The sequence below is a fragment of the Pezoporus flaviventris genome, unplaced genomic scaffold (assembly GCF_033815535.1).
Source record: "Pezoporus flaviventris isolate CSIRO_AGI_PZ_B2104156 unplaced genomic scaffold, CSIRO_AGI_Pfla_v1 ptg000090l, whole genome shotgun sequence".
Classification (NCBI taxonomy): Eukaryota; Metazoa; Chordata; class Aves; order Psittaciformes; family Psittacidae; genus Pezoporus; species Pezoporus flaviventris.
This window is the reverse complement of record NW_026892638.1, coordinates 4,163,023-4,235,111: the sequence shown is the minus strand read 5'-3', so window position 1 is coordinate 4,235,111 and position 72,089 is coordinate 4,163,023. Positions and strand designations below refer to the sequence as shown.

General features: G+C 42.3%; 1 long non-coding RNA gene across 1 annotated transcript; it reads left to right on the top strand.

Annotated features, from left to right (window-relative positions):
- Positions 1-15,346: 15,346 nt before the first annotated feature.
- LOC133280844 (uncharacterized) lies at positions 15,347-69,730 on the top strand. Its single transcript, XR_009747302.1, has 3 exons — positions 15,347-15,525; positions 62,274-62,445; positions 69,662-69,730. It is a non-coding gene; the product is annotated as an uncharacterized LOC133280844 (long non-coding RNA).
- The last annotated feature ends 2,359 nt before the right edge of the window (positions 69,731-72,089 follow it).

The following is a 72,089-nucleotide window of genomic DNA, read 5'->3' as shown; positions in this document are numbered from 1 at the left end:
CTGCAGCCTAACATAGTTTTTGAGCTGCACGAGTTGCATTGCTTGAGCTAACAAGGGTGAAAAATGATGCTTTTTAGACTACTAAGACAGGATCTCTGAGGAACCAAGAACAGAGTTCAAAATAAAAGGGTAAGTTTATGATGCAGATTGCTTTTTCTGCCCAGCAAAATTTGTGGGCAAAATCCCGAATGGTTGTGAATGCTGTGGCGTAGGTGTGGTGTAAAAGCTACTTGCTCTTTGCTTACCCAAGTGGGGTTTCTAGTTCTAGTTGTGCCAGTGAAGCACAACACACCTGGAGTGCTGCAGTGCAGGAAAGCACGGAAAACTGTGGGTTTGTAGCTGACATGCATAGGACCACCATGGGTGGATGGCACTTCAATCAGGCATTCCTTGTCCAGCCAAGTCCAGCTCTGTTGCGCAACACCAAATCTCTGCATTATCCCAAGACTGCATCTGAGACTGTCTGGGCTGTTGTTGACAGGGAGATTACAGAGGTTTCAACCTCTGCCCACCAGCAGATATGTACTTCTCTACCTGCACTGTCCCAGGACCTGATCTGCAATGAGCCTTTTGGCTCAGTCCTCCCAGAGGGGAAGTGCTGAGCACCTACTGATCCTTTTGACTTGTTGAAATTCAAAGAAAGACATTCTTCACCACTATGAATTACACAACAGCTATCAAGCCTAAAAAAGAGGAAACACTGAATGAGACATATTTCTCTGTTACATCTTTGCTATTGGCGTGCATGTCAGACAAAGGGCAGGTTTGCTGTACAGTTAGTGACTCAAAGCCACAGTTTTCAGAAGTTCTCCACTGTATACTTGTCAGCTCTCTGCTCACTCACTACACTCGGAATTCATCATCCATGATACAGACAACACTTCCACTTGACATTTCATCTCAAACAAGGAAAAAATTCACATTTCAAAGTCCGTGACTAAGAAATTCTATTATCCACTTCAAAGGTGTAACTCATTGAGGTTCTTTCGCATTATATCTAGAATAATCTGGATAAAAAAAGTAGATAATAAAAATTGCTTCTCTGTTATGGACATTCTGTTCTGTAGGCCTCATTAGGCCTTGGGTATACAAGGCCTCATCACAACATCAAGTAAAAATGCTTATTTTCTGACTGTGGACCATAACTCTACAACTGTGCAGGCAACGCTGTTCTGTAGTCCTGTGCAGACAACACTCTTCCACAGTCCCATTCAGACTCCACCTCGACCTCATGGGAACAGCAGCACACACCTATGCGGAAATGAAAGCATGAGAGATACCTCTAAGAACTTTTACTGAAGGATCTTTTCTATTTTTTCTGGAAAAGAACTGTACTCCTACTGTTCATTACTATATATAATTGCCCCCACCCTTGGATCTGTAAGCATCAGACACCAGATAGCCTGCCTAATCTGAAAATCGAGGAAGAACCAATACTCCCTCATGGAGAGTTTGGAGGTTGTTAAATGTCCCTGTCAGATGTTCAGCAGATTGATAGTCAAAATAATAATCCTTCCCTCAATTCTTAGTTTTAGAAATAGCCTCATGAGCAATAAGAAGTAAGCATTAACAAAAAATAAAACCACTAATATAAGAACTGCTCTCTCAAGTCACTAGTCCACCTTCACCTACTGCTTTTTCCTCTGGACCTCACTCTCTGAAGTACTGAGCCCGATACTGGGAGAACAGGCTCACTGAGAAAGAGACTTAGGTTTTCAGATTAGGAGCAGAAAAGCACCCAGAAGCTTTGAAGATTTTTTTTCTTTTTGCACGACTCTGCTTGTCGTTTTGCCAACTTTCCAATTTTTCCCTTCAACATGGCCAAAAACTTCTAGGCTGGATTGCTTTATCTTGCAACTGCAGCAAATCTGAAGGGCCTAGTCCTTGTAGGCAGGAAAAATGGGTATCCCAGTTGGGTACCCCAGTGACATTTCTGATTGTACTCTTCATTTCAAGTGCCTCAACACCTCACATCTTAATAGCTCCTACAGGGGGTACTTGATGTTCCCGATGACCTTCTTAACCTTCACTAGACATAGGGCTGCACTGTGCTGTTGGAGGCAAGAGGTGCCTTGTGGCGTAGCTTTTCAATGGTGCTCGGACCAGCAGAACTGGGACACACACTCTCCCCCACCTCCCCTGAGCCGCTTGAACCAGCAGAATGATTCTGAATCTTCTGTGGTGTGGAACTTGAAAATCAGGTAACCAAACTCAGCTAAGATTAAACTAATCCAAACTCAGAAAAATATTTTTTGATTTATTTAGCAAGACATATATACTTTTAAGACAGGCCTTTCCACACTGATTTGTCTTCATTAACCTCCAGGAATGTCACAGTTTAAAGAGCTTTTCACTAATTTCTTCTGTATGATATAAATCCAAGAGAACTTTGAACAGGATTAAATACGTTCAATAATTAAGGTTCAGCTCTTAGAGACATTTTATCCATACAGTTAACTAGATGCAATGAACTCTCTATTGCATACATGCAAGTATTTGTAAAAATCAGATGTATGTTCTTATTTATGTACTTTAGTATATGCACTGTCCATGATACAATAGATCTCCTTTATGTAATTTTACCAGAGTGCAATGTGACAGAATCTGGACTGCTCCTCAAAAGAACCAAGAGATAGTTAGAAATCTCTGGGATGCACTTAGTTGCCATAAGGACGGTCTATGCCATACAGCACACCATGCATGCAGGTGATCCTGCTGGTCTTTTTCCCCTTTCTGTGCTGATATCGACGTCTCAATTTGCAGTTTAGGTGAAAGACAAGAGTCCGCAGATCAAAACGCCCAGATTTCCAGAACCAGAGAGTCAGAAGGTTCTGGAAGGTCAAAAGTTAACCAAAAGACTAAATGTTCCTAAGTACAGGGAGTCCGCACACACCAGACATTGCAAGTCTGAAATTCTCTCTTCCTGTTTAGATTGCAATAAAAATAAACTCAGTGCAAATTAGCACTTCTCTCAGATAAGATAGCACTCCTTTGAGAGCATGGATACTGTGTCAAGGAGTTAGCTGTTTGGAATCCAAATGTTCTTCCCAAGACCTTCCAGGGATTTCCATCTCTTCAAACCTCTTTGGAGACTACAGGTATTTCATTAACCTTTGCTTGTTCTGCTGAAGATAAAATGCAACTCAGAAAGAAGCTGGTTTTATCCTCACTTGAAGATTAGGGCATTACCTGGAACACCCCTGAGCTCTGTTTCTGCCCAGGTCCACTTTAGCCAAGTGCTTTGCTTCAGAAATAACCTAATAAAAACTTTGTTGCTTGTTCTTCAATTCCATTAAAGTAGTAGTGATCTACCTCCAAAGTCTTGGCCTTGGAGCTCTTTTGATCCCCACTCTTAGTCTTTAACTGCAATTCCTGTAGCAAAAGTTCAGAGACAGAATGGGCTACGTTATTCAATTGAGTTTCGTCACCCTTTTTCCCAAACAGCTTTTACAGTAACTGGTTTTGCTTGCATAGTAAAACCTAAAATAAAAGGTTGCATTTATAGCTCATTGCATCACCAACCGCAGCAGCAGGCCCCATTAACAGCCACCTAGCTCAGGGAGAGCTGCAGTCCCAAATGCAAATCAGTTAAATGCGAAGGACTGGCATCTAATGGTACATAAAATTAGTTTACATTGTCGAGGCCACAATTGCCTGTCTGTTTTTGAAAGATACTTCTATCAAATTTAAAAGATGTAAAAGGTCAAGCATACCATTTTAGGAAATACAAGGTTAAGGGAAGAGCAAGAGAAGGTGATTCAGCTGCATGCTCCTTAGTTTATGATATTCGTAGATTATTCTTTCATTAACTCACAGAACAGATGAGAAAGAATACCTGCTTGTTTTCCCCTTACACCTGTCTCTACTGCATAGACTCCACAGGCTATAATCCAGCTTCAAGTAAAGTTAACTTTGAGTGCTACTGGTAGGAACAGAATTTTATAGACCTCTGTGTTGGTGGGAAGCAACGTTTAGAGATTTCTTACTGGGAATGAGTCAGCTGTGGAAATCTTTTTCCCTACACACCTGAAGCTTGGTTTGAACCATTATCAGACAACAATGCCAATGTCAGATTTGAAGTGCAGAAGAGCATCTAATCTCTTATGAGGGAGTTTTAGTAGTTGCAAAAACAGGGAGCCACCAAGTGAGACTAGAGTGCTTTTCACAAGTAGGGAACCAGAAAATTATTCTCTTACATATTCCACTTTTCAGTGTGAAATGGAAGGCTGAAAGCCTGTCTGTAGATATATTTCCTTTGAATTAGAACAAAATTTAAGCTGTTTTTCAGCAAGTCTCATGCAACATGCTTTCTGAGACAGGGTTTTGTCTGTGTTCTTTTCTTTTTTAGGTATTAGGATTCAAAATTATCCATGCAGTTCATGTTTGCTCTATTCTGGGGAAAAATCAAAGCATAAACAACAGAACAGTACTGCACCTGCTGGAAAATTAGGCCATTAGGAAAAAAACAACTACCTTTTTTCAGAGATGTCTTGTTATAGGGACAGTCCGATTATCTGATTTACAATGCTATCTGTAGCAACATGATTTACACATTTTTCCTCTGACTTGAGTTTTCTAGCATGTTTTACGTTTATCCAGCTGTATCTCTGCTGAGATACTGATTGCTGATGATGGAAACAGTCAAAGTACCTCAGCACTGTCCCTTAGGTTTAGCCTGTTGGAGGATCAGCTGTCATCTAGTAAACCAAGGAGGCCTCACCTCGTCTTCACTGGCATCTTGAATCAATTCCCACTAGTGATGGAACTCTGATCTTTACAATATGATGGCTGTTCTCTAGATGTAGTGATCACAGAGGCTGCGTTGATGTGTTGGGGATGTGTTGTGTGTTCACAGCTAGGTGGGAACAAGCTGTCATAGCACATTAGTGATGATCAGCAGGACATAGTTTAGATTCTTTCAGAAGAACCCACCCCAGAGCATGTGGCTCTTCTGCTTCACTAGCATCCCTCAACCCAAGCAGCTAAGCAAAAAATAAACTTTAAAAATCATATACAAATGCAATTAAAGCAGGTAAAAGAAAACTGGTTAAAAAATCAGCATGCAAACCATAAAGTAAGTCAAGTTTTACTCAGAAAAGAAAATATGCGAGTTCTGCAACATCTGGCTAATACCATTGATTTTACCTGACAGGCTTTCAGCTAATGGGTAGCTACAGAAAATGTCCCAAGACAGAGGTGTAGATGTATCCCTCAGGGAAGGAATTGCTTTGTCCTGAACTCTTGCATTGTTTCTTCAGGTCAAAAAGCTCCAGAGTGTGAGATTATGAAAGCTGTAGATATCTATATTCCAACAAAGTGGGCACAGCTTCTCTTAGGAGCATTGCCTTGAACTAGAAATATTTCAACATTAAGTGCAGTAAGGGCTTGTGATGGCAGCTTTTTCCTTTTCCTTCAAAAAAAAATCTAGAGACCCCTTTACATAACAAATACTTTGGTTTCACTCTAGTAAAGCAATCTGCTATGCATTGGGTTCTATTTTTCTGTTAAAAAAAAACAAAACAGCTGCATGAGGCAACAGAAAGAATTGTTCTGGCTTTGTCTTGTTCAAAACAGATACAAAAAAAATTGTTATGAAAATCATCCCTCAATGCCTGATAAAAATAGAACTGCAATTTATGCTCCCAAATACTACCTTTATCTTAAGGTTCTTAAGGAGCATTTTCAGTAATAATGGCTGATTTAGATGGATTCCCAGGGTGCTGGATCATTGCCGATGACATTAATGGTTTAAGGCTCCCTGAATTTTGATTGATTGCTGTAATCTGCAGAAACTATCTCAGGACATAGATTTATTATTATTAAGACTATAAAATGGTGTCAGGGTCAAAGCAAGCTTATGATTTGTGTTGTGATGCAAACATTGCACAGGAGAAGATGAAATCTTTTAATAAACGTGAAATTCAGGAGAGAACAGTGCTTTATCTTGTTTAAAGAATCTGTGGCCAACCAATACAGATTAAAGCAGCAGAGAAGGTGTATTTAGGCTAAGGTTGCAAAGCAAAAAATAACCTTCCACAGCATGCTGAGTCCATTGCGTGCTATTCCACCCACTGATTGAGACTGAGATCTTTCAAGGTGTTTCACTAAGTACAACTTTATCTCCCCTTCCTTATTCTCTATCAGTACTATCTGAGTTGATATTCTTGATTTCATGAATCATTGTGGACCTAAATCCATATAAGAGGACAGAAAATTTAAAAATTGTTTTTCTTGGTGATTTTTTCTCCATAGGACTCCTAACTAAAGAAGAGGGAGATGGAAGTGCACTTAACTCCATCAGAATAATCCATTCTGGATATCACTGGGATTTTTTCTAACTTTGTGCATGCTCACAAGCAGTATCAGTGCAGCCAGTTTCTTGTACAAACAAGAAATACAGGTTTATAGCAAAGCAATTTATAGCATTGCATGGAAAAGATGCAAAACTATCTTTGATTGCTTTTCCCCTTGTGACTAAATAAAAAGGGAGTTTTCAGATCCAAGACTAGTAGTACAGCCAAGAAGAATGGGAGACTTACTCTCAGAAATGAAGTGTCAAATGGATGCTTTGCCTTAGCCCAGTCTGTGTAATGATGGGCTAATAGGTTATTTATGTAACTGAATACCTGCAGGCAAGAGTTTATTTTCTGCAGCTGACATCTACTGAAGCACTGAGAGGTGCACAAAATCTAATAATTCACTTAATTCTCTTTGTTCTGATCAATTAATGACTTGAATAAGAGACTACAAGTAAGCTTCAAAAACCATGATGCTTATTGCAGGCTGGCACAGTTTTACTTTCTTGTGTTCTACCATGTCAAAAACCATAGCCATCTTGCTATAACTTTTTATGTTATTATTGAACACAGTCCACTGTGATAAATAAGATGCAAAACCAGAAAGAAAATTCCATCTTGGTCTCTATAAGCTTACAAAAGTAATTTTAAATGTAGAAGGAACTAAAGAAATACAACACAGGAAAAATAAGTAAAGTGCTTGGGTTTTCCAGTGGCCATACTTTTCCACTGTAGATTGTGCTTTTGTGTAAATACTTGTAACTAACTGCTACATTTCATCTCATCAGTGTTCACTGGAGTTGAGTCAGGCTAGCAGAGGGGTAGGGGGAAAAGAAACAGGCAGGGCAAGGTGCACAAAGGCTGCCACAACAAGATATGGATGTGACCAAAACCCAGTGCCTGCACAGCACGTAGGCAACCACCAAGAATATAAACTGTGCCAGTGCACAGGGTTTAATAAATGGTCATGTCAAGAGGCTGCAAAGATGCCTCGTATTCCTGGAAATGTAGCTACTGAGCAAGAAGCCCTGGAAGATTAAATTGTGTTTGATAATGGGGGTCACAGAGAGAGAGTGGAGAGAGGAAAAGAAGGGAACTTGTGTCTCGGTGGGACTTAAAGGAACCTTTCGCATCGGTGTCGCAGTTCAGGTGTCAGAAGAAATGGGAACCTGTCAAGAATGGCTGTAAGTACTTTCAAGCCCTGGTCACTCAAAAGATGTTATACAAAACTGATGAATCCTGAGAAAAATAACAGTTTGTTGAATATGAAAACTTGTGAAAGGGTGCTTGAAATGATAAAATTCTTCCAAGTCAAAATGTTTCCAAACTTTCTTGGTTAGCCTAGTATCTGTTGAGCTATCTTTAAGAGTCTGTTTAGAGGTTGTCCTTCATGCCCTGAAAGCACTACAAATTAACTGCTCCCCAAAAGGCAATGAAGACTCTATTTGGAACAAACCTTATACGCACAGCGCTGATTCTTTCAATTTACTGTAATATTGCTAGAGTCAGGCAGCTGTCCCTGGCAGCTTAGTGCTCAGGAGAACATGTAGATACGAAGAAGTTTGTCTGTAGGAGTTCAGCCCTGCATCTTTGGCCACATTTGGGAGTCCTGTCCATAAAATCTTCTGTAGAGTGGGAAAATAAAAAATATATACATGTAAGTGTCCATGATTTTCTAGCTATGTATGTGCAGAGTTATATATAAAAACTATACGACTTTAAACCATCTATGCAACTGTAACCTACATTTATAATTACAGCTACAGAACTGGAGAACTACAGATATAAATACATGCACACACTTGATTTTTCTTGTAAAAACTCAGAAATTACCCTGACAAATGCTGTGACCTGATGAATTCTAAAACATTTCCAGAGGCTCCAGATAGCTGCCGTACTAGCTGGAACTTTCTAGAAGCTTGTTTCTTCCTTTTCTCTGCTCTCTGGTACTACGCTGAAGCTATGCAGACCTTGTCAGCGTTTTTCACTTGCTGACTTTCTTCTTAACATGTTGTGCAGCCATCATAATTTCTGCAACAAGCACAACATTAGTTAAGTAAATCCCCCCGCTCTGCTCTTAGTTCACCCCTCTGCATTACAGTCAGATGAAGGGATCTGCTTATGGCCGTAGACAAACTTGGTAGCAGGGCACTGAATGAACGCCAGATCTTTTGAGTCACAACCCAACTAAACAACGCTCAGCATTGCTGATAAGATTCCTGAAGAATGTTTGGAAGCAAAAGGTAGTATTTGCAAAATGGAAATGCATTCCAAGGTTACATTCTCAACTTCATGAGCAGGAAAGGCAAAGCAAGAAGGCTGCAATTATATATTTCTATATATTTATAAATACATATTTAAAGAGAAGGATGGCCCCTAACCTCTATTCTTTCTAGTGTCTGGTGGCTGTGATCTCTAAATGGGGCATACCCTGGGCACCCCTGGTGTCACCTCTCAGCAGTACCACCTCACACTATATCATAGCAATCTGGAGGCACTGCAGTGTGGAGGACTTAGAACTGATTTGCTCTCAGTGACAGAGAGACAGCTTTAAAAAGAAGCTCCTGAAATCCATGGATGAGCAGGGCTGTCTGTAAGGGAGGTGGTTGACTCCCTCCTCAAAAGACACAAAGGATTTCCAGTAAACAAGGCACACAGCTTCCAAAAGAGACTCAAACAAAAATATCTTCAGATTTACCATAGCTTTCTCTACTGCATGCCTTCTTTGCCATTTTGGTGTATTAATTTCAGGTTATGGAAGAAAGATAGAGCTAAGGTTTGAGAATCTAAGAAAGGAACCTGTGTCTGGCTCCCAAAACCATATGTAAGGCACACATGCAAGGTGACCTAGTCAGCCAAGAGGAGACATACTCTGGGGCGCAAGACCCACTGCAGGATATCTGTTCCCTGTAGGACTGGTTCTGAGCTGTGCAAGGTAAAGTAGTCTACATTCCTCTAAAACAGGGCAGAGGAATCACTGTCCAGAGCTGCAGGTAAGCATTGCATTCGTGCATCAAGGGAGAAGTAAGCTCTAAGGGTGGATGTCAGCCTTCATCCCTGGAGTGCCTGGACCCCTGCACCTTCCTCCTAAGGCAGCAGGGGGACAAATGACCTGGAAAAAACTGCTAGTCTATGTAACAAGTGTTTAACAGGAAGACAGCCACAGAGCAAGGAGTGGGGAGGCTGGGAAGCAAAGGAGCTATTATGGGCTACAAGAATAAACGGACCTGCTAATCATCCAGATGGAAAGGAAAATTAAAGGTTAATAACTTATCCAATTAAGTCAGCCCATTTGTCTGCTTCCAGAATATCCATAAGCAGACCACAAATCCCCCTCATTTATTCTTTATTTGCATTTTCCCAATGAGTATGTTGCAAGACTGATTATACTATATGACCTGCTCCCCCTTTCCTTCTCTTGCCAGCAGGGCTCCTTTAAATGGCTTTTCTTTCCCTGAGAGTCTCTCCCCCTCTCTTGTCCCCATCAACTCGGTTTTGCACACTGAAATTCCTCAGTATCCTTTCTTGAGCCCCTTCAGGTATTTTAACGAGAGCCTTCTGTAGCTGGCTGCTACTGGCCTTAGGGCATTCTTTTTCCCCTCTTTTCTGACTGAATGTTCTATAGTGAGGGCACAGGAGAGACTGGAGTAGCCGTGAGGCAGCTGTAATGAAGAATTATCTAAAAAAAATAGTGTTTAAGGCCACACAGGCTTCTTGCTCAAAGAGCCTTTCCTGAGTGAAAGTTCTGTTTAACTGAGTAATGTTCTGACAGTCAGCATGTCCCTCTTCCTTCTCCATAAGACCAGACACTTTCCTGAAGGATACATCTCATTTAGGAGGGTGTCATTTGGAGCTTCCTGACTAATGTAACCCAGAAAATGATGCTGGTAGGCAAACCTCCTAGCTCAGACAGACCTCTGCAACAGTCAATCCATGGAGAAGTATCCCTTCATGCCCATGCATGAAGGACCACCTCCATGCCAGGATGACAACAAAAAACTCTGGAAACCCTTTTTTCCTTCTTCCCAAATGTCAGTTTAATCCATTTAAAGTATTTCATCTGTATATTATAGATTGCTCTGGAATTTTCTGTCATAACTGCTGTCAATGACACAAAATAAACAAGAGTGTATAGTATGTGAACCCACTGTCACCGCTTTGTCTTATCTCTCTGCCAAAGGAAGGACGTTAGGAGTCTTCTGCTCCAGATACCTACAACCCAAACCTGCTGCCTCCCATAGACTTGTGAACACAAATTTTCATTGAGGGCACGTAAAATGAACACCCACAGGAAAGAATGCTACTGTGTTCCCTTTAAGCTGTAGTACTATCCAGAACTAACAGTACCACTCATTACAATGTTTGTATCACCCCAGAAAGCAAAGAAAGAGCTGTATGGCAGCTGACATCAGTGCTACAGGCTTGGCCCAGTGAAAACAGAAGTGCATAGGTAATGCAAAGCTAGATAGACAGACAAATAGACAAACTTACTTTCAATGTATCTGAGACTTCTTTGAAGACTGTGATGTTCATTTAGTTCTAATAGTACCTTGTCCCATAGGACTACACAGCAAAGTTTGGTGCAACAAGTAACGAAGCTGAAGAAACCTATCAAACAATGCAATAAAGTTTATTATGATGTGATGCTAAGAAAGAAGAGATTTCACTAGCTGGTGAAGATTTGTACTGGGGATAGATCCACCTTTACATATTTTCCAGATTTTAAATTTCCCTGCTTAAAATGCACCCAGCCTGAAACTGGAGTCTATTAGTAAGAACTATTACATACACTTGCATAACTGTCCTCTGTCCCATTCACTGCATTTTTTTCCCTCCTCTGTTTCCATGGAAATGGAAGTAAGAAGGTCAGAACATGGTATAGGCAATTGTTTTAAAGATGCTTGAAAGGCTTTGCTGTTTCTCAATTTGATTTTTTTCTGAGAATGGAATTAGGAAAGAAAGACACTTTTGTTACCTTTTGGTGGTATTTAATTTGACTCTGTAATCCCAGGAAGCCAGGAAAGGCTGTTTTACTTCCTTCTACACCTAGGAAGAAGATTCTTCTTGAGGAAAAGTGATGTGGTGGGCAGCCCTGCTGTCTATTTCTGAACACGTTAGCATGGTGCTGTCATGTCACATGCTATGTGACACTGCTATGCAGTGCCTAAAATGTCTGAGACAAGGGCTCTATAAGTACCTGGGAAGGGAGCTTCAAGACTAAAAAAGTCTGATTGCCCATAATGAAATGGGAGTACTATTTACCTTGGGGATGTTTTGATGCTAACTACCGTTACGCTTGGAAAGTACTTTGAGATCCACCATGGGAAATGGCTCTAGATAAAAAGCATTTGCCTTGTTGCTACTACTAAGCAGAAGAAAGATAAAGGTATTAGACTGCTCTCTTTTGATGATTTTCTCTGATTTTATTGTCATGCTGCTAACTTCCATTTCCATGGAAACAGGGCTAGGGAGGCAGTTTGTAGCCATGTGCAAGCTATAGTTATTTGGGAATGACACATGTAAATTTTAGCTGCTGGATGTTGGCTGATATCTGTAAAAATTAAAGCACAATACAAGACGAATGACAAGAGGAAAAGGGACAGACACAGGGAAGGAGAGGCAGAGATTTCAGAGCTGGTGAACACTTCTCCTTCCTAGTAATTGTTATGGACATTTTGTACTTTCTCTCTATGTAACTACCTGAATTTGCCAGGCCTGTACTTGGACCTGGCCTCCTTTCTGTTATTTCTGTTACAGCTAGGTAACATTTCCTGCCCTGGTGCTGAAAGCCCCCAGAAAAACAGAGGCCCCCCTGTGCTAGAACCATGCAGACCTGGAGCAAGACGCATTTCCATAGTGGGAAGGAGAAAAAAGCCCAGGAAAAGTAAAATGATCTGGCTGGATTCACACACAGAGGCTGGTGTAAAATGGTCTTTATCCAGAGCTCATCGCACAGCTCCTCTCCGCCTGCTCACTGCTTGCTGTACCAGTGCAGAGGCAAACATGCCATTGCCACCTCTTTCTCCAGTGCTTTCTGTGCTCTTCCTGAACCTGCGATTTCCTTCCAGAAACTGACTTTCTTGCCCAAGTATTAATTTTAAGTTGCTCTTCTAAACCCCAGGCCTACAGCAGTCTACAAACCATTGCTTCATTAGCTCTTTTACCTGTATGATTGTGTTCCTCCCTGCAGCACTGCTCAGACAGAGCACTGGCTCAGCTAAACCTGGTATGGAAGAGTCATCTTTTGCTCTTCGTAGTGCATGCTAAGCCCCAGCCCATTTGCCAAAGCCACCAGTAGTCCTTCAGAGAGAAGTTTTGCCTGTGAATTTATTTTTTCTTAGAGGTTCCTGATCAAACTGTTCCTCCTATTAACAGTAGTGAGGCATTGTGATAGCAGGACAATTCTGTAATCTCCAACTCACAGTTATGGATATTTTACCTTTGAATTGCTCAGCCTGATAACACTCAGATTGCTCCACCTTTCCACTGAATTCTGTGATCAGCCACCCTCTTTGCTATCAAAGATGTTGTCTGCTGTCATGTAGGGGGCACAAGTCAGACACCACTGTATCAAAAGGGAAATTCATGATGGAATTATTACATTTTAATTACTTAATCTCAAATAAGGTCTTCTATCTAAAACATATGATATTGAATGAACAAATCTTCTATTTTTCACAGAGCAGCAGACACATCACCTTATCGACACCTTACAGTGGTTATTGAGGAAGGTATTCAGCACTGGTTACACTGGATCACAGAGGTAACCCTTTAACTCACCTGCATTGCAGGAAACAAAGTGCTGTTGCAGGGCGAGAAAACACAGGATAAAGTCTAAAACACATCACTACACTACCTACTAAGAAGGAGAAAAATAACTGTTACAGCCAAACCCAGGAAACAAGCCCAAAACCAAGTCTCCTGAAGAAAGACTCGGTTGATCTTTCTGATGATGTGAGAAAGGACTACATTTGAGCAAAGTGGAAGGGATGAATTATGTACTGGAGGCTTTAGTAAGTATGCAAAAGGCTTATATGCTTTTCTATTTGGATACTGTCAAGCCTAAGCAAGATCCAAGTCTCATTTAGGATGTGTGTGTGTGTCCCATTATTTTTTCATTGAACTCCCAGGGTCTATGTATGATTCTTTCCAGTCTAAGAACAGGGAGACTGAAGCACCCTAAGTATCCAGCAAACCCAAAAGCTTGTTGTTCTGCAACTACTTAAACATGTGGGTAACCAACCATGCTCTGGTTGGTCTTTATAATGTTGGAGCAGGCAGCACAAAATCTCCTAACAGCAGATTAGGAGATTTTGTGATCACACATCAATGCATCATACTAAAGAATTAATTTAGTTTATCACAAAATGATTCTACTGTGTTAAATTTGGCCTTCCCCTGCTCCCCCCCCCCCTTTTTATTGTTGTTATTTATTTAGTGCACCAGGGCACTTTTAATCATTTGATGTTCTTCTTTATGTGCTTTCCAATAAGAAGAGAAGCACAGAGACATTTAGAGCATTTTATATTACAGTGAAAATGAATGAAGGGATGTAAATTCATTTTACGGTATAGCACTATTCCCTTTGTACCTTAAAACTCAAGGGAGTAACACTTCTTTTCTGTGTGTTAACCTCTTCTTCCATCTTCCACCTACCACATACCCCTTCTTTGCTTCACAGCTGAAGTGTACCTTGAGGGAATGTTGCCCCCTCCTTGGACCATCTAAAAGCTGGTAAAGAATTATAGTTAAATAGCAAAGAAGACTGCTGTCACTGGAGTGCAAGCTGTCCCAAAACCATTCCTGCAGGAAAAATCGGGTTTGCATATTGAAAGTGAAAATAAAACAGAAGGCATGAAAAAGATTAGCAGATCCAGATATCCTCTAAACATTCCCCAAATCCTCCATCATGGATGCGTCAAAGGCAGGGAGATGTCTCAGTTCTCCCTTTGTACCAGCTAGATTTCTTCCCACACTCCAGACTGCCCCGACTTCTACATCCACTTGTCAGCCCTCAATGCTCCCCAGTCTCTCCAGAAATCAACTTTGCACAGTGTCAGGGACTGGCAGACGCATGTGTCAGGCATCTCTGGCACTGCAGAACCCCTTTCCATGTGTGAGCAGCCACATACTGAGAGCACACAAGAGGATGTGTTTCCCCTTCCATATTTCAGCACATTAACAGAGTCAGGCAGCAGAGAAGCTCTGTAGGAAATCAGAGTAACCACATGTAAGTGAAACCTATTCCAACCATAGCTAATAAAAAATACCTATAAGCACCATTACTGAGAGAGCTTGTCAACACCACCATGAAGAAGGCGGCTCACTGGTTCTCCTAAACCAGAGCCTGGACTCTCCTGTGAGCGAGCACTTTTTGGACCTGACTAATCCTATATATTAGGCTTGGTTCCAAAGCACTTCTGAAAAATGCAATTATGATGTAACCAGATAAATATTTTCTTTTAAACCTTTTGACCATCAGACAAGCCCCTGAGACTAACTCATGGTATTGCAACACATTTGGTAACACTTACAGGTTAGCATATACCTCTAGACTATTTAAAAACATCTGTGCTTGCTCATGGGATATGATACTCAGTTCAGAAATTGTTTAAGGTGTTTAAAGGGACACTTTTGAAATATATTAATTCTGATTAGCACTACAATAACAGGAAGGGGGTGAACTCTGAGCAAAGACCAAATGGAAGTAATAAAAGATACCTGAGTGACAAACAGTGTAGAAAACAAAAAACCTCATGACAGAACTCTATATTAAAGGAGTTTGCTCCTGCAGCATCATGAGAGATTACAGTTCAGCAGGGTGTCTGGATCCTCCAGGCTGTTTTGCCTGAGCTAAAGACTGAGCATTAGGTGAGCATTAGGTTCAGCTGAAGAGCTGAGAGTGCTGAGCACTTAGCTTCCAATGGCAACCCCAAAATGTGGCACCCCGCATCTGGAAGCAAGAAAACAGAAACAATCCTATGGTGGCATGCAAGAGATTTCTATTCCACTTGTGCCAGCTGTTCTTTACTGTCTCACCAGGCAGCAAATGTGCCACAGGGTGGCGAAGGAAAAGGCTCTGGGAAATGTAGATGACTCAATCATTTTGTGGATGCCTAATGTAGATGACTTCATCCCCCAAAATAACTGAACCCAGAAGAAACCTTTAGCAAGCAAAGAAGGCTCCTGAATTCAGTGATTACAAGACAAATGGCATTACATTTGACAGGTGAGTTATTTCTTTAATGCCTCCTTAAAATCTTTTCCATTATAGTCCCTAGACTAGAAGAACTTACAGGATGTTGTAAAAGAAAACCCTTCCTTCAGGAAAGTTATACTTTCTTGGGACGATTTTCCACCAATTGTTCCAATGGTACAAAGTTATAACATTGCACTTCTTTTACTAGCTTTGGACCTTGACCAATTTTCTTTTTCTTACACTGTAGAAATCACCAGGACTCATGGGTGCATGTGTGAATAAAACACATTACTTGCAATTGAGCCGTGTCCAAATTTTTCCTCCTTAACACACTCAATGAGAAATGAAACCAAAACACGAAGAGGAAAACATGTCCCAGAAACGGTAGGGCCACTGCTGTTACTTCACATGCCAGTGGAGCCTCAGACTACAACCTCTCATAGCTAAACTAGCCTTCATTACTCTTCTGTGGCCTCTTCTGAATGTAAGTCTATCCTCTGGACAGCTTACACACCCTGGAAATGAAGACCCTCTCTTCGTGGTGGAAGGAGGCAAAACAGTGATCTTGTTGTAATTCTTCCATTCCTTGCCTATTTCTCATCTGAATAGCTAAGTTTGCAAACAGATTCCCACAGCATCTGGGGATCAGTCAGGGGCATAGTTATGTGCACAGAGACAGAAAGAGCTTTTTGCAGCTCCCCAGACTGTAATCTGTCTCCTTGATCTACTCCCACTGAATACCAGATAACTGTCCTGATTTTGTTCTCTTAGGAATCTAGAGTCTAGGGGAACTGCTATGAGTTTCAAAGACTGGAGTTTCTGAAACAGAAATGGTGCTGCTCTCTCTCCCTCAGAAATAAAAGAGAAGGGGAAGAAAAACAAAAATGGGAAGGAAAGAGAGACCCACAATAACAAGTACAAGGCAGGGGTCAGTATACAAGGCCCAAAGCTATCTTTCTTTGCTGTGAAAATTAGGTATCTAGCACCTCTCAGATACAAAGAACTTAACACAGTTCTGGTCAGCTCAACCAAGGAAAACACCAGTGTCCCCAAAAACATTCCCTGTTTCCTCTCTGTCTGGCTGGTGATGCTTTCCTCTGGGAAGTGCTCTGGTTTCCTGGTGCCATTCCATATGCTGATACCTCCCTGGAGGCTTAACTGCTTCTGTCACCTCCATAGTCTCCTTGACCCAGCATGCTCACTCCTTGTGCTTACTGTGCAAATAACAACAGAAGTAGAAAAAAGTTGGACCCAGGAAATTCTAGAAAGCATTGGCTGAGAAAATAATCAGGAGCCCACTAGGAATCCCTAGCCGTCCTGGTATTGAACTATTCCAGCTTTCCATCACACACCTTTGGCAATTTTTTTTTTTTTTTTAATCAAAGAAACTATCTGAAATATTTCTTACAAAATATTTCCTAGTTTAAATATTTTAAAATTGATTAAACTACTTTCTACTTGAAGAACTGGATCTCCATGCTATTAAAAACTCCCCTTGCTCTACTCATTTCCTTTTATTTCCTTTTTAGGTCATGGGTTTAGGTTTTTTTTCTTTATTCCCCCCCCCCCCCATTCTTTGAAATCTAATTCAAATTGAGCACTTAAGGAAAGAAAGGTGATACTGTATTCTGTACAGTCTTCCTCAGAGTTTGTCAAAGAACTTGGTTAGTCAAATGTTGGCCTTCGTCAGGAATTAACACTATTGTGATAAATTATGCTAGGTTCTGGAAGCAGATATATGGGCAGTAAGATCTGACCACTGCATTTATTCTCTAAGACCCCTCACAAAACCATTTATCTAAAATTGCAAACCTATCTATAGAACCTGTGGATGAAGTTCTTAGATTAAGAAAAGGAAGAAAAATGCCATGGTTTCAGAAAGGTGCAGAGGATTGTAGTCCTAATGACAGAACAAAGAACAGAGACCGGAACAACCATTTCATAATGATGGTTCACTTTTCATTAACCTCTCAAAATGATGTCAGTGGTTTCAAATAAGTATGGCCTCACAATCTTCCCTGTGGTGGAGCAATTATGACCTGCTATTGAAAAAGTGGCCTATTTTCTTCATCCCAAGGAACTGCCATCTCATGATTCAAGCCAGGAAGATGAATCAGATGTTTTTGCGGTCTGTTTCTGACTTTACGTGACTGAGAGAAAATCATTCAGCCCCTCTGTGAGGCAATTTCCTCATCTGTGGAAATAAGAGTATTCCTGTTCATGCAAGAGACACTGCAGATACAATTGCAAAGTGCACTGTAAGCAACGGGACAGGGAGCTGCACTGTACTGAATGTGAAGATTCATTCTGTACAACCTCTGAGTACCTTACTGCTAACCAGCCATGTCTGCCAAGCCTTCAAGTCTATCACCCCAAAACTTTGGTGTCCATAATTGCTTTTCCACAGGCTTAGAAACATGGGGCATGCTTCTGGAGCTATTATCAGAGACAAACTGAACTTCAGCTGTGTGTCCCAGACCTATTTTTTTTAAGGTCTCCTGCTGGCTTTTTTCACTTGGGGACTTTGTCTTAGGAAAGGGTTAAGCTTTAGGAAAGGCTTTTTTGTGTTGTGTATGCTGTAACCCAGAAGGACATGCTGACTTCAAAACTCTGCTTTCGAGCAGCAGAATTGTAAATACGTGTGGCTTGCACTTCAGAAATGGCTACAGGGTTGAAAGCTGGGCTGGATGCTAGGAGGTTTTTTTTTGTCATGGACAATTATATTTGCAGTTATGCATGGTCATGAAAATAAATCAGACTTTATGCTTTGTGGCAAAGGAGAAAGCTTGTGGGACTCAGTTTCAAATGACTCCTCAATGAATCAGTTACCCTGAGGGGCAATACCGGCAGTTGCTGGTGGTGCATAGTGGGCTGGGTAGAAAAGGAGGATGTCTATCATTGACATACAAAAGGAAGGCAGTCAGTTTCACATAAAATAAGCACAAAGGAGATTAACATCGTCTACTGTTTGTGTATTAAGGGCCTGCTTTAACATCTCTTGGTTAAAGAGAATAGCTCCTCAAACAGATAAGTTTTATCAAGCCATGCAAATAATCACTCCAAGGCCTTCTCCGTGGGAAGATACACATCAAGGGAGAGATTCACCAGTCCATCCTCTCTGCATGGTTGTGTGTGTGTATCTTGCTCACATAGGAGCAAGTATGTGATTGTCGGTGTTGTTTATTCAGCTATTTTTCCCCATCAGTACTGCAGCTTGCATCTAGCCTTAGTGCCCTCTGTCTTCTAACCGCTGATCAGCAATTGAATATTTGAAATATTATTGCTAGGACATCTTGAATCTAAACCAGCATCCTGAAAAGGAAAGCAGCCACCAAAGAGCACATGAAAGTTTTCATGCAGAAAGGAAATGAATAATTGCTCTTGCATAAAAACAAAGCAAGCTATTAATCTTACCTGCAAGCCAAAAGAGGGAAATTGCAAAACAAAAAATACCCCCTGAAACGAACAAACCAAAATCTTGTCATCATCTGAAAGTACAGCCAACTCGAAGAATACCTCGTACTGCAGCTCCAGTAGTTGCCTTGCAAGAGGCACAAGTAAGAAGTAAGTCAACCTGCTCGTAGAAACTCAGGCAGTTGCAAAGGAAACAAGAGTTGCAGAGCCACTTCAGTTTTGAGAAGTTGCATCCTTTCTCCATGTTCTGCAAGTGCAGAAGAAATCCATTACCTTTTACTGGCTTGGGTCACTGCTGTTTTTCTACAGGCTATTCTGGACACTGTAAAGTTGAAAACATCTATTATATGCTCTGTAGTATATGCCTTTTAGTTCTATATAACATGCATGCACATAACAAAAATACAGAGGAACATATATAGCTTCAGGTGGGTTAATCTGAAATGCTGTATCTTTGTGAAAATCTGTTGAGAGAGAGGATTCAGTGTACCAAAGAACCAAATATTAGGCAACATTTCTCAGCAGAGGAAAACCTACCTGGTTCCATGCAACCCTGGCAGTATGGAACTGTCTTTCTCTTTTTATTTTTTCTTGTGATTTTTTCTGACTGTGGTGCTTTACTGACACTGGCTAACCTCCTAGCTCCCTTGTGTCCACTATGCGCTTCCACCAAACCACATTTAGTGCTGTTCTCTGGCCATAAGGACATCACAATCTGACCCTTTGTGCTTATACTTCAGTTTGAGTTTTTATTAATTTGAATAAAAGATATGTTTTACTTTCCAGTTTATTGATCGGTTGTGTACAGTTCTTAGCTTGGGATAAAAAAATGTTTAATGAAAGCTGTGCTGCCTCCTCCCACATGGAGAGGGATGGATTCTGTAATTGCACGTGACACTATATGCTTCTGCTACTCCTCAGTGACCACAGAAGTAAATCTAAACAGATACAGACAATAACACTGCAGCCTACCCATGCTAAATGTTATTCAAGCAAGCCAGTATCCATCCATGTGCTTCTACTTCTCATCAGCCTGCCTGGAGAGGCAGTTTTGGGCATTATAGCCATGCTCTTCTTCCTTATGTGGAAATGATAGGCAGCTAAAGTGGGTCATGTCTTTACCGCTAGGTTCATGGGAAATTTTCGTCCACAGATGGGTCATTATATAATGGCTTTACTGCAGAGTAATGTACGATTACTGTTCTTGAGATACTAAAAAAAATCAGATAATACTGCTTAGTCCTAAGCAGTTATCAGGTTTTGCTTCAGTATGTTGGAAATCCTTTGCATAGCAGAAGCCTAGTACACATGTATATATAATTTAAATTGTATCTAACATAAAAAATGGTAACAGAAATTTGCTGATGAGGGTGGTGAGTCACAAGGGATTTACAAGTAAAGTTTATATAATTTCTTACGAGGAAATTATTTTCCCACTCTTAAATGAGTACAGAAAGATCCCAGAGAGAAGCACATCCACATAGGTGAGACAATATAGGCTGTAAAAGGCTTCCTGGAGGCTGGGAAGGGAAGGGCACTTGGGATACAGCTAGTTTTAGGAGGGCCGTGACAGGAAGGACGCTGGAGGACTTCAGTACTTCTGTGAAAAGCCTTAGCAGCGGTGTCATTTTAGGGCTGGAAAGGAGCTGAACAAGGTGGTAGGGCAGTGTCAGGCTCTGATCCAAGGCTCTGCTGCCTCCTGCACCCCCAGAGGGCTGAGCCTGTTCTGTCAGGATTCACACCCAAAATAGGAGAAGGGGTCCACACACTTATAAACAGCCAGTTACCAATACTGCAGAAAACACTGAGCTTTAGCAGTGTGGTGCACACTCAAAGGATGTAGAGGGAGACAGGAGGCTTCTATGTTACCGCTGTTCATTGCACGAGCCTAAAGTTTAGCTCCTCAGGCAGGAACTGTGGTTGCTGAGAGCTGGTGGAGAGCTTATCCTGGCCACAGCTGTAACACAGTCAGAAAATGGTATCTTTATCTGTGCTCAAATCCAAAGCTAATGTAATCATCAGCAGTGCATTTTTAGCACGGGGTTATATTTGACCCTGTTCTCTGCTACCATCCCTTATTTGTTTAATGTCAGAGTGTGTTTGGAGCTGTACAATGGTAAAATTAAATATAGTCCCTGTACTGATGATGTTATGTTCATAGGACTGCAAAAAGTTTACTTCTCAGACTGCATGTAAGAAGAACTAATTTACCCAGGAGCTTTTGATGAAGTCTGCAATAAGACCACAATGCAGTCTCAGTTATCAGCCCGAGTTCTTACCTTTTGTAAGTCTGAAAAACATTCACTTTTTGAGCTGAAAATGTTCATCTCTGCTTTCTGGTCAGAAATAAATTAGTGAGCTTTATCATTTCAATTGTCATTGAGTTATAGAAGAGTATAAAACATGTATCTTTTTTTGTGTTGTAAAACAAATTCTTGCCATGCAGTTGGGGTTATTTCAAGATAAACAACAGCAAAAAAAACCCATCTGAGATCTCAGAAATAAAATCTGGCAAGGCCCCAGTTCAGCTACAGATTGATCCCTCGTGCTGTCTTTGCTCAGAAAAATAATTTAGCATGGACAACAAGTTGAGTATGGGCTCACATCCCCTTCAGGTCCATGCTAAAGTTATAGTTAAGTGTGTGACAAATTATTGTGTGGGGTAGGAATTGTGTCCCAGCTGTATTTCTTGTCTGGAAAAAGAAAATGTCTGAACAGGAGCTGGGATAAAACTAGGTTCATAGGACAGAGAAGAGACAGGGTAAGTCTGCAGTGAAGACTTGACCCAAGTTCTTGCTGTAGCTCAGCAATTCCTAGAGCTGCAGAATCTGGGAGGCGAAGAGGGAGCATGGCTGTGTCATGTGGGGATGCTGGCCTAGCACTGCCCACAAAATATTCTCAAAATGCAGGCAGTCCAGGACAGACAGAATTATTAGATGCTTTTTCCTCTTCGGATCTTCCAGTCTTCCTCACCCCACAATGACAGATCAGGGAGCCATTGAGCTGTTCTGCAAGAACAGTTTTACCCCAGGACTCTGCATCTGCCCAGCAACCAGTTTAACTGTGTCAGTTTAACTTCAGCTCAAGCTGAAAAATCACAAAACAATCCTAAATTAACAATTCGATTTTCACTGTGCAAATCTAACATTTCTGCTGCTATTATGTCCCTTATCTCTGTTTACTTTTTAATAATTAGGACCCATAAATGATGAGCTAATGTGACTCTCTTGTTCACATTTAAAAAATAGACCACATTGTTACACAATCCATAAACACCAAAATGTCCCATTTTCTACTTTTTTCATGGAGGAAGACTCTTGAGAACTTGTAGATTCTCAGCTGTCAGGGTCTGCTTTCCCAGGCAAGGAGTCTGTTTCAGGCTTGCTCCACTCCTGTACAGGATTTGGAACTATTTTTGTCTATCCAATGTGACTTTCCATATCACAGCACTTTCTATCAGGATGTAAATCTCTGCTTTCAGGATGGTCCTCTTCATTTGGAAACCACAAGTTGTGCTCAACAAGCTAAACATTGGACCTGATGTGAACTTGTTAACTAATGTGACCTAAGCAGAGGCAGCATCAGGTTGCCTCCTCAGCTGGAGGTCACTTTGCGAAGTCTGCAGAATCCAAAAGCAATGTGAACAAAGCTTTCCTGTAAAACAGAGACACATTAACTCAAGGTTCAGAGTACAGAGCAGCTGTATGAATGGAAACCTCTGATTAGGGGTTGCAAAAAACGGTTAACATTTAGCCAGCTTATCTGCTGACAAAACATTGCTAAAGCTGTTCCTTAGGTTCTGATTTCTAAATGGTACATAACACAAGTAGGGTATCATGGGGCAATTTCTTCTGGGTCTTTCAGAGCTGAGCAAAACCATAACATATACACTGCCAAGTATATTTTGTTCAGCTTTAGCTTGTCTGCTTTTCAATTCTGTTCCCATCTTTGGTGTTCAATAATGCATATGAGGTATCTGTTCTTTCAACATTGGAATGAAATGGGGAGGTGGAAATGGTTCAAAACCTTTTAAATTGCTGAAACCTTGTTTGTGTAAGGTTTAAAAAGGCAGCTAAATAGTTCTGAGCAAATAAATTAAAACTCTGCTGAAGACTGATTTGAGAGATGAGAGCGTGCACTGCTGCTGTTAGCCCAGCAGCCTTGCATGCAAACATTGGAGCACACTTCTGTGTTTGAAGTGTTAACAGTGCATCGGCGAGGTGCAGCACCCTAATGTCGAATTATGGCACCTCCTCATCTATCAGGAGGAACAGAGAAAAGCTGGAGCAATGCTGAAGGAGCTCAGTGTTGTCTTCCCCCCACTCAGTGGCTCAACGCTATGTTATATTGACGGTGCACAGATTGTGTGTTCCTGCTGGGAGCCGCCATGGCACCAGGTCTGGAGAGGGGACCCCAGTGCAATGTCCTTGTCCTCACTGCTCTTTACAGCTTCTGCCAGGGATTTCTTCACATCAGGGGCTGATCTGGGCCAGAGCAAGAGATGCAAGGCTCAGAGCTTTCCCATGCTGTCTGCTAAGTCATAGCACTAAGCCAGGGCATTAGAAACACTGCACAAAGCCGTTCAGTGTCTATCAGGTTTTTACCGAGTCTCCAGTTACTGTCTGTTTTATTTTGTTGTCTTTCCTTCTGCCTATCTCATGTTGCAGTTTCAGTCTTCTGGGATTCTTGCAGAAATGGAGCTTAAAAACTTACCAATTTGCAAAAATTACCTCTTGCTTCTTGATCAGCTAATTGGCCATACCATGCTGGGCTGAAGCAGATTCATTCTGCTGATTTGTGGTCATGGGAAATAAATAAATGCTCTTTACCTGAAGTAGAAGTGGATTGACTCCACCTATGTGCATTTACCCCAAATTGCATCAGTGTGAGATTTCATAGAACAAATGTCAATGAATCAGGTCCCTTTTTGAATTGCTATTTCTAGGGTCACTGGCAAAATTTGCTAGGGTATTGGTTATCCCTGGCGTGCTCAGGAGGCCAGAAAACGCTTTAGTTGAACCATGGTTGTTTTCTCTGGGGTATTTTTCAAGCATTTGTGGTGACAATATGGCTGGGGCTGCAGAGAGCTTAGCACATCCCTGGGTACCAGCCTTGCTCAGTTGATCCCATTTCTGCATCCATAAGTCTGGATTTAAGCAAACTTCTGGTTCTGGTTGTTGATTTTTGTGTACTCAGTTGACAGTTGGAAGAACCACAAGGCTGGTTTTGTGGTTGTCTGCAGGTGAAGGATGCATGGCTGTTGTTGCAGTTGTCCATGGGCAACCCGAAAGTATTAGACTGCCTGTGTGCTGCTGTGAGTGTGAATAGGCCATCATTTTAGCAAATGCCATCCTACTGCTTCCTGTGCTCTCCCATCTGCCCAAGCTCTTCTCTTTCTGCTATGCTGCAGTCTCCTTGAAGGCAGGGAGCTCCTGTTGGCTTTGTGGCTATTCTCTCCTTGGCATGGTGGTTCCAGGGGCACAAAAATACTGCCAGCTCCTGCAGTAATAATACTAAATGATTACTACTGCTGCCATTGCTGCAGCAAGCAAAGGTGCAACCTAGGGGTCTGAGCTGGACTAAATGGCCTGGCCTGCTGTGTCCTGTCATTAAAAGAGACATAATGGGAGCAAAGAAATTAGGTATGGCCCTGTGGAGTTAATATGCCTATCTGTTAATATGCTTATCAGTTAATATGCTTGCTTGCTCAAGAACAAGTGTTGTGAGCCTTAGGCTAAGATCTGTAGATGTTGTGCTGGGTAGGTACTATAGTAGCAGTAAGAGGGAGAGTACTGAGGACATCTACACTAGCTCAGCTCCACTGTTCATACAGATGTGGTGAGAGGGCACAACCAGAGGTGTGGCCATTTTCTTCTGGAGGGCAGTGGGAAAAAGGGAGCAGATTAAGGATGGCATACGACTTCTTCCCAAAGGCAAAATTAGAATAAAGAAGAATACATTTGAAATTGAAAGACACTTTGAACAACAAGACCCAGAAGGAAGGAAAGGAAGGAAAGGAAGTGGATTTGACTTGGCTTTCAGTATTTCAACTTTATTGCTTTGATAAGAGATACAGAAAAATTGTGAAAGCTTAAAAACTGTCACAGGTTGAGAAAATGAAACACCTGCCCCTGAGTAGTCATTAGCATCTCTGTGTTGTGAACAGAGATCAATACTACTTGTCTGCAATGGCAGATGATTCTGGCTTTTGCACTCTTAATGTCAGCCCTAATTCCCTTCTGGTCCAAAACTTACCTGCAAGACTTTCCTGGGAGAAGAGGCACAAGTGGAGCAGAATGGGTGGTGTGGGGAAGAATGTGCCCAGTCAGCCTCTGTACTCAGCCCAGACCCATTCTGGCTATCACTAAAGGAGGTATGTAGGCAGATTTAGGAAGGAGCTTCAAATGCCTACAGATGATGAGTGGTGGCCAGCGCAAACATAAGCTAGAGTCAGGTCTTCTTAGAAAAATGCAGTGTGAGGCTCATGTTCAGGAGCACTGAAGAAATTAATGAGGAAGATATTAGTGTCATTTAATCATACATCTTGCTGAATGTAACTTTCCATTCAGTATATAAATTTTTAAAGCTATCTTTAGTGGGGATAGGATCTAAATTTGAAGTGATGCTACTGGTATAATGATCTGATAAAATGAAAAATCTACAGTGTTTTATTTTTCTTGTCTTTAACAAGGACTTTTCTATAAATTAATGTAGGTACAGACCATGAACCTTGTGCCACTTCAAGGATTTTCTTTACTTAAAAGGCTGTTTAATAACTCTCCAGATACAGGAATCAAGCAGAAGCTTAAGACATCTGGCTGTGCTCAGTGTGCAAGCATGAAACAAGAGTGAGACAAAGAAGTAACTACTGAAGGTTAACAGGGACTCAAAAAGACACTGGACAAGAAAAAAACTAGTAGACAGAGGCACATCTAAGTCAGCGTATCCCCTGAGCTGAAGTACTGAAGGATGAGAGAGTGCTTGGGGGAGTATCATATGGCCTGCCATTCTCCTATGGAGACGGATCCCACTGATTTTCTGCAGCATATCCTTAATAAAAACAGTTATTTCCTCCCCTCATTTTCCCTCCAAAATAACAGAAACATGGAGGATTAAGGGAAAAGAACTCATGAGAAAAGCCAAGTGATCTCAGAACAGAATATGTTTCTGGTCAAATATGTTCTCCTGGAATATGGAAGACCCAGCTAAAAATCCTTCTTCACTGCTGAGTAAAGAACTTGAATGCTGAATCAACCACAGTCAAGAATGGGAGCCGCATCTTTGGACTGCCAATTCCCTCTTCTACATTTGTGTTTTTCTGCTGTGGTTTTCACAAGGAACATCAAATGCCTTCAGTAAATTTTGCTGCAGAAATGGCAAATTGTGGTAATCACATAACTTTGTGCTGGACATGAAAAAACGTTTCTAGCCCTCTTCCAGTATCACACAGTATCCACAGTATGGAAGGGACCTCAAAAGATCATCTAGTCCAATCCCCCTGCTGGAGCAGGAGCACCTAGATAATGTTACACAGGAATGTGTCCAGGTGGGTTTTGAATGTCTCCAGGGAAGGAGACTCCACAACCTCCCTGGGCAGCCTGTTCCAGTGTTCCGTCACCCTCACTGAGAAGAAGTTTCTTCTCAAGTTTAAGTGGAACCTCTTGTGTTCCAGTTTGTACCCATTACCCCTTGTCCTATCTGAGTAGAGCCTGGCTCCATCCTCGTGACACTCCCCCTTTATATATTTATATACACTAATAAGGTCATCCCTCAGTCTCCTCTTCTCCAAACTATAAAGACCCAGCTCCCTCAGTCTTTCCTCATAAGGGAGATGCTTCACTCCCTTAATCATCTTAGTTGCCCTGCGCTGGACTCTCTCCAGCAGGTCCCTGTCCTTCTTGAACTGAGGGGCCCAGAACTGGACACAATATTCCAGATGCGGTCTCACCAGGGCAGAGTAGAGGGGAAGGAGAACTTCTCTTGACCTACTAACCACCCCCCTTCTAATACACCCCAGGATGCCATTGGCCTTCTTGGCCACAAGGGCACAGTGTTGGCTCATGGTCATCCTGTCGTCCACTAGGACCCCCAGGACTCTCTCCCCTACACTGCTCTCTAACAGGTCGTTCCCCAACCTATACTGGAACCTGGGGTTGTTCCTGCCCAGATGCAGGACTCTACACTTTCCCTTGTTATATTTCATCAAGTTATTCCCTGCCCAACTCTCCAGCCTGTCCAGGTCTCGCTGGATGGCAGCACAGCCTTCTGGCGTGTCAGCCACTCCTCCCAGCTTAGTGTCATCAGCAAACTTGCTGATAGTACACTCAATTCCCTCATCTAAATCATTGATGAATATATTAAACAATACTGGTCCCAGTACTGACCCTTGAGGCACTCCACTAGATACAGGCCTCCAACTAGACTCCGCCCCATAGACTACAACTCTCTGCCTTCTCTCCTTCAGCCAGTTCACAGTCCACCTCACTACCTGATCATCCAGGCCACACTTCCTCAATTTAGCTGTGAGGATGCTGTGGGAGACTGTGTCAAATGCTTTGCTGAAGTCAAGGTAGACCACATCCACCGCTCTGCCATCATCCATCCACCGTGTTATTTCCTCATAAAAGGCTAAGAGATTGGTCAAGCATGATTTCCCCTTGGTGAAGCCATGTTGACTGCCCCTCATAACCCTCTTATCCTTGATATGCCTTAAGATGGCACCAAGGATAAGGTGCTCCATCACTTTCCCAGGGATGGAGGTGAGGCTGACCGGTCTATAGTTACCTGGGTCCTCCTTCTTGCCCTTTTTGAAGACTGGAGTGACATTTGCTTTCCTCCAGTCCTCAGGCACCTCTCCCGTTTCCCAAGACTTGGTAAAGATGATGGAGAGTGGTCTAGCAATGACTTCCGCCAGTTCCCTCAGCACCCGCGGGTGCATCCCATCTGGACCCATGGATTTATGGATGTCCAGATTGCTCAACTGTTCTCTAACCCATTCCTCATCGACTAGGGCAAACTGCTCCGTTGACCTGACTTCATCTGAGGTCTCAGGGGTACAGGGCTCTTCAGGACTGCCTGCAGCAGAGTAGACAGAGACAAAGAAGGCATTCAGTAACTCTGCCATCTCTGTATCTTCTGTCACCAGGGCACCCATCCCGTTCATCAGTGGGCCTACATTGCCTCTGGTGTTAGTTTTGTCTGCCATGTATTTGAAAAAGCTCTTTTTGCTGTCCTTGACCCTTCTCCCCAGGTTTAATTCTAAGGAGGCCTTAGTCATCCTAGCTGCCTTCCTACGTCCTCTAGCAGCAGCCTTATATTCCTCCCAAGTGGCCAGCCCCTCCTTCCATGACCTGTAAACTCTCCTCTTCCACTTGAGCATACCCAGCAATTCCCTATTTAGCCGCGCAGGTCTCCTGGCCCTCTTCCTTGACTTCCTACATGTCGGGATGCTCCGATATTGAGCTCGGAAAAAGCAATCCTTGAATGCCAACCAACTATCTTGGGTCCCTTTACCTTCAAGCAGCCTTGCCCATGGGATTTCCCCTAGCAATTGCTTGAAAAGGCCAAAGTTTGCCCTGCTAAAGTCCAGGGTTGCAATTCTACTTGCTATTCTACTGGTCCTACCACACAAGATCCTGAAGTCCACCATCTCGTGGTCGCTGTACCCAAGGCAGCCCTCAACCTTTACTGCTTCGACCAGACCCTCCTTGTTAGTGAGGATGAGATCCAGCAGCGCTCCTCTCCTGGTTGGCTCATCCACCATTTGCATGAGGAAGTTATCATCCATACACTGGAGGAACCTCCTGGACTATGGCTGGGTTGCTGAGTTGTCCTTCCAGCAAACATGAGGGAAGTTAAAATCCCCCACGACGACCACGGTGATCTGATATAATTGACCTCCTAGACACAGGTAACTTGGATGAAGCTTTGTGTAACCTCAATTTCACTTATGAAACCACACCATGAGCTTACAGACCTGCCTCATCTTCCTTGCATTGTTCAGAACAGCTGCTGTGCTTACATTGTCCACATCTCTGGTCCCTAGGAGTGCAAGCAGCAGTTTCTATTGGAAGCACACTAGATGATGGCAGTGAAAAGTTCCATCCCTGCAATACTGCCAGGTCTGTTAGGAAAGTGGTTTACTTTAATTGCTTTTGAATTTTCCCACAGATATCTGCAGTGACCACAGGCTCTTATGGTCTGCTGGCTATGGTATCTCTGGTTTCCCAGCTTTTATTCCAGATTGGCACAAATGTGTCCTGGAGAAAACTTTTGCTGAGATATGCCTGCTTTTGCATATGATGTCGTCATGGTCCATTCACTCCATCTCACTAGTCTTCAGAGGCAGATCATGCCTTGCCCCAGTTGTTCACCCTCCTGACAGAACAATTGGTATGAACACTTGCAGTTTGTTGTTTTATATAGCTTGTTCTCAGACTCTTTTTAACCTCTGTCTTGAAATTATCTCATAACTACTTTGATTGATGCTTTCTGTGTCATTCAGTTGCCTGTATTTCTTTCAAGTAGATGATGTCATATTTTTGGTGAACTGCCATGCTTCATGTTATGATTCCCTTTGGAAAAGAAGCCAGCTAAGTACATCTCAGTCTCCTAAAGTGTATATTTAAATGCCAGCCCTGCAATATCAGTGGCAAGTAATGAAAGCTTCCAGAAGCTGACAATAATGGCTTTAAAAAATATATCTAGTCATTCGTGGTCACTTCTATTTGAAGGTTTTCCACAGCTGGACACACTGGATGTATTTCCCATGTACTTTTCACATATACATGGTCCTGCCAGCCCCTGTTTCAGTGTGGCCTTGAACACAGAAGCCACCTAATGCCACTTCTTTAGCCTCTGTCACATCTTTCTGTAGATATCGCAATATTTTGGGATGGGTAGGCAGTCACTGACATTTGGAATAGCTATGCCATGTTGAGGTAACTATATAGCACATTTGTGTAATAGTAATCATGAAAGTTTACTTAAATCTAAAGGTTCTGGGGGAAAAACGTGGAGTAAGTTTACCAGTGCTACTAGCTTGTAAACTGACTGAATCCTTCCAGTGTGGCTGTGTTTTATTACTTCTGTCTCTGCAAAGCAAGATCATGGACCTTGTATGGTCAGTGGATTCCTGCATGTGGCACCGCTTCCAGCTGCAGTCCTGCACTCCTGGATGGTCCCAGAAGACAGTAAGAATTTCTGCCACAATTTGCAGCAGCCTTCTCTAAGCTATCATTGTATCTGTGCCACCAAAACCTCATCTGCTATGATGCAACTTCCTAAGAATCTTGGTTTTGCAACTTTTTGCTAACACTGAAAGTCTTGCTCTTAGTTTTTACCCCAAATGTCATTCTTTGCCATTTCTATCAACCTGATGACATCCCAAATATGGTGAATTAGCTCTGATAACATTTACTAATATCTATCTTTGGCACTGCCTACCAATGATGTTTTGCTGATGTCACATCAGTTTATATTTCTCCTTTTGCGTGCCTTTGATGTTGAGTCCTTTTAGTGCTTTGTTTGAAGCATAAGAGTCTCTGGCAAATAGCTTGTCTGATTTCTAAGCAAGAAGCATGCTACTCATCCATCTCTTGGCTTCTGTAACAATACAATCTCCTTTTCCATTCTCTTTGTGACTCCCATTGTTAGTTGTTTTGCTCTTGTAATGGAACTGATTTTCTGGGAATCAGTTCCTATAATAGCCAAACTGTTTTATCTATTATCACATGTAACAAGTCTGGAAGACATCCTGGTACATCAAAAAAAAACCAAACATAATAGCAATTTACAAGCCTTCTGTCTGCCTTGATGGAGCAGAACATTCAGTTCCTCCTGCTACACCTTCAGTTTGCCATTTGCCTATGAGAGAAACTTCAGGGTTGTTAGGGTCACATTTTCATAAAAGTGAAGGCTTCTTTGTTGTCTTTGTTCTCTACCTGAAATCCCAGCCGCCTTCTTTCCTTACATCATGTTTTTAAGCTACTCTCTGTTTCTGGTTTCGTAAGCATGCTATAATACGATTTTAATTTGCTTTGGTTTGTTGCCATTTCACTTTCTTTCCTTGCAAAAGGTTCAGGGTACCTTCATGACATAAAATAGGGAGCCATGTCCCACTGTCTTTTTGGCTTTTGACTTCTAGTTTATCCCAGGCTTCAGCCCTTCTCTTGCATCTGATACTCCACTGAGCTTTACAGGCATCTTCTGTTCATTTGTGGTTGGTGGTTTCCTTTGCTGTTTTGTGTTGCATATGTACATGTACTCACTCCTTGGATGCCTACTTGTTTCTGTTTTGTTCCTTTCTTTCCCATGTTGGTACAGCTTTTCCGTCATGGCACTCCTAGTGTTTTCTCTGTAGCTTGTCTCCTCTCTTGTTTGTGTATGCTTTCCTGTTTAGACCACCACATTTTCTTTGAGTGTAAAATTGCCCATTAGCCGTGCCCAAGACCATCAGTCTTGGTGGAGTTAAACAGCTGCTTGAATTGTTTTACTTTGAATACTGTTGCATTTCATGCTGATTATGAATCTAGTCAAAACTGCTTCACCTTTTCCAAGCTGCTTCTTGCTCAAGTCAGTCCTTCTGCGTGCACTGCAATTTGATCAGTCTCTCTTCTCTCTCTTTGTGAGCACTGCCACTGAAAAGATAGATTGCTGGTTTATGTCTTTGGGGAACTGAGTATGCTTTTTGAGCATTTCTAGGAATTTGGATGGAGCCTCCTAGTCTGCCACTGCTGAATGCTACTGATTCAGCAGGTGATGGCCTTTCCCACCATTCTAACGTTATAGCCAGCTCTTAATTTTGCTTTCTTTTCTAGCCAACCCCTTGCAGTCTTCTAGTTTTACTAGCACAATCACAAAAAAAAAAAAAAATAGTTTTGCCAAAATAATTGGTAAATTCATCCCTTTTCAAGAGCATCTGCTTGGGAACAGGAAATTGGTTGCTGCCACAAGAACCACTTTCTTTGTTTGAGGAGGGTTGCTTGGACTGTTGGGAGCACTTTAGATTTTCTGGGAGGTTTTTTTCATCCATGATTTGTGTACTGTATTGGGAAGTCTTCTGTCATTGTCAGCTGTATTTTCCTGAAAAATGGCTGTGTCTGAATAAAGACTACAGTCCCCTTCTGCTCCCTCAACTGAGGGACTGAGTGCAAAATTGCTATAGCTTTATAAAGAGAATGAATAATGACTGCATCAAATTCTCTCAAGACAAAACCTGCAGGGAAAATTGAAGGTGTTATTCCAAACACTACAATATTCCCCAACCTGCTCAAACTGGGCAATTCTATGCTGTCGATAATTTAACAATGCCTCATAATGAAACAGTTTGGTCACTTTGCCTACAGAACAGTCCATGTACCAGCTATCTCTAAAGTCTATAATATAACAAATTATATAACAAACGTAACCAATGTTGCAGGAGACAACATTACACAATAGATTTGTAAAGTGTTCTGCTAGAAGTGCTCAAAAAATATGATAAACATAATTAAAAAAATAGTCTAAAATTAATCTGTCTATTATGAAGGGGAGTAAAAGGCAGAGAGCCTTAAGAAGTGCTTCCCACTTTGTGGAAAATGGCTCCATTATCAAGGCAAAAATGTGTTTTACAGGAATTCTTTCCCAAATCTCTATGATAATCATGTTGTGATTAGAGCAGTGTAGTCACATTCATATAATGCAGGGAATTCCTCCTACATTTCATCTGGGTAGCAAATGAAGGCTCCCATGCTGCTATGCATGTGCAATGTGACATTCCTAAAGTGCAGGGTATGAATAGCAATCTAAGAACATATAATTCCCCTTGCTTAGGCCCTGAACTCTTGTAGGGTGCTGCTGCTCCACTGAAGGTAGCAGGCTCAGGGGTCTGAAGAAATCAGGTAAATTCTATGGGGCTCAACAGAGCATCTTAGAGAAACACTCTAGGCTTTTTGCCTGTATGAAACCCCAAGTACCAGGAACCTCCCATGTAGTCTGCACGTCACTCTGTGGTAGCACCCATTCTATTGTGTGGCTGAACTCATCAGTTTCTGACAGCAGTCCTAGCCTTTCAACTGCACTTGACTGTAATCTGGTGTAATCTTGATGGTTGCTAGTGAATCAGCCCCCTTGGGCAGGCTTCCTACACATCACCTAAACTGGTGAGCAGATAAGCATGTTTGTGAGAAACTGTAGCTTACAGCTGCCTACTCCAACAGAGAGGTTTTCTGGGTTGGTAAGTGTTTGGTTTAAAGTTAATGTTATTTTGATCATTTATGTCATGGCACTGTTGGCACAGCTGCTCAGGAAGGAGAAGGTGGGACAACAGCTTCCCACCAACCTCCGTCATGCTTCTCAAAGTAAGAAGTACATGGTGGAACAAACCTTACCCACCTTCCAGAGACTCTTCGCCTCATGCTAGAGACTCTTGGCACTCCCTCTCTGCTTAATAGCAGAAAAAAACATTGTGATGTTCAGGGCATGAACTTCTATGCCTGTAAAATTTTCTCTGTAGTCTATAGTCTGGATTACAAATGCCAGGCAAATTATAATAATATCTCTACTGCTTTTAGATATTGATCCCTCAATCTACTTTGTAAAGAAAATAACAATTACTGTAAAGAATATTGGAGATTGCAGCCTCAAGAGCCTTCCAGCTACAGCTGGAGACTGGGAGACGGGCTTATCTTCTGACTCATAACCCAAACAAGCTCCTCAATGCGCATTGTACATGGGAATAGATGAGAATGCTCTGGAGGAACAGAGCCAGGAAGAATAGTACTGAAGGTAGATAAGGTCAGACCAATTCTGGTAATAAAGGCTAATTAGTAAATCTGCAATGGAGTGTTTCAATAATGTAGGCTGCATTGCATCAGAAAAAGGAAAGACAGCGTACCACGTGTCTAAGGGGATGGAAAAACCCTGAAGGGATGAAGTCAGCATGACTGAAGAACTACCTCCTTTACTTTACTATTGAAGGGCTGCATATAAGACCCATCTCAGACACTTAGGGTTTTATTTACTCACCATTTTTCACCAAACAGATTCTGGGTGAATCCGGAAAGGGAGAAATCAAATTTTGTTCAGCATGAAAAATATGTCTAAAGGTCTTAGACATAGGTCTAGATTGAAAGTTGATGTCCCAGCAAAAGCTTTAGCTTCACTTTAAAAAGATTTCCAAGACAAAAGTGAAAAATTATATAAGTGTTTGAAAATGTAAGTATAATATGTTCCATTGCAATGAAAAGGAAAAATATTAATGCCATTGTCTGAAGAAAGATAAAGTATGAATTATACAAGTCACACCAGAGATCCATATCAGATTTGGCATCAAACATTACTGAGAGTAATAACATAGCAGTATAAGAATATTTCCAGCGAAAGTAAAAGTGAACAAAGGAATAATTAACAAGTGTCTGTAATTTATATTTGTGTTTGCATGTCAACAGGCCTGACTTTTCACACTATGAAGGAGTGGGAGTGAGAATAGCAACATCTCTTTTGCTTTATATTGCAGTAGTATTCTTATGAAGCCCCCCACGTGAGCCCTCCCTGTGATGGCTGAGACGCAGCTGCTCAGACCTGTGGCTGTGAAGTAAGATGAAAGACATTATTTAGTGTTAAGAGATGACTTCAGCACATATGGAGTTACAGACCTCAGTGTGGAGAGGCTGATTGCCCTTTAGTACTATCTGCTTGAGGTACTTGCAGCACTGCAGACAGGACTGTGGTGCACAGCACCATGTAGAAACTCAGCACTGTGTGATCCCCAGCCCAGAGATAAGGGTGACCCTTTGCACTCTTCACATCGTTGCCACTGGGACAGCAGCTACAGGTCATGCTTATAGATCAGGATCCCAGCGACTGAGTGAGACTCTGTCTTAATGAATAGCAAAAGACTGTCCCTTCCCCTAGGAATTTATTTTTTTCCATCAGGAATGCAGGCTAGAAAACCCTGCAGACTAGGGAGACCAGGATGAGTGAAGAGCTGAAGAAATGGTGAGATTATGTAGGGCAAAAAAAGCTCAGTATGAACAGAGAGTGAAAGGATTTCATGAAGCCCTTTTCAAAGCTCTGTGTTTTCTGTTTCTTTTATTAACACCTAGGTAGCATCAATTATTAATTAACACATGAAATAGGGAAGCTTTTGTTAAAAAATCCACAGTCTTCACTCCTTTTCACTCAAACCACTAAATGCTACTGAAACTTCCCCTTTTGTTCCATCAGACCTGCAAGATCAGAATGCCACTTCTAGCATTTTTAGCTAGAGTAAATCAGAAGTCTATTTTTTTAGCTACCTGCTGCCTCTCCTCCTTTTCTACCTGCCTGTAATGATGCTACAAGCATGGACTTTTCCCACAAATTTATAGGGCAGTTCAGATCAATATAAATCAAGCAGACGTGATCTGCAGCAGTCTTGGTGTGCATTTTTGTTAGGGGACCAGCCATCTCAATGGCAGAGCCTTTCTTTCAGAACATCCAGGGAAGGGGATACTTGTCTGGGCAGCAGTTGACCCTGCCAGCTAGAGGCTCCTGACTGTGATGGGTGCTCCAGCCTGGATTTCTGGGCACTCCAGCTGTGAGCACACCCTGTCCTTGGGCCTTTCTGAGGAGGTACTCAGCAACAGGTGAAATCAGGTGATATTGCTACAGTCTCATTTCCCCCTTTCCAGGAATCCGCAGGCTCAGGGTATGAGCGTGACAATGAGCTGCAGAGTGGAATAAATAGGAAGATATATTTTGTGAATTCCAGGAAGACTTAGTCACGAGTTTCTCCCTGGACAGTATACCATTTGGATGTCTACCCGCCAGCAAGAAAAAAACAGGTACAGATTTAGAAGCTTTTATTGGAAAATCAGATTCAGAAGAATTTACTCTGTCAAATGACAAGTTGTGAGTAGTAGTGTTGACTGACAGTTGAGTGCTGATGCTTACAGAGACATTTAGGCTACATCTATGCAGTCTTGATTACCTATGAAGGGAGCCTGGAGCCTCTGATCAGCTGGTGTGGGGTGACTCATGTTCACGCTCTTCATGATCCAGCCCCCCCTGGAGCAGGCCAACTGCAGCAGAACTCAGAACAAACCTTGTCACCTTCCCAGTGCCCTTCATATTCATTTGCCAGTCTGCCCCTGTGTCCTCACTGCCTGTGCTTCCTCACTGCCTGTGCTGCACTCTGCAAGGAACACATCATAAAAAGGCAGAGCACACCATAAAAAGGCAGTACACATCCATCATGACTCCCTGGCAAAGCTGCTCCCGCCCTGTTTGCACCCACAGCTTCTTGGAACTTGACAGAAAGAGCCTTTCACTGGAAGAGCCTCAGCCTGGGGGAGTCAGGGGAGCACTTGCTTGAGGGGTACTACCCAAGAGGGTTCAAGTCTGGCTCCTAGGTATGCAGACTACACTTGCTTTTAGCTTTCCCCAACACAGACTCACTTGCTAAAGAACCTCAGTTTTGATTACAACCTGCAGCAGTCCTTCCCTTTTACAGAGAAGGTTTGGGGTTATGGATACCAGTGTCTGTTGCTGCTGGAACTAACCATGTGAGATCTTCAACCCAGGATGTAAAATGTGCAAAGATGGAAGGCCACCTATAATGTGCCTGGCTGGGAACTGAGAACACCCTTTGAGCCGCATCTCCAACACTTCAAAGGCACTTCCTTGTAAAAAAAGTGTCAGACTTAATGGAGCCATTGATTTAATGGCTGAAAAAATCCATTGTGGTCACACAGGTGATAGATCATTGCAGTGCCACTCTACTGGGAATGTTTATCTACATGATTTACATTGCACAGTCAGGGTTACCCATGATGAGGGAGGAGCTGCTGGTAAGATCCATGTCCATGCTCCAGCCAGTGATGGACTCTAGAGGGCATCTGGGATGACTTTGACCACTTCAGCCCCAGCTTTCCCCTCTGTGCCCCTGCAACATGCTAGTTGTTCTTAGTACCGGTTCAAAATAAGACATATATTTAAAGAAAGAGCCTTACCAACCCATGAGCACGGTGTTTTGGTCTCAGGAAAGCAGCAGTTTGTCGTGCATGCATGGGACGTAGGCGAGCTCAAGACTTACATAGGTAATGTTGAAAGACTGTTGGGCTGAGGTGGTGAACCCTTGCACAGCTCACATCCTCGTGGGCTGCATGGAGCAAATCCTGGAGCAAAGTCCTCATCCACCAGTTCTGGGTTTCTGGGAGGGGTTAGTTGGTCCATGACACAAAGCAGCTCAGAAGCAAATTAGCTTATATGCTGTCTGGGCAATCATTGTGTCAGGGCTGGAGGGACAAAGGTTCATAGGAACCCATGGTGAAGTGCCTTCTTTAGTACCCTTCATCCCCTTTGAAAACCTGGAGTCTCCAGTCCCTCACAAGCTAGAAATCCCTTAGTTGGGAAAAAGTTTAGCTATGCGTGCCTTGAACACACCTGTGCGAAGAATGAGATGGAAATGTTGCTTTTAACAATGACCCCAAGATGATGTACATATATGCTCTCCTTGTCCTGGAGAGTAGCAAAACCACTCCCCTTCCCCCTCCCTGCCCTGTGTTCAGCTGGAGACCTCCAGGAGGAGGGAGAGCTTTCCTTTAGGTTTCTGGTGAGTCACCACAGTGAGTTCATGGTTTCCTCCAGCGTTCTTGTAACGTGCCCTGCTGGGACCAGAGGGGGCCATTAACCCCTCCGCCCCTCCAGGTGCAGCCAGGGTGCTTGGCAGGGGTACTCCTCAACTAACCAACTGCCCAGGCTTTCTGATTGCATTCCCAATGGTCCAGGTGGCCGGCGCAGCCTGACTGAGCATGCCACCAATCACAGACCCTCCCCAGGGTCGCTTCCCATCTCCCACATCTTCCTTTCCTATAATTAAGTCCCCTGACTAATTTCTGCTCATTGTTTCGCTCACAGCATTGAGTCAAGCAGCTGTACCTGAAGACTATCCAATGCTGCACAGCAAGGTGCCTTTCTCCCATGTTAATGAAAACAGGACCCTGTTATCAACAAGCCACTTCCTGACACTATATGTTTGGCTGTATTTGCTATACTGAAGGATATTATTCAGAAGCACATACTGTATATGCCAACCATTACATTTTAAGACAAAGCAAGTACAAGATATTCACAAGAGCAAAACCTTTGTTACAAAAGAAAGCCTAGCTGGAAAATTGTATTTCCAATTAAAGGACTTGTAGTAAAACTCAGCTGCTGGGTGGAAGCACAGGTAGCATTTTCCGAGTCATTATTGAGCCAATTTACCAGCATGATGTGAAGGGGTCATAGCACTTTATCATGTAAAAGAGAAATAAAACAGATCTCGATCATATGGTACTCATTAGTTTTGATGCAAAAATGATAGTTATTTTTCTTAGGTGAAGTCAGTACAGTTTTTTAAATGACTTCTCCTTTGTTTCTGGAAAAAACCACATCCTAGCCTAGGTTGTAATTTTGATTTCAAATGTACTAAGGTGAACTAATGTATGGATTGTCACCTGCAGCAGGCACCACTTAACACACATCTTTCACTGTGGGTAGGACAGTAAGGGGGAATGCTGTTCTCTGGTGCACCAGGGGAGATATTGCATTACTGCAATCACTGTGAAGTGGCAAATGTTATTTTAATGATGCCCAGCTTGGTAGTTTCCCAAGGGTGAAATCAGTATCTTGATGGTTAAGCTGAAGTTACCATTATGTTACTGAGAACATATGTATAACCTCATTGACAATACTCAGAACACTGAGCTGAGAAACGGAAATCTCTCTATTGAAAGGCTACAGACATCCAATTCATCTGCAATATAGAAAAGACATGTTCATTTAGATTGGAAAGCAGCAACAAAGTAGAGGTAGCTAAATGTTCATTATAGGTTCCTTAAATGTTCATTATAAATGAACATTTAAATATGTTCATTAAATATAAATATGTTCATTAAAAGTTCCTTATGCTGCATTTGAGCATAAGCAGTAAAAGGTCACTCTGTCTCTAATTCAATTTCCGTTGTGGCAATCTACCTGCTGTCCTGTTTACAAATATAGAGTCATCTTAAGCACTTTTTGCCATGTGGGCTAACATTCAAATTGTGCTTTTTATTGCACTTGTGTGTTTTGTAATTAAGTAACTGTGGTACCAGAAAACTACTGGTCAGTTTATAGCTTTACATTCCTATGAATGGACTATTTGTTACTGAATTCTTTCCTAAAGTCTTACATTTATCTCACATCTTCAGAATATTTACTTGGAAAAATCCCTGTTCCTTTTGAATCTGGGGGGCACCTTCTTGCAGCTGATGCTAGGGACTTCTGAGAATAACAGTCCAGGTTTGCTCCTTCAGATCAAAGCAGGAATTACATTTACAAGGTGCTTTTAGAAACACACATGAGTCGCAGTGTGACTGGCTGACCCTGCTCTGCCCACGGATGTCATGTTGTGGGATGGAGAGGATTGTTTCTGATTTCTTTATCAACTTTTAAAACTATAACTTTAGGAACAGTGTTGGTTTTCCAGATTTCTATCATCTGGCTTGCTCCTTCTTGTTCTTCTTAAACTTTGCACTTCGCACTGTTGAAATTCCTTGGCACTGAGGATGTGAAGGTAGCCAGAACTTCCATAGTAAGGAAAACACTGGTTAATGTCCATATGAAAGTCAAGGTCCCACAGAAGTTCTGTCCAGGTAGAATGACATGGGCAAGAAAATCCTGCAGGAATATGCTTCTAACTATGGTGTGTGATCATCTCTGAAGAATTATTACTAATGGTTGGAAGGTATGGTGTGCTTCCCTTCTGTGAAATGCAGTCAACTTTCTTCGTAATTTGCCATTATCACATTTACAGTCTCAACATAACTTTTTCCCAAGCTTTTCCCTAAGGAGTCATCAGATTTTCATCCTCACAGGGAAGAAAAGGATACATCCAGCTATCCATAAGCTAACACGGTATCCTGCTCCAAGCCCATGTAAGTGAATGGTAAAGCGTCAACAGTTTGCCACCTTATGGGAAATTGGTCTGGATATGTATATTGTTAAGAAAAAGCAGGAAACCTACAACTGAGATCAGCTAATGAACATAAATTTCTGGAAACTGCTTATTCAGAACATCTTTACGTTTTCTAGTATCTGTGCTGCAGTACTTAATGTTAAAATGTGGAAAATCTTTATAGTTCAGCAGAAAAAAAACTCCACTGTCCTTTGATAGCAATAGACTGTCATGTACAAACTTTGGGTAAGGACTTCCATTCTGGCATTCTTTACTCAGGTTAGATTAACTCATTAAACTGGCTTTGGCCTTACACTGATTAAGGTCATGGCTAAGTCTTAATATTTTGAAAGTATTATTTCATGGTCATTAAGAGATGCAGAAAATAACTTTGTCAGCATTTATACAGTTATTCTTGTAGGGTGGAATATCTTATCAATCAAACGTCATGAAGTGATTTGCATCTCTCACCAAAAGGTAACGTATTTGTAGGAATCCTTCATTTGCCACTAGAAATTCTGCTATTGCCAGGGACATGTTTGCTTCAGGGATGAGGAGGTAAATTTGAGCTGAACATGGACAGTATTTTTTTCGAACAAGGAGGTGAGAAGGTGATATAGACAACTGCCAAGTCACTGTTCAGACAGGTAAGACGGTATCATTTTATAACCTTTTATTTTAAAAATGTGCAACTTGCATTAACAAAAAGAAAAAACAAAACAAACAAAAAAATTAAAAACCCAGCACCCAAAACCACAAAATTAACCCAAAATGCTCAGCCATGAAAGTTGCAACATACAGATCTTGCAGATTTTTAAGAACAAGCAATTTTTTTAGGAAACATGAGAAGGAACAGACTGTTTTATAGCCAAGTGCTTCATAACTGCATTACTGTAACTTTTTTGGCTGAATGGTGACTGGCTGGAAATCACAGTAATGCCACTACACCAGTAAAGTACAGGACTTGGTAGGTATTTCCTTGGCTCACTGAAGATGGTAGCCTTTTCCTGCAATCCTCTTTGCCACCAGAATCATCCTCTATAGAGTTAAGTTCAAAAAAACTGGCAACAAAATCCAGTTAAGCATCCAGATGAACTTCTTTTCATACGAAAACTTTTAAAAGTAAAATCAGTAGTCATAGGCAATAGTTAAAGTGAGATTGCAGAAGTTGAAAATAGAGCTGCTATATGAAAATACTTCTAATGTTGCTTGAACTGCAACAGCTGTTCAACCACTGGTAATATACATGAAACATAATCCAAAAAAAACAAGTTTAACAAAATTTTCTTTCACTCCCGCACCATGCTTTAAATGCATGTTTTGTAAAAAAATTTACATTGTCATCTGAAAACCACTGTCTTGTCAGGGATTTGACACATGGAAGGCGGCTCAGCCTGACTCAGAAAGAACTGAAATGCAAGTCCCAGCTCAAAGTCAAAAGCACTCCCTCTGCAAGTGTGTGTGTGTGTGTACCTGTTAACTGCTTATAAAATGTAAGTAGTTGTTATAATAAAAATAATAATTATGATACAGAAGTCCCATAGCAAATGCTAATGGCTCTGTGAGTGATGAGGAAAGCAAATGTTCAAGAAAGTATTATGTGAGCAGAAACCAACTTAAATCACCTCGTGATCACAGGATGATCCCAAAAATTAGAAAAGACTGTCTTTGTGTCATCTAATAAACTCATCAGATAATTGATCAGGGGCTTTTGTCTAAAAGATTTTTCCATTAGAAAATGTATTTTTTTGCCATTAAATGCTTAAAGTGTAGCAAAATTCAGCAGAGAGAAAACACTTTGACCAAAGTTTGATAATATTCCAAATAATATTTTCAATACAGAATTTGTTTGAAATGCAATTATCTTGTTAACAGAAGATTTTTAAAACCTTTTTTATTGCTTTACTTCTGTATTTCCTCACAAGTCAGTAGTTATACATAATGTTATATAAAAATGCACATGCGCAAACAATTCAGAAGATACACACTTTAGAAAAAATAAACATTGTAACAAAAATATTTAAGATTCACATTTCAAAGGAAATTTGAAGATATTTGTATTTCTGAACAAAGAAAGTAGAAGCAGATTTTGAGAAGAAGATTAATTTCCATCACTCTTGTGTAAGCTGTTCCTGCAGTTCCCTGAGCTCTCTGTTTCTCAGCACTGCAAACCCACACAGAGGAAAAGAGCAATGTCTGAAAGCCTGTTGATGTTTGAAAACTCATGTATATTCAGTCACCTTTGACTTTCTTATTCACTTTCCATAGGCACTCGTGCATTTTGAGTGTTAGTGTCATGAATACTGGGGAACTAGATGATCACACTGCATCACTCACCTCTCTGGAAGTGTAAGAAATGTCAGCTACAGCTGAAGTACTTGTAAGCAGGGAGATCATGTGAAAAGCTGTTTTTCTTAGGACTTGGGCTTTCTGTAGATCTGATGGCTTTATGCAATTGGCAGTGTTTTGTGACATGTCCAGTCCTCACATGGGGCCTGTGATTCCGTTGGCCAGTGACAAAACAATGGCTCACGTGAGCTGGGTGGGTGTGGGTGACAGACAGTAAACCTTTGTAGGGAAGTTTGGCACATGTGTACCTGGCAGGTCTACTGTAATTAATGATTAAAAAGAGTCACCATACTACTTAGTCAGTAAGGTGTGTATGAGCAGGAAAAATCTGTAAAGTCTTTTTGCCTCCCCCACTCGGCTGAAGCCCCAGTGCATTATAGCTACCACAGGGAGAAGAAATCCTTCAATTGAAATACAATATTCACAACTTGAACAACCTGTTCTTGCTGTATATTTGAAGTTAAGATTCTTTTGTCTGAAATTACTGCATTCAGAAGTGGACCATCACATCTAAACTATTCTTGATGTGTAAGTGTGAACAGTTTTGCAAAGCTAAATAAACTTACCTATTACTCCTTGGACAAAACAGCTGAAAGTAATTTTCCATGTATTTCTGTACTTGCTGGCTGCTGTGTTATACATCGTTGCATTAAGCAATCTAACTTCTGAGATCTTGATGTGTCAATAACCACATACAAGGTAAAAAATGTACCACCACTGCAGTGGGTTGACCCTGGCCAAACTCCCAGCCATACACTCACTCACTCCCCTCTCCCATAGGATAGGAAGAAAACAGAATGTGAAGAGACTCGTGGATTGCGATAATTTTTTTTTTACTAGGGAAAACAAAAGCCACATGCACAAGCAAACCAAGAAGAGGAATTCATTCACTGCTTTCTGCTGGCAGATGGATGTCCTGCTGCTTCCTGGAAAACAGGACCTCAGCAGGCATAAGGGTTGCTGTGGGAGACAAAAACCATGACTTCAAACATCCCTCTTTCGTCCTCTCCCTGAGTATGTGTTGGTCAGTGTGATGTCAAATGGTCTGGGATATTCCTTTCAGCAGTCGGGGTCAGCTCTTCTGGCTACGAGCCCTCTCAGCTTCTTGCCCACTCCCAGCATGCTCTCTGGATGGGAGAGGGAGTAGAGACAAAGCCTTGGTGCTGTGTTCAACCATATTCAACACATTGGTGTGTTATCAAAACAGTTTTAGCTACAAATGCAATATGGGCTGCTATGAAGAATGCTAACTCCACTCCCACCAGACCAAGTACAATCACAGCAAAGGAGCCTTGCTTACCTGCAGTGTGCACACTGCTGATTGTAATGGTGCAACATAGATTCAAGAAAGCAGGAGCCTGCTGCAGAAGCCATCACACTGTCATATCACCATTTCTTCCCAACCATATATTTCCCACTTGTAATATTACACAGTAGCACTGTGACATTTCTTCATGTAAGAAAGAAGCCTGCCTTGAAAATAGCATCCCTTACATACACTCTCTGTGTCTTCCAAAACACAGTCATTTCTTTGGCACGCTGGAACCTCGATCTTTATCTTAATACCAAGCAGCACTCTTGGGATTTCATGAACCTTTGTCAGCAGCATGTGATTAAGAAAGAAAATTAAGCTGGCATTCTGGGGAGACAGAGTATGTCTTGCAGCAGAGCAGCATCTGCAGCAGCTATGATGGCTCTGTGGGCAGGACTTATAAAACGTAGTGTGAAACAGGCAGCTGTCCTGGCAAATGTGAAGTGGAAGGAAGATGCAGCCATCAGTCAAACTGTATTTTTACAGAATATTTTTCCACGCTGCAAGCAGACACATTGGACAAGTAAAATATACCTGAACTGCTGTAGAAATCAATGCAACACTAAACATTACTATGGAAAATACTCCCTCAAGAGTGACAAATGGTCACAGAACTGTCCATTTCAGTGTTTTATTCCTTGTAAAAATTTTGGGCAGTACAAATATAAAATGTTTACCTGCTCGGCCTTGCAGAGCACTCCCATCACAAAGGCAGAAATCATAGTCAATTACAGGACAATACACAGAAATACAATAAGTGTTCCTGTTCATCTTCTCTCTTCCACCTGAAAAACAGTATAGCCAGGAAGGCCCTATATGGTATGATTAAAAAAGGCTAAAACACCTCATTTGAAATGCTTTTCCAGGCTGGAGAGCTGAACTGTAAATTTTAGTGCCCCCTGTTCCTTGACACTGTCTGTCAGTCAGTGACATGCGTGCCTTGTTATTCTAAAGGAGGGTAGAGGGGTTTAAACATATTTGCTCTCCTATTCACTTTCCGTACCTATATTTTGTTTCTTACTGCACTTAACATGTGCAAGATACTAATACATTGCATCTAGGAAAGAAAGTTGAACTTTTACCTCTAAAATAACATATATACCAATTATCAGCTTTAAAAGGTTATTATGAATGGGGAATTTTGTTCACCCTTCTCTCAACACTATACCTACTAGATATGAGACCATTACAAGGGAATAAGTCACTGATCAGCCTACCTGGTTGCCCACAGTTAGCAGTGGGTTCACAACATGTCTTCAAGCCACAGACCTCATATATAACTATGTATGTTTAAGGGTGAGCTTGACCCATTGCTAGTGGTTTACTGCACACCTGCAACTCCTCAGCTGAAAGCCCAAAGTTAAGCTATATCAGATATTTAGAACAGTATAGATTGCAAAGAGAAAGAAGTTAAAGAAATGTTCAAATTTTCTTCACCCCAAGCAAAATTCAATGGTAGGGTTAGAACTGAACTCAGAAGAAAAGCAAGGAACATTAGGTGCAGTCTGAGTGTCTGTACAGATAAATTCTACTGTAGCAACCCAATGAGTAAAGAAGACACTGGAAAACCTCAGATCTATTGTTACAAATTTGTTTCATCTGCCACTGCAGACTTTAAGGCTTAATCTTCATGACAAGTCAAGTTTTAATAGGTGTGGAATCTCTTTATAAATGTACTTTGCTATCACTGGACTTTATACTATGTGTAGAATTGGAAATCAAAAACTATTAAGAGTTAATTTTACTATTCAGTGTCTCATGTGGCAAGAAATTACAGTGAAATTATATTCATGAAGATCATTTGTTGGAAGGAGCAGTCTCACATTAGTTGAGGAACTGAAGTAACAACTTACTGAAGGAATTTCAGTTGCTCTATGACAACACGAACTAAATAGCATAAGCCTTATCAGGAACCAGGAAGTATGATGAATTTAAGGATCTTAATGAAAAATGGTTAACAAATAACTGCTAAGTTGGCAAAAAAAGAACAGTACAGCCAACTAAAAAAAAAAAAAAAAGGAAAAAAAGTGCCCAACACAAACGTCAATCCAAAAAATTAATGAAACAAGAAATTAAACTACTTGAGTAAATACCCTGATGAAGAAAGCTATAGTAGCCATTACTCATTAACTCACTTGTAATAAAAAATAACAATAACCTGCTAATAGCCTTTGCAAGGGGTGGTGATTTTGCAGTTAAGGGACCTTTGCAGGTCAGAATGGCTTTTCCTTGTGCAACTTCACACACACAATCACAGGCAGCTTTCTAACTCAGTCTTTCATGTATGATCTTTTTGATGGCTGCTGTAGTCATGGAGTTACACACTAGGTGGGAAAGACATCCTCCTGTGCTGGTGAAGTTCTCCTGCACTAGCTGAAGTACAGTGTCATCATGCATACTTCAAGCCTCAAATGCACAGGGTCAAATGCCTTTCACTGATGCTTAAATCACCACCTTTTACTCTGAGAGAAAACATAACTCGTTATTGTGGCTCAGTTGACGCACATGAACTTGCTCCTCCCAAGGACTGAGATCTGCCCTGAATCCTGAGTGGGCAGAGCACAACCTCAAAGTGTCTAAATGGCTGAGATAGTGTTTTATTGGTTTCCTCTTGTGCAGCGTTTGTACAACAGGAGGGAATTGACAGCACTCAGTGCAATGGGCTGCATGAGAGCTCTGGATGAAGATATAGTTGCCTCCTTCTCATAGCCAGCCAGTTGTTATGTTTACCCTAGACACATAACACATACTAGGTCTGTGGGCTAGCAGCAAATTTTTTTTTAAATTGCGTTGCAGGACAGAGCTGTGGGTTCACCCACTGATGCTGCTTTTGCAAATTCCTCAGCCTTTCTTGTCCTAAACTCAAACTACTGCACGTCCAACCTCTCCCTCAGAGTGATTGGCAGCTGGTGGTTGATTCTCCAGGATTTTCTCCGTGAACCCTTCAGATGCAGGACGCGCATTGCTACACATCAGACACTTCCTCATGAGCCTTTTCTCAATTTGTGCTTGCCCCTTCTAGAGGTCTAGTCAGTAGACTCACTGGAAACCTCCCAGATGCTCAGGCACTGGGATGCAGCTAAACTTCAGTTCTTGAGGTTCCCAGTTAGCCAGGGACCGCAAGTGGAGGACACAGATATGGCTCATTAGAATAAATGCTGCCTGGGAAAAATCAATTTTACCTGTACTAGCTCAGCCCAAATCATCTGGTCCCAGAAAAACACTTTCAGTACTGAAATCGCTTTTTGATCGAGTGCAAGTTCGCTATTTGCGAGGTGTCACATTGTCCTGGGTTCTGCTGTAACAGATATTTTTCTCCTTCTCTGTAGCTGGTGCAGTGCTGCGTTTCAGCTTTAGTCTGAGAACAATGCTGGTAACACACTGACGTTTTTAGCTGTTGCTCAGGAGCGCTTACCCTGATCAAGGACTTTTCAGTCTCTCATGCTTTGTCCGTGAGGAGGGGCACAAGAAGCAGTGAGGAAGCAGAGCCAGGACACCTGACCCAAACTAGCCAAAGGGGTATTCCATATCACTGCACATCATGCCCAGTATATAAACTGGGGGAGTCATCAGGAAGGCCCAGAACGCTGTTCGCGTCAGGCTGGGTATCAGTTGGCAGCTGGTGAGCAACTGTATTGTGCATCACTTGTGTTTATTGTTTTTTTTTCCTTTTCCCCTTTCGTTTTTATATTCTCTTCCCTTGTTATTTCCCTTATGATTGTTATTATTGGTGGCAGCAGCAGTGGTTTGTGTTATACCTTAGTTACTGGACTGTTCTTATCTCAACCCATGGGAGTTGCATCCTTTCAATTCTCCTCCATATCCCTCTGTGAGCAGGAGGGAGGAAGAAGTTGGGGGAGTAGGCGAGAGGCTGCATGGTTCTGGGTTACAGGCTGGGCTTAAATCACTACACAAATCTTCTCCAATATAACCAGATAAGCCCTTTTTTTCTGGTGATACCCTGTCTTCCTTCACAGATCTTCTACACAGGCTAAACCCTGAAAGCCCTACTTTTTCTCAGTCCTGGAAGAAAGTTCCATGTCCCAGAGTCAGTGGTCTCTGATCTTTGGTCTCTAGCTGTCCATGTTTCCTGTGGTAGTTCCATCTCTTCAGTTAAAAAAAATTCAGTGAAGCCCAACCAACTAGAGACATGATTATCACAGCCATAGTTTACAACTGTCTGATGGCTGTGATGGGTGTCCTCCATCACATACCTGCATAAACAGTCAGAAAACAGTGCATTTGGAGCTGATTCTGCCTTAACTAGTACTTCATAGGAAATAGACTCAATGCAGCTGCTTCTTTTCAGGTAGGCATTAGCAGCACCCTGTGGCTATTGTTCCCCGCTATGCAGGAGGTATAAGGTGCAAGACCTGTGTGTTGTACATCAGCCTTGGATGTCACTAAGGTCCCAGCTACAGAACAGCTGTGCTACAGAATGCAGTGATCCTACTGTGTGGCTGGCACTTTCATGGGAGCATGGTGTCGGGGAAGCAGGACCTGTTCTTTGTGTCCCCTGCCTTTATAACAGGAAGTGGACCTTCTGCAATGCTTCTGCACCATTTCTTGCCCCAGGCACAGGACAATCCTCCAGCAAGTCAGCAAAGACACAACTATCCAGGTGGACCCTATCAGCAGCAGGACCTGCTCTGTGATGACATGGGCAAGACACCAATGAGTCATCTCAGAAGACAGCTGTTTGCTCAGTGGGATGCCTTCCATCCTTTGGGTTATCCAGTGTGAGGTCCCACTCCCTCTGCATGAGCTCAAATAGTTTTCCTGAGCTGTGAAGGAAAGCCACAATGGGCAAGAGATGAGGAATTGGATGCAGAAAGTTGTAGGATTTTGAAAGCACCTTGAATAAATAATTGTGTCTCTTCCTCTGCATCTTTATAAAGTGGAGCCCTTTATAGCATCCGAATTTGATCCACAGCTTTGGACACAAGAATATGCATAGTAGACAGAAATTATATGTAGTAAATTTAGATCAGGAAAAAAGATGCCCAGTTCCTTAACTTACACCCATCTGTTGCAATGTACCTTTGATATAAAACCAATTTCTTAAACACACACGCACTTCCCAGCTTTCTGCTGGATTCAGCTCTTCTACTTCAAATATGAGAAATACTCGTTAAACTCATATAAACTTAAAAAAGAACCTCCAAGAAACTCTGACACTGATGGCGCATGTTCCTAATGAAGAGAAACTCAACTGAGATTGACTAAGATAAAGGATATATGTTGATGTGACCTGACACCAGAAGCATTTCTGTCACAAAGTGAAGGCTTTTTCTGTGCATGGCAGTGTATGCTTACCTCTGTAAAGTTGTTTGTAGCAAGATCTATATGGGAGTTGTCTCATTATTTACTGTGAGAAGACCCCAGAGAAAGACTTGAAGGATAAGCCACAAACTGCTATCTTTAAACTCCTGTACTTGACCTTTTCCTGAGATAGTCCCAACCGTAGGTCTACACACTAGATCTAGTTCCAGTCTCATGCTTAGCTCCCCATCTTATAACTTATTCTTCTGAGCGTCTCATATGATTCTCAAAGATGTTTCAAGACTACACAAAACTGGTTATATTCTTTTTGAAGAAATGTACGTAAGTTCTGTCTTGAATTTCAGCTGGAGATGGAGTTCAAAATAATGTGATTTCCATGATGCCTCTGTAAATACATGCGTGGTACATACAGGTAGGTATGATACACATGACAAACACCTATAAAACTTTCTGCTGCTAGTTAATACCTTGTGTCGAAATAAAAAGCAGTTAGGAAAATCTGCCATTTTATTTTGTAAGTAGACAGGTTTTGGTAAGCCAGGAAACAGCTGTGATCTCCAAGATAAGGAGTTCACACCTGTGGGGTGAACCTTTCAAGGCCTGCCAGTGTAAATCTCATTAGTTCCTTCCAACTGCCTTGTTGCACATCCTTGTTTTCATGGGAAAAGCAAGAAGATGGTGTTGTTTCTGCAGACAGTACTTTGTTGGCTCCAGACACATAAATTAAGTGGTTCACTATAAAGAAAGAATACCTTCATACCTGTTTTGTTCTCTGCCATTGTCAATGGCATGCACACACTAGAGATTATTCTGCTCAAACCCTACTTTCATTTTCCATGCCTAACCTAGAATGGAAATGAAATAGCTCTCTTCCAGCTGATGACTGTATCATCTCAAACAAATGTTTTCAGTTCCAGATCACTGGAAGACACAAACCTCTCAAGAAAATATCTGTGGCTAGTCAATTAAACTAGTCAATCTCTATGACGGCAGGGGCTAGATTGGAGAAAACCAAGGTACCATTAGTGATGGTACTATTGCCATCTCAATGAAGGTAGATTTTCAAAGCATTACCTAGAAGACAGTGGCTTGGTAATGAAGATTCACAGATAGATATCCATGTCTCTTAATAAAGAAAGTAGAAAGTACAGTTACATACCACAATTCAGAGGATGGTCTTGCACAAACAAAAGACAGGAAAAAGCTTGAGACTGCAGCTGGAATGCTTTTATGTGCATGTGCGTGTCTGTTATCAAGAGCTCCTATATATGAATCTTATGTGTGGCCCAATTACACTAGGGATTTGTTCTTCCCCTGTTTAACTGGGTTTTAATGAGGAATCTCTGGAGAAAGAAAAAAGTGACAGATTGTCTGTTAGCTACTCCTTAATCATTCTTTTGGAAAGTATAGAACAGTTCTTTGGAGAGTAGGGAGCACGTTTTTTGGATGACATATTTTCCATACATAAATATTCAGGGAAGAAATTTGAGATGTAAAAGCAACAGGTGACAATGAGTTCATTAAACTGAAATGCCAGTGAGAATCAGAGTGATGACTCTATCCAAGTTAGAAGTAGGTCACTGAAATTACTCGTATCACAGGACTGAACCTGAGGGGGACCTGGATTACTGCCCTCACAAAACAAGGGACTGGAACTTCATTCCATGCCACTTGACAATATGCAGATGTAATCACGCAAAAGTCAGAAGCAACATGCACTGTAATTAATGCTGCGTTTGGCAAAAACCATACAACGAAACAGTAAGATAATTTCTCTTCATTTTCCTTCTTTATTAGATTAAAAAAAAAAAAGTGTACAAAACTAAATCAGATTTACAGGACATACTGTGACTGATATCAACTAGAGATCACTTTTCAGCTGTACCTGTTGGAGGAGCTGACAACCATTCTTATAGGAAGTGGTTTGATCAAACTGAAGTTAAAACTTCCTTGTCAGGCCCCTTGCCCTCTCACATAATGTAGATGTGTCCACAGTCATATTGTTGCTTCAGATGCAGACCCACACAACTATTTAATAAAAAAAGAAAAAAACCTCCTGCAAACATGAAAGAACTCCTGAAGATTAATTCATCCTTCAAGGCTAATGTTCTTTGCTAAACATCCCAATGTGTTCCTCATAATACCTGGACCATTTGTTGATCTTCGTAATTTGATGATGACTCCATGGCAAGATTATATCTGTACATGGATTATAAAACACTCAGTGACAATGAACAGATGTGTGAGAAACTTTACCACGATCAGCCCTATGCATGCTCTTTGATCCTTCCTCAGTGGGGACTTGATTGCATTTTGAGACACATCAATAGATGATTTTTAATCCACCTAGCATGATCCCCATAAATTGCATCATTCAAGTGTTTTAATCAAATTGTCATGCAGGATGTCTTGAAGATGTCAGATGTTGTATCAGTACAGTTACCTGTACCTATAGGTCACAAGACCAATAATCATGTCAAACAAGACTGTTGCCTTTTTTTGACAAGACCTGAATTCAGTGAAAATAGGAGTAACATAAACTTCTATAATTTGTATCATATTAATTCAGAGCTAATTAATATAAACTGAAATATGAAAATATTCTGTTCTGATAAGGTAAAAAATGAATCCAAACAATTAACTTTAATTTTTCTAAATGCAAGCTCATCAAAATAGATGCATCTCACCTGATTGCATCCAGTTTTTCATCTAAATGTATCAGAATATAATTTTTCAGTGGAAGAATGTTTACTCTGAACTCTTTTGTCCAGCTGTGAAACCAAAGTTCTTAATACTAAAAATAACATGGAGGTAAAAGATGATTGAAACAGTTTTCTCACAAGTCTATCATCAGTATCGTCAATACACCGTGCATGGTCCCTCAAGGAAGCAACAAAAATGTTGAACAAGACCGGTCCCAACACCGCTCCCTGAAGGACACCACTCTTTACATGTTTTGGTGCTCTTGCATAGCAGAGCCTGGGCATGAGAAAAGTACCCAGATTCCATATGGAGTGCTGTTATTAACATTGTCCTTTCTTGCAATTTATTTCTACACTTGCAATGAAAAGCCTTGAATAATCCAGGCCCTAGGACAATGAGAAGAGCATGCAGCAAGCTCACTGCCCCGGACTTCAAGAGGGCAGACTTTGGCCTCTTCAGGAACCTGCTTAGTAAGGTTCTATGGGATATAGCCCTAGAGGGCAGGGGTGCCCAAGACTCTTGGTTGATATTCAAGGATCACCTGCTACAAACTCAGGAGTGTTGCATCCCAGCTAGAAGGAAGTGCAGCAGGAGGGCCAGGAGACCTCCATAGATGGATAAGGAGCTGCTGAGGAAACTTAGAGGGGAAAAAAGAGGCTTATAAAAGGTGGAAGCAAGGACAGGCAGTCTGGGAAGAATACAGGGATGTTGTCCAGGAAGCTAGGGACCAGGTTAGGAAAGCTAAGGCCCAGTTAGAATTAAACTTGGCTAGGGGTATAAAGGATAACAGGAAGGGATTCTACAGGTACATTGCAAATGAAAGGCAGACTAGGGACAATGTGGGTCCCTCTCTGAAAGCTATTGGGAGAACTGGCTACCCTGGATTTGGAGAAGGCTGAGGTTCTTAATGACTTCCTTGCCTCAGTCTTCACTGGCAAATGCTCTGACAACACCACCCAAGTCTTGGAAGTCAGGGACTGTGAGAATGAAGACCTTGGGCCCACTGTAGGGGAGGATCTGGTTGGAGACCATGTTAAGAACCTGAATGTGCACAAGTCCATGGGTCCTGATGAAATCCATCCGCGGGTCCTGAAGGAGCTGGCAAATGAAGTTGCTAAGCCACTGTCCGTCATATTTGAAAGATCATGGCAGTCAGGTGAAGTTCCTGATGACTGGAAAAAGGGAAATATAACCCCTATTTTCAAGAAAGGGGAAAATGGATGACCCAGAGAACTACAGAGCAGTCAGTCTCACCTCTGTGCCTGGCAATATCTTGGAGCAGACTCTCCTGGTAGGCATGCTAAGGCATATGAAAATCAACAAGGTGCTTGGTGACAGCCAGCATGGCTTCACTAAGGGGAAATCCTGCCTGACCAATTTGGTGGCTTCCTATGATGGGGCTACGGAACTGATGGACAGGGGTAGAGCAGTTGATGTCATCTATCTGGACTTGTGCAAAGGGTTCAACACTGTCCCACATGACATCCTTGTCTCTAAATTGGAGAGACATCAATTTGATGGATGGACCACTCGGTGGATAAAGAACTGGCTGGGTGGCCACACACAGAGAGTTGTGGTCAATGGCTCAGTGTCCAGCTGGAGACCAGTAATGAGCGGTGTCCCTCAGGGATTGGTGTTGGGACCGGGATTGAGTGCGCCCTCAGCAAGTTTGCTGATGACACCAAGCTGTGTGGTTTGGTTGATACGCTGGAGGGAAGGAATGCCATCCAGAGGGACCTTGACACGCTTGTGAGGTGGGCTGATGCCAACTTCATGAAGTTTAACCATGCCAAGTGCAAGGTTCTACACCTGGGTCGGAGCAATCCCAGGCACAGCTACAGATTGGGCAGAGAAGAGATTCAGAGCAGCCCTGCGGAGAAGGACTTGGGGGTGTTGGTTGATCAGAAAATGAACATGAGCTGGCTGCAGTGTGCTCTTGCAGCCCAGAAAGCCAACCGTATCCTGGGCTGCATTAACAGGAGCATGACCAGCAGGTCAAGCGAGGTCATCTTGCCCCTCTACTCTGCTCTTGTGAGTCCTCACTTGGAGTATTGTGGGCAGTTCTGGTGTCCTCAACATAAAAAAGACATGGAACTGTTGGAACAAGTGCAGAGAAGGGCCACAAGGATGATCAGGGGACTGTTGCACCTCCTGTATGAAGACAGGCTGAGAAAGTTGGGGCTGTTCAGCCTGGAGAAGAGAAGGCTGTGTGGAGACCTCATAGCAGCCTTCCAGTATCTGAAGGGGGCCTATAGGGATGCTGGGGAGGGACTCTTCATTAAGGACTGTAGTGATAGGACGAGGGATAACGGGTTAAAACATAAACAAGGAAAGTTTAGATTAGATATAAGGAGGAAATTCTTTCCTGTTAGGGTGGTGAGGCACTGGAGTAGGTTGCTCAGGGAGGTTGTGAACGCTCCATCCCTGGCAGTGTTCAAGACCAGGTTGGACGAAGCCTTGGGTGAGATGGTTTAGTGTGAGGTGTCCCTGCCCAAGGCAGGGGGGTTGGAACTAGATGATCTTGCGGTCCTTTCCAGCCCTAACTATTCTATGATTCTATGATTCTACATTCAGCCTTGGTTAATAAGAATCTTGTTTATTTTTGCCCCTGAAACCTGTGCCAGGATAGGACAACAAGGCAGAGGAGGAGGAATTGAGAAAGTTACTAAAGTGAGATAACGAATCCAAATAAACAAGCACACAGCCCTCCAGACATATTTTAAAAACTTACCTGGTTTCCACACAACAACAATCTGATTTAGAAAACAGAGTTTCAATTCTACAGGCATGAAGCAGCCTGGCAAAGAGAAAGGGAAAGACCAGACAGTCCTAGGCAATAAGTGGGACGTTAGGCACGAGCATAAAGCTGCCAGCACAAGTCTGGAGCCTTAGCATACAAAATCATTCTTGCTCTTACCATCTTTCAGTCACAGCACTCAGTGCACAGAACAGTTCAGATTTCTTCAGTGTTTGAAAGAAAATCTCTGTTTCTTTCAGCCAGAGAAACTAATACACTAGTACACTAGCAAGCAAAAGGCTGATTCCTCCTAGATAAAGGGATTTCATATATATATTCAAAACCCCCAAACCAGATAACTGGCCTTCCTGCCTTGTGGCCAGACAGGAAATATGTAACCAAATGAATGAGATCTATAAAGGTATTTCTGGTAGTGCCTGCCTAGGAATAACCAGCTGTCACTGGCCCCAGATCCGAGGTGCTAAACCTGTTTTGCTGGTGCTTTACTTTCAGCTCAATCACCTTCACAGGGCTGTGGAGCTCTGAATTGGTGCGGGCTTGTTTTACTCACCCACATTTGTTCAAAAACTAATCTGTGAAAGAGTAACTTGTCCTTGCAAGCTTACTAGAAGCTCAGATCCATGGTGCAGGTCATGAGGGAAGTATTACTGCTGTGCTCCATGACTCCGACACTGAGTAGAAATGTGCTTTGGGTCCTCGCACCTCATCTGTGTGAGATTTGTGTTGTGGGTTGAATTGATGGGGCATAGAGCCATAGGTGTTCATAACTGCGGTCTCCCCTGCCTTTCCTTCAGGCCAACCCTCTGAGGTTCTTTTCAGCATGACCATAAGCCAGCGTCCTGAGAGATGCCCACCCACTGCTTGCTGGCTCAAGCTGCTGCCAGCACTGGCACTGCACCAGTGGGAGCTTGGTGTCACTATACAGCATCTACAATGTCACTGTATGGAGGGGATTAACAGAGAGTGTAGGGTGGGTGGGATTCAGCAGCAGGTATGACATCTCCCTCAAAGTGAGCATTTTTGCTGGGAGGGGTCTTCTAATACTTATATTTGTGTTGAAACTGATGCAAACACACTATTTCCCTGTTACTTGCACACATTAATCTACATCAATTAAAACAGCATTTTAGCATAATATTTTACAGGTCTAAATTAAGATTCAACTTAAACTAAACAGTCAACAGTAGTGGGCTCTTGGTCCATGCCAGTATTCCCTGGCTGAAGGGCAGCTGAATCTGGCAGTTCACTGATGGGGCACAGTTTGCCTGTTTCCCACTCTGCACATAAGACATGGAGGTAATGAAGGGTGATAACACTTCGGCATAAAGCCAGGGACAGCCTACAGGCCCTATCTCCCATTGCAGCAGGGAGGGAGCACTGAAAAGCAGCTCCAAGAGTGGGCAGAGGTTTGCTGCCTGCTCCCGCTGGATGCAGCCCAGAGATTCCTGACACATGAGCCCACAGAGACCGCCTGCGAAGGGCTCCCCGGGAAGCTGTGCCCCACTGCACCAGGCCTCTGGTCTATTTAAGGCTCCTCTGGCTTAGCAAATCCTTTGATTCCACCTTTGTAGGCAAGCCAGGCTAGCAGTTTATTATAGTCATCATAGCCTGTGCAGGGTTACATTCTGCTTACCTTCTGTTAGCTTTGGATTTCATGGCTGCGCTAAATAAACTTTGCTGATTTTGAAATAGCTGAAATAGCTGACTTACATAAGGACATATTCATTGTCATACATCCCTGCCAATAAATAACCAACCTGCTGACCTCAAAGGAGATGGACACAGCAGCATGAACATTGTTTCCAGTAACACTGCCTGGAAATTTTCCAGGTGATACTTTTTTTTTCCTTCAGAAAACACTGATGTGATAATATGAAAAAGCCAGGAGAGAAATACTTGGTCATTGGTTATAGCTTTCAATGGAAAACTGCAGAACCAGTGGCTTCTTATACGATAGGCCTGTATGATTTATGCTGTGTTATGCCCTTACCTAAAAGTTAAATGATAAAGAAGTCAGACCAAGATGTCTAAGTCTAGCCAAAATAAGGCACAGAGACCTTTTATACATAGAATATTTCATTTAAAGGCATTCTTAGCAGAATGAAACCAGACACCAGCACAGCTAAGGCTGTGCCAACAGATGGCGAGATCCTAACCTTCCCCTCTTTCCCATCCATTCTGCTCCAGGTATGCTAATGCCCGCTGCTATGTCATCTTACGTCCAAGTTAGTGAACTCAGACTTATATTCAAAATACAGGATAGAATTACCTCTAAAAATCTGACTTTAGGTGCCTAAAAGTTGAATATTCAATATTGTGACAACTTGTAGAAATGCTGCTGATTTTATCCAAGCTCATATTCATTATGAAAGTTAATATGTACTTGAGATTAAAGGAAATAATATATTTTAAAAAGTTAACACTTAAAAGAACTAAAAAATAGTTTTTTTTCATGCTGGTTGGTAGTTCATTTATTTCACTGTGTAAATGTGGCACAATCCATCCCCTTTCTTGTAAATGCAGAAGATGTAATAAGATGCTTCAGATTTGCATGGGCTTTTCTTTTGTAATTTGCAGTTACTGTGTTGCTCCTACAAAACTCCAGACCGATTTTTAATAATGTCTTCAATAGACTATCTATCTTCATTAATATTTGTCTCTTTTTTCTCATAAAAGTGTAAAAGAGCTTGAAAGACAAAACATCCAATTTGCAAGACAGCAAGACAAAACCATGTTGACCCTACAGATAATTGCCAGGCTGAAAAATCCAGAAAGTATGGCAACTAAACTCAGTACCAGAGGGCTCTGATTATTCACCATAACAATCTTAGTTGTCTTGTATTTTTAAGATCTAGACATGAAAAGCAACTTGATTTCTACCTTTATCCTCAGCTGTGTGAAATGAGTGGCTTTGCACTTGCTGAACACAGGGTCTTGTTAACTTTCACATTTCCTTTCTTTGACCCAATCCCCAATTAGCAGTGGATAATAAATATTTGCATTTGAAATTGATAACTTGGTCTGCTGTTCTGAGGAAGGGGAAAGATAATTAGTTGCATTTCTGTCTTTTAAAGGAAAAGGATTTTAGTGTAACCTCAGAGCTGGAAATCTGAAAACTTAAGGCAATACACAAATTTAGCTCCACAGGGGCAATCCCAGTTACATTGAGTGCACAAGGGGCTATACTCCAGTGGACCTTGGTGTTTCCAAGCCATGTGAAGGATGGCTCATGTCCAGTGAGGTTAGCTTCCTTGGCATCCATCTTGCCGTGCCCCACACCATCACAGGGGACCTGCCATGTCTTCTCCTTTTCTTTTTAGTTTCTTCCTCAGTTCGCCCCTGGGGAGAACAGATCAGATCTTCAGCTTGTGTCACAGAGAGGAGCAAATGCATAAAAATGATTTGCACCGTGAAATCTGCTTTGATGAAAGTCTGGCCCATTAGATCTGAAGTGGCTCCTTTACGGCTTTATCTGGGCAAAATCATGAGTACCTCAAAGACAGTTTCATCATTAGGTCTCAGCTGCCTGGGTTTAAAATAAGCTCCATGTTATTACACTAATCAATTATTTTTCTCTTTTAATTCCAGTGTGTCTGCACAAAGCACACAATAAAATATGGACAGAAGGAATTGCAAGATGAGATAAGACAGAGGCTTGAACATTTTTCAAATTAACCCAATTGCTTTCTGTCATTTGAGGAGATAACATGCTTTTTCCTCTTGTGACTAATGAAACCAAGGCCTCAGAATTCCCCAGAACAGGAGGGTGTGCTTGGCCCCAGCTCTGCTCCTTTTGCGATTGCATGGGACAAGCAGAGCACCCCAAATGGGGCCCCCTACACTTGCCAATGGGAAGCCGGGGCAGACATACCCATAGGCAGGTATACCTGTTTCCACTGCCCAGCCACAAGAGTAACATGCCAACTCTCTTTCCTGACCATATCCTAAGGGCAGAGGTTTCCACCCACAAAAGTGAACATTTCTTCATCCTGGTGAAGCCCAACCAAGCACTGAGCTCAATCAGAGCCATCAGCTACATGTGGTCCCAAATCTTTCAAGCCTATAAATCTTCCAAACACCCGCATTATTTTTTTCCAGGGCATATGGTACATCAGAGTTTAAATTGTATTCATACAAGTTTTCTCTCATCTGCCCAATGCCTGTATATGGCCTACAGCATTTAAAAATGCTTCGGGGCTTACGTATTGTCAACAGCACAGTGAGCCAGGATTTGTACCACAAGGGTTAAGCTGTCATTCAGGCATCTGAGAATGGTAGATTGAGCAGAGTGACATCTTGTGAGGACCTTCAGGGGCCTAAGGGATTTAACAGGAAATGGTGAACATCTTCTGGGAGCAGAATGGAAGAAATCATGAATAGTTTAGATTTGTTTTTATAAATCAAATGGAAAAAAGAAAATAGTCCAAGATCACATTTGTTGTTATTCATGGATATTTCACCTTCTTTCATTATAACCTTTTTTAGCTCTTTTAAGTACTTAGCAGCCTCCTGCTACTATGTGTTATGTGCTGTGGCATTAACTGTTGCTTCAGAAATCTGGAATTAGGGTCACTACATAAGGAAAACAAGGTCTGGGAAATCAGATATAATTCCACCTGAAGGCCCATTTGAAGCCAATACCTGGATGAAATTTATCTGTTGCCTATGCACAAGGCCCAAGCATCTACATATGCAGTTATCCAGACAATGTGCACAAGTGAAACAGCACAGAACACTTGTGCAAGCTGTTTCTGAAGCCACGTTCCTGTAAACAGAGCACATATACCCTCATCCACTGGGGGCAAAGCACACTGCTTGATTCTAAGAATGTGAGTAATTCCCATTGCCTTTGCATGGTGCACCTGGGCAGATGAGCTGTCTGTGCTTTAGAAAAGCCTTCAATAAATTTTACTTGATTTCAGCAGGACTGCACATGCTCCATATTAGATCTCTGCTTTAAGTACTTTGCTAGAGTCCTTCACTCCCAAGACTGCCTCTACTTTCTTTTTTTTTCCTAGAACTGTGAGCAATTTACACAAAAGTCTTCATCATTTTTAATTATTTGTGGCTGAAAGGACAAAAGAAAAATGAACATGCTGAAGCTGCTTGTGAGAAGGGCTTAAGGCAAGAGGGACAAAAAGATGGTGCTAAGTGTATAAGGCACAGTGATGTTAGACTTCTGACAGTGGACCTTCATGCCACTTTCACCCTAGCTGCTCTTGCCCTTAGAATTCAGATGCTCATAAGGTGGAGACTACAAGCACAGGGTTTGGGGAAGGACAAGATGACACAGCAGGCTCAGAGACTAGGCTTGCAGCAGCAGTAACCAGCAGCAAGGGTCCCTGCTGCTTCCCTGCAGAAAGCAGCGTATTTAGGTGATGCAGAAGCAAAGCAGCTCTTTTCAAAGTGACTGGTTTAGTCCTGCTCTGCACAGACCTAGGCAGCCCTCAGCCTCCATCCTGGCAGCACAGCCTGCCAGCTGGGACCTTAGGGGCACTGAAAGATGACTTCTTTCATTATACACACATATATCATCTTGCGTTGACTACAGATCCTAGCTCAGTGACTGCACACAAGAGGATAGTTTGCAAGGTCTCTACCAACAAGCAACACTTTCTTCAGGGCACAGATGTTGACATTTGCTTTTCAACACCTCCCTGTAACTTTACACACACGGTATGGGTTTATTTTGAATCAACCTATCACAGCATATAGTTTATAGGTCTCCTCAGACCCACTTCCAAGAAAGGACTCGGACTGTGTCACCCCACACCACTACCACCTCTACTCCATGCCTGCTAAGGTTGTTGTGCCTCAAGTCAAGCAGGAAGAGTATGTGCTGGTAGAGCTCACCCTCTGCACTGGGATGGACCACCATGAAAGCCAGGCACACTCCCTGCAAAATTCCCCTAAAGCACATTGACTCACTTTCCACATAGTTGCAAAAAGTATGAAATACTACTCTTGGTTCAGCCATAGTACCTTCCCCCCCACTGCACCACCTCTCTAATGAGTTTTTCAAACTAGCCAACCTGTATGGCTTTAAGACTGCTCTATTTAGGTGAAATGGGTAGATTTATACCTACCTTTGAAGACAAAGAAAAACACCTGAGGACTTCCAGAGCAGCCTGTCAATTTCCTGACTGGGAAAGGAAAGTACCCAGCTGTAGGCTTCTGCACACCTTCCTGTAACTATCTGCATGCTTTGGAGATAGGCCTCAGGCTACACATAAGGTCAAGGTTTTGGCTTGTGCTCTTGAGGGACAAGGTGTCTAGTCTTAAGGACTTGGTGGTACCCCTCAAAACACAGCAAGCAAAGTTGGTTTTCCTATGTCTGGACACAGGTTTTTGCAGTATTTTGTTATATTGAGAAAGGCACTGTATTCTGTACTCAGAGATAAAGATACCTGTGTATTTCCATGTTTCTGAGAACTGGAGGGATGAGAGAGGAGAAAAAATGTTCCAAACATGCTCTCAGAATGCACGAACTTTAAACACCAAATGATTTTTGCTGAGGTAATTTCAAAGCAAGCTGCGTAATTTCGCATCTTTTAGTCATGTTCATGACTATTTAGGGCTGTTGTGCTCATAGAGAAGGTGGAACTAAAGAAAAGAACAATCACCAGTATAGAAACACACTGAAAAATAGGACCAGCCCCTTGCCTTATTTATCCTGAAACAATCCAGTCATTCATTAGAGATGCTGGACTACCTCCCCCATCATTGCCTAATCAGAGCTACCACCATACCCTCTCTCCTGCAAAAGGGGAGGCAGCCCTCTGAATTTGACTAGGCATCAACTCAGTGGGCACTTGCAGTGCCACCTACAATAAACCCCAAGGATAAAGTTGTGAGTGTCAAGGCAGAGCTCTGCAATGATTCAGGACATTTGATCTTTGGTTGGGGCAAACCATGGTCAGTGACACTAGAGAGAGAAGATGCTTTACACGGTCTGTACATACGTCAGCCCTGGGGTCCCAGCAGGCCCCCTGCAACTCTGATGCTCCAGCTGTCATCTGCTCCCAGGCTGGCATGGAGTGATGGCAGGCTGAGCATCTGGTTCTCGACATTCATGCTGGGTTTCCATAGCTGCTTTCCGTAAACAGTATGATCTTTATTTCTATAGTGCACATGTATTCTTCTCTGAGATCCCTGTTTCCATCTCTTGTCTAGCCCCTCCACCCTTCCTTATGCTGTACCACAGTCTTTTTCTCCACCATCTGGTACAAGGAGCTCATTTGTCAAAGGGACAAGATCTTTGAGAATGTAAAGGAAGAAGCCCATCAACACTGCTTTCATCTCACCATGTTCGTTGGAGGTGAGCCAGGTGTCGGCCAGCCATGGTGAACTTTGCAGGGCCGGTTTGTTTAAGTACATTATAAAATAGATGTTCGTCAAGGGCACAGTGCCCTCACGTCAATGGAAAAAGAACCACCCTGGAACGAAACCAGATATTTCAGAATGCCACTTCTGCCAGCCAAGGCAGCCACCTGCCTGGGGCACTCCAGGTGCAAGGGGACCACACTCAACCCCTGGCTACCACTGAGAGCAGGGACAGTGCCAAATTGCTGCTGGTGTATATAGCTGAAGCAGAACACAGAGAGAGGCAGCACCAGGTTGACCGCGCTGGAGTTGACCCCAGCTATCGCAGCATCTGCACTTGCTACCACACCAGCTCCCTCGTCCTGCAGCCTTGCTCTGCATCTGGACTGATAATTTTGAGGGGCACTGAAAGAAATGCAAGTCTTTGTTCCTCTTGATGGTATAAGGCCTGGGTGCGTTGTGGAGTTAAACCCCACACTCCCTACCCTGAGTACAGAACCCCACATAGGAGGCATCACAGATGAGCACTTGAAAACTTCAACCCAACCACCTCCAAGGGCACTGCATGCAGTGGGGAAGCAGGGGATTGTTTTATAACTGCAAACCACTGTAATGGTCTGCACAGGAAGAGCAGAGCACTCACTTCGTCACTGCGTGCTCTGATGCAACGATTTACTTTCTTGGTTTTCCCCCAGATTCCTTGTGTGTCCTGTGCCTTTCCCTGGCAGCAAGGCAAGGCCAAAGGATCAGAAAAAGGTACATTTTAAGGAAGCACAGAACTGCATCTGGCAGACCACACCAGAAGAGACTGCACTGAGGAAAGCAAAGCACTGCAGTGCACATTGCTCATCAGCATGGACTGGCCAGGTGATTCACTGCTCTGGCCAAATGACAGCCAGAGCTACAGTCAAACTATCATGGAATGACATGGACTGTGCTTGCACCACACCTTCAGAAAAGTTATATATCAGCATGAGTATTCTCCCCATATCTTTGCATTCACCCAAAGCTGAACTGTTTCAGCACTAACAGATTCTTAGTAGAAGCATGAGGGAGGAGGAGAGATTCGGGAAAATGTAGGAGCTCTAGAAGTGATATAAACCAGCCTTCCTATAAAGTAAGGTAGTGAAAATCTAGGCAGAACTTTAAATAAAAGCCTTACATTAATCAAGAGAGAAGGCAGGGAGGCTTCCAGCTCTCCATCGAGAAAAGGCATGAGTTTCCAGTCCACATGGTGTCTGTAAATGTTTAATGCTCTGCTGTTTAGAACTGATTATTCCAGACACAGACATCAGATCAATGCACTTTCTCATGTTTTATGGTAAGCAGAAAATACTGTGACAAATTTCACAGCTCTGAGTCAGTGGGGAATGGATAAATGGAGAATGGAGGGAATTTGTTATAGGGTTGATGGTGGTCATATTGCCCCTTTAGAGTTTGGGGGATCCCATGTGGGAAGACCTGGCTGGTACTTTGGCAGCAACAAGGAGTCAGTGCATCAGCAGCCACTGTCCCATGCTGTGTCCCACTCCTGTATGCAATGACAACTGTGCCACTGCCCAGAAACTTTAAGAGAGGGCCTTTCCCCATCCTCTCTATGCAGTGCCGAACGCAGCATGCATTGCCTATTCTTTGCCCTCCCGACCTCTGAAGAAGGATTATTCAGTTCTTATTGTCAGTGGCTGAATGGAAGAGCTATGCAGTAGGTCTGAGTCACAGAGACGTGATGAAAACAAGCTGGAGAATTTAAATGCCAGCTGCTGTCTGATGCCAAGTCAAAATTAATCAGGCTGCTTGATCACTGTTGTGATTGCTAACAGAGAAGTGTATGTATATTAACTTGGTTTCCTCTCTATTGTCCAACCTGCCCTGGGGTTGTATAATTTACAGGTAATTAAGTTCAGCAAAGGTTACTGAAAAACAGAAAAGGATGCCAACCTAACTCTCTTTTATTCATCTGCCAATGAGACTATGGTATAATTTACCATTTAGCTTTGGAAATCTCTTCTATAGATTCATGATAAAGGGAATTTTAACAGTGCCTAAACCAAAGAGATCCTTCCCATCCCTTGGAAGGAATTGTATCAGACTAAAAATCACTTAGGAAAATTACTTCTGCCAGTAACAGGCCATTTAATTCTAAGACTTCACAACATAAGTCTTTACAGAGCTCTAACCCTCATAGAAGCCAAGTAGGAGTATGCGATTTTGGGTGCACAGAAAATTTGCCTAGATAGGGCACTAGAGGGAGAGAGAAGGAATAATCTTCTTCCTGCTGCTAAATATTAATCTTTATGCTACACAGATTCTGGGCTAACGTTTAGATCCACACTGATCTGCAAGAGCTCTCTCCAAAGATGTTATGATGCAGCATATTTATGGAGTAAGGCTACTTGGGCATTAGGTGGCTTTCTGGCCAGAAAGTTTTCAAAGTTAGAATAGTTGTTTCCTTAACAAACCAAAAACAAACAAACAAAAAGATAATTTAAAACATATTCTTTTGCAAGAAAAATGTATTCCAAACTCTGTAAGAAACATAACCATGAATGTCCTCCTGGATTTTGAAGTTAGACAGCTAACTGATTTTTTGTGTGATTGTAAAAATCGCTGATGTTTGGTTCTCAAAATTAACTAAATATTCAAAACCAGGTGTAATAAGGTAAAGATATTAGTTAGGTGCTCTGATCCTGACAAAGAGCACCACAATGCATAAAGGAAGACCAGCTTTCCATCTGAATCTCCATCTCTTTTTCAGGAGAATGTAAAGCACCCACACTTACAACGTTAGAGTTTCATCCTCCCCGGTATGCTTTCTGTCAGTGACTGTTGGCAGCTGCTAATGGAAAACATGATCCTTGTTGAGTTTTTTACCTCAGTCCAGCCATCAGTGGTTTGATGATTTCCTGAGCCAGATGTCACACCAAGGCCATCAGCTTCAATAGCTCTTGATGGAACCTTCCACCTTATTAGGTGTTTTGGGTTTTTTTACCTTTTATACACCTGGGCCATAAGACATCCTGCGGCAATGAGTTCTGCTCATGTGCTGCATAAAAAAGTACCGCCTTGCCATCAATTTCATAAGTTTGTTTTGGGGTTTTGTTCTTTGTGGTTTTTTTCACAGTGATTTCATTGACCTTGTTTTTCAAGTGGTGCAAAAATTTTAACTAGAAATGTGTACTAAAGATTCTTCTTAGCAACATCAAGGCCTGATTGAGATAAATTAGAAAATGTTCACATAAGATGGGGTTCTGCCAATTTAAAAAATATTTTCTTCATTACTTCCACAATTCTTCTTTTGTTTAATTCGCCTTGTGCACAGAAAGACTACAGGCTTACTGCCTCTCAAGCTATTCCTCATAGCCCAGTGCAGTTGCACAGACCTCCTGTGCTGGGCGAGTTGCACCTTTGTGAACAAGAATGTCACTTCTAGGGCCTGAAGTACGCCTCCAAAAAAATATTTTTCATTCCACTGAAGATAAATAATTTTAGAATGATGCCGTGAAAACCAATGGAGTTAGACGAGATTCTGTTTAGGTCAGAATCTGCACTAAATACCCCCAGGGAGCCCATCTCATGTTAAAAAAATGCATTATATTTACTCTCGTTGCCTGCTGCATCTTGCCAGTGGGTGGCATGAAGCCATCATCAGGGTTAGTACCAGGACAGAGTAGCATTTTAAAATGTTCTGAACATAATTGACTCAGTAGTCAGCTTTCCAGTCCTAATAGGCTGGCTGTTTCAAATTAAATTCAGTTATAGCAGGGCCCCTAGTCCACATCAGAGGATAAGAGCAGGCAAAATGAAATTGGAAAAATGGAGTCAGTTTGCATTCCTACTTAGGAACATGAAGACAAATCAGCTACTCAGAAATCATCAGCTATTAGTTTATTGGTAATTCATGCAGCTTAAAAATAGCCATGGAAATTTGTACCCAGACCACTACGCAGCTATCCCCATCCCCAAAATCAGCTAGCTATGATTGCAGTAACAAGAGAGCCCAACTGCTAGATTCCTGAGTCAGCTCTTAAGCTGGGGCTGGAGAGGGAGTGAAAGGCAAGAGGTGGAGGGCACAGAAAGAGGCTTGCATACATCATCAGCCCCAGATATCTAGACCTTGTGAGTCAGAATCATGAAGCTGACTTGAAAATTCTCGTAAATTCGATGTTTTGTCTTACAGATTTTGAACCTTTAGTTTTGTACCTTTTGCATACATAGTAGGATTAACAAAGAAATGTTTTCTTAACGAATTTGGCAGCTTACTAATTGCACACCCAAGGAGGCTTTGGGGAAAAAAATAAACACCAAAAGCTGAAAACATGTCCTCATCTAAAGGGAAAATGGGTGTCATATCAAAATAGGAGAGGTTCCACCACTGACATGGAGTAATGGCACAAAACCAGCATCAGGGTGATGGCCTGCTAGCTTTCACCTCAGAGCTGTGAGCTGTGGTGGAGGAAAGCAGAGATGACTGAGCTGGCTGCATTAGTTAGGTAAGATCAGTAGGACAGACATGCCTATGTGGTGCTGCACCAGAGTTAACAGGGCTATGATCTGTCCAAACCCCTGTACTGAGTTTGAGACCTTGGTGCGGCTCACAGGACATTCCTCTACACTGTGCACGGGTATCGGGGAAGTAGGTGCACACCAGCCTAGAGATCTTGAAGTGAAATAGCTAACCGTGCACTTGCTTGTGCGTCTTGTTTGTGGCTTTGGATTGCCTTTTTTAGTGTCATGCCCAGTGAAAAGAACCATCAGGTTTCCTGTGTTTTTTTGCTATAGGTCCTGAGGCTGAGCTGCCAATCTTGCTACAACACAGAAAAAGAAAGGAGAGGAAAAATGTCTCTTGTATTAGCTGTTGTTAAGCCTGGTTAGGGAATTCAGAATATTACTATGTCTCCCAGCTAGAGAATTACTACTTTTACAGGTAAAGTACTGACTTGAACAGAGAGATGGACATGGACCAAAGAGGAAAAAGCAAAATGATTTAAGATCCTCTAGATGACCTTATTCTAGAAATGTTACTTTTTTTATAAATAAGTGGCATGGCATTTTCACAATTCTGGACAAATACTGATCGATTTCACACCTTTGAAGGGCTGAGGCTTCCATATTTCAAAGTTCCAATGAGCTTTTCCAGATGGACTGTGAAATTGAAAGGATTCCATCGCAAACCTCTTGTCAAAGAGCTGAGCTTCAGCCATTGCAGTGAGGAAAACTGGCACAGGCATCACAACAAAGTAAAAGAGCACCAAACTCATTCCTGAGCCCCTTACCCAGTCCTGTTCTTAGGACTTACAGTGTACCCACATGCACATTTTTTGCCAGGCTTTGAGGGACTATTGGCCTTCTGGAAGTTACAGTGGTGATGCATTGAAAGACTTCAAGGCCATTTATAATTTCCTTAGAGGTATACGATTCTCTTGATGCAAACACTTGCAATTCCTGTTAATAGTATGTGAGCGGTGCGTTCATACAAAGAAGCAATATACCCCCTAGTGACTAGATCAGAAAGGGTCTATCCAGCAGACTGAAGTTCATCCATTTAATGGGGAAAAACACCTCTTCATGCTTGCAAGGTGCTGCTTGCATGTTGCTTGGGGACATTTCTTCCTGGGGTGCTGCTGAGTGCTCCAAGGGTCCAGCCCCAATCAAAGAATGACCCGGGTGAGTGCACAAGGTTCATGTTGTTTGTGTGTTACACCACATAGTCTGAACACAGCTCCAATACACCATCTCATCAGCCTTAGGATTAAGCTAATATTATCTAGCTGTGAAAGTAATTTTCTTCCCCTATTTCAGGCACCCCCTGACCTTCACTGCGCTGTGGCACACCATAATGACCATACACACACGAAGAAACCCTGACCAACCCAGCTTAGGTCTTTACTCTGCAGTTTATCACCAGATACATCTTCAAAATTCTTCTCTACTTCATTCTAGAAAAAAGACAGTGAAAAAAAAAAAACCTGTTCCCTGGGGGCACCAATCTGAATTTATTCCCTGACAAAGCACTGGTGCCTGGGAGCCACAAGAACATTCCTGGTCACATGGGTTCATATGCCAGAATGTTCTGCGTTCATTCTGGGCTTGATCTGCAAGAAGTGCAAAGGGCTGGGATCCTCCTGCTTTAACAGAGCGGGTGGGAGTTTAATCTTTTACACTAATGTCTTGCACGGGAAGAAGTCCTTGGCTACTGACTAGTTTTCTTGTTCGCAGCTGCCCCAGAGGTACGTTAGCAACCAAAATTTGGTGCCCTGAGGAGGCAGGTTGTGACCACAGGGGTCAAACTGCAGCAGAGTAATTACGCAGAGGAAATCAGATGCAGGGACGCCCATGTGGACAGGGCTTTCTGGATACCAGGAAGAGCCACTGCCTCAGACATGAGCCATGTGAGGACTGAAACTAGTGCAAAAGTATGCCAGCTGTGTTGACCCCTTGTATGGCTGATGGTCAGGAAGCCATGTTGACCAGGGCACAGAGAAGTTCTTCATCACCTTCACAGCTTACCTAAGCATCTCATTTTCATCACATAAAGAATGGAGGGCATCAGAAAGTCAGATAAGAGCTCTGCATATGTGGGGTTTAGGTGTACCACTGCAGTCCGTCTACCCTGTCCTCTACTTTAGAAGCAGCCAAATCATTGTGCACAGTGGTCAAACTACTAAGTATTTGGGTTTGTTTTTTCTCAAGACTGTGGGCAGGCTGTACCCAGGTAGGACTCAAAGGCAACAGAAGATGGCTTGCGGGAGGTCTACTGAACAGGACAGGGCCCTGAACTGCTTCCACCTGCCTAATCCTACAACATCTGAGGAGGCATCTGTGGGCAAAAGCAAGGCCATGAGAAGGGGCTGCTGCTGCTCTCCATCTTTTCCCTACTCACTGCAGAGGACATAAGGAGAACCACTCTGAATAACAGATACAGTCTCTGCAATAATGTGGTGGATCCTACTGGGAAAAGGGGTTTTCCCCTAAGCACAGAGAAACTACATGGTTTGTGGCTCATAATGCCTTTTAAGTTGCTGTCTTTGAAGTGTTATGTTTTTGAAAGCAACATCTGCCATTGACAGAATACGGGTTTTTTAAACACAACTGGAAGAAGTAGATCCAGGTCCCTACATATTCTTCACTTCAAATCACCTCAAGTCACCACTCTCCACACATTTTCCAGAAGGATTTTCAGAGGCATGTAGCAGGCACTATACAACCCTGAATAAGCTGCTCTGGAAACTTGGTCCCACACCTGAGTACCTCAAATGGCAGCAAAGCACTCCTGAGTATTGAACCCCAGGTGAGGGATGAGGGGAAAAAGGAGAAGTAAGGATCATCTTCCCAGATGCATTAGCTGTAACAAGCAGCCTGAATGACATTAATCCTAACCCAAAATCTGTGTGCTATTTTGGGCCACTGGCACTTGGGCCATTGCATAGTCTCTCTGCTTTGATCTGTCTGCAAGGGAATTAAAATGGCTTGCCCTTGGTAGATCTTAATCTTCCAAATACTGGTGGCAACCACTCACCTTGAAGGAGGGAGATTCTCAATCACATTTGGGAATCCTTGAGACAGGCAGAAAACAATGTTGCATGATGCTGATTGTCAGACCATCTTGGGTATTGCTAGTCATTGCAACCCTACAGTTGCCAATCTCCCATCTGGAGACTTTAATTTGAAACAATGCCCTGCTTTGCTATAATCTGTCCCAAAGAGGGATTTCTCAGTGTTTTGCCTCTTCAGCAGACTGGCTTAACTGCACCAGTCTGATTATCAGACAGTGCAGTTGCCAATAATAAGAAGACAGCAGTTAACCCAATTTGACATGTCTTTAGGCAGTCACAAGCGACAAGCTTCCCCAGCATAGGGGAAGGCATTTAAACAAGTTGTCCTTGATTGGTGAGGATGAAATAGGGCTGCAGCTCCTTTGTTGAAGCCTGAATGTTCTGTTGAGCGGGTGAGATACATAAACCACATCATGTCATGAAAGGGGCAAAGATTCTCTTTCAAGTGGAACAAACAACTTATGATACAAACAGTGACTTTTTTTTTCCACTCTTCTTTTTTTCTTCTTCTTTTTCTTTTCTTTTTCCAGCAAATCTAACCACACAGTGCACTGCAAGGATGAAACGGAACAAAGTTCAATGGAAAGGATAAACAGGAAGATCTGTAACTCCAGGAATGGGCTGCTCCATCAGAGGTGAAAAGTTAAATGCAACCTGCAGCAATTGTTCTACTTTTAAAGATTAAAATGAATGCCTTGGTAAGATACTTTCAGGAATATTATGGAGAGTGATTAATGCACAGTCTTCTTTAGCCATTATTACCTCCCCCACTCACCCCCAAAACCTTGATCATCTTCATTTCTTCCTTTTATTTTTATTATTTTAAGATTTCTATCGCCACACTGATTTGACTCCAATTTCTGATCAGAGAGAGAGCACAGTTATCATTCCTGCATTCAGGCAGAGATGCCAGTTATGTAGTAATGGATCAGCATGAGCAAAGCAGAGAGGACTGGAGTCAGGACATGCTGTGCAATTAAGGTAACTATCTGCTCAAGACAAAAAACAAGCTTTACAGGCTTACATTTCCTTCTTGCACTCTCATTAGAACACGTGGCAGCAATAATGCTCACAATATGGGAGCTTTGTGGCTGCTTGTTACTTAAAAATAAGGGGGGAAGGGGGTGGCATTTCTTTCCTTAGGGAAAGTACCCTTTCTGTTTCAAGCAGTAAGAGTTAAGCACACCAGCAATGGGCATAGTCTAAATGGAGCCCATGTGCAATTTCACAATGGCTTTTAGGCTTTTTGTTTATGAAACTTCCTCAAAAGCTTCACATATAGGACCAAACCCTTTAGTCTCCCACCACTCTGAGAGTGCTTGGTTGCCTCAAAGGGCTGTAGAAAGGCTCTGGTGGCCCATCCTGGAGAGATGAAAGCAGCTCTGAATGTCCCTATGAAGAGTCTCACCAACCCTTCCTGTGTTGGGAGCCAAGCAGACTCCTTACTGGCCACCTGCAGGAGACCTAGACCATGTCCGCACAGCTCTGTTTGCTCTGTGCAGCTTGGAGGAAACCTTCAGCTACCTCTCCATAAAATTCTTCTGTGCCAATGAAGTGCTGCTTAGCACAGGGCAGGTGCCATCTCAGAACCTTTGTCACCACTGTAAACTTGCTGGACCAGACTGCATTCACATGTATAGGCAGCCCTATGAGGCTTTGGAAACAAAACTTTTGTGCTAAGGTTATGTCATTTTTTATACATATAACACCAGAAAAGAGGCTCTTGTTCCAGCCAGTATTAACTTTAAATTTAGCGTTTTGCTTTCTACATCAATACAAAATCATTGGTCCATATATTCAATTTACTCTTACCCGTTCAGTCCCATTGATATCAGTGGCAATGTATGGGTAAGAATCAGCCATATGGTACTGTAATAATCTCAGTATATTCAGATTTAAAGTGTTATTTTTCATGTGGGTAAACTTTCAGTCTGGAAAGGACTTTGGTAACTATTACAGGAGGGTTTCATGCTTTATCTAGTTATAACGTATTAGGACAAAAAAAAAAAAAAAGAAAACAACCCTCACCTTGCAACAATCTGAACAAGATATTAATTGTTCTATTGATAAATCTACTAAATACAGTGTGTTGTTTTGTCCTCAGTCCAGCCAGGACATCTGTTTTCTTGGCTTTACAGTACTTAGCACAATGAATCATTTGCCTCCAGTTATTTGCTGTCCCAGCGTAATCCAGCCATGCCGCATGCCTTGCACCCACAGCAACGGCAGTGGGATCTGCCCACCTCTTTCTCTTTCGACGTAAAATCCCCAAGATTTGTAATTTTCAAAGGCTCCCTTCCTCCCTGCACAAATTGCCCCTTCCCAGACACATGCAGCCTGCTTAGAAATGCCTTCAAGGGGCTTTTCTAGTCCCTACAGCTATGGTTATGTCTTAAGTAATAAATAGAATTAATAAATACATAAATAGAATTAACAAATAAAACAGGTTGTTCTCTCATCCTCATGTAACAGCCCAAAAACACCCTTCTCTGCAAAACAGACTGGTCCAACTCAAACCCTCTTTTGAAAACAAGCCTGGCTCAGGCTACACCTAGGGACAAGCCCCAGGATTGTGCTTGCTGGAGAATGGGCACACAGTCATTTAAGGGGTTTCAAATCAGGTGGGAGCCACTGCCTGAGCCTTCTTGGTTTTTCTACTCCAGGCAGAGCAGTGTCTGACGGGATGTAGCCAATGCACATCCTGGCAGGGCCTGCTGCCTGCAGGAAGGGTGACTGGCTGAAGATGCTGCCAGCAAGTTAGCCTGGCCTGAGGCAAAGTGGGAGAGCATGACCAAAATGTATCTCCATACATGGCTTGCTTTCTGCTGAATAACTCTCATAAAAGATGTTTTTGTTTAAATTATCCAAAGCTTTTCAATGGAGTGTCAGTGAGTGATGAGATAGTGACCTATGTCTTTGGAAAACACATTTTTATATACTGCATGGGGGCCAAGGATG